General features: G+C 53.8%; 2 protein-coding genes across 8 annotated transcripts; both read left to right on the top strand.

Moving 5' to 3' along the window:
* Positions 1-11,706: 11,706 nt before the first annotated feature.
* On the top strand, positions 11,707-20,968 carry LOC128830946 (uncharacterized). 4 transcript variants are annotated; one of them, XM_054016910.1, is made up of 4 exons: positions 11,707-11,884; positions 14,319-14,995; positions 17,199-17,402; positions 18,487-20,968. In XM_054016910.1, exons 2-4 carry the CDS (start codon positions 14,458-14,460, stop codon positions 19,527-19,529), a joined length of 1,785 nt encoding a protein of 594 aa, XP_053872885.1. In that variant the 5' UTR covers positions 11,707-11,884; positions 14,319-14,457; the 3' UTR covers positions 19,530-20,968. The 4 variants fall into 4 exon arrangements, with proteins under 4 accessions (XP_053872885.1, XP_053872884.1, XP_053872886.1 ...); XM_054016909.1 differs by having other exon boundaries at positions 11,874-11,962; XM_054016911.1 differs by lacking the exon at positions 11,707-11,884 and adding an exon at positions 12,749-12,799.
* Positions 20,969-34,499: 13,531 nt separating this feature from the next.
* Positions 34,500-63,368, top strand: LOC128830954 (zinc finger protein 565-like). Of its 4 annotated transcripts, none has more exons than XM_054016937.1 (5): positions 34,739-34,827; positions 51,063-51,187; positions 56,364-56,490; positions 59,307-59,408; positions 60,324-63,368. In XM_054016937.1, the coding sequence occupies exons 2-5, from the start codon at positions 51,164-51,166 to the stop codon at positions 61,490-61,492; spliced, it is 1,422 nt and encodes a 473-aa protein (XP_053872912.1). In that variant the 5' UTR covers positions 34,739-34,827; positions 51,063-51,163; the 3' UTR covers positions 61,493-63,368. The 4 variants fall into 4 exon arrangements, with proteins under 4 accessions (XP_053872910.1, XP_053872912.1, XP_053872911.1 ...); XM_054016936.1 differs by lacking the exon at positions 34,739-34,827 and adding an exon at positions 36,316-36,690; XM_054016935.1 differs by lacking the exon at positions 51,063-51,187 and having other exon boundaries at positions 34,500-34,827.
* Positions 63,369-69,415: the final 6,047 nt, after the last annotated feature.

Genomic DNA, 69,415 nt, shown 5'->3' with positions numbered 1-69,415 from the left:
GCCAGCCACCCTGCTAGCCGCTCCTCTCCGCCAGCCGCCCTGCTAGTGACTCCTCTCCGCCAGCCACCCTGCTAGTGACTCCTCTCCACCAGCCACCCTGCTAGTCACTCCTCTCCGCCAGCCACCCTGCTAGCCGCTCCTCTCCGCCAGCCACCCTGCTAGCCGCTCCTCTCCGCCAGCCACCCTGCTAGTCGCTCCTCTCCGCCAGCCACCCTGCTAGTCGCTCCTCTCCGCCAGCCACCCTGCTAGCCGCTCCTCTCCGCCAGCCACCCTGCTAGTCGCTCCTCTCCGCCAGCCACCCTGCTAGCCGCTCCTCTCCGCCAGCCGCCCTGCTAGTGACTCCTCTCCGCCAGCCACCCTGCTAGTGACTCCTCTCCACCAGCCACCCTGCTAGTCACTCCTCTCCGCCAGCCACCCTGCTAGTGACTCCTCTCCGCCAGCCACCCTGCTAGTCACTCCTCTCCACCAGCCACCCTGCTAGTCACTCCTCTCCACCAGCCACCCTGCTAGTCACTCCTCTCCACCAGCCGCCCTGCTAGTCACTCCTCTCCGCCAGCCACCCTGCTAGTCGCTCCTCTCCGCCAGCCACCCTGCTAGTCGCTCCTCTCCGCCAGCCACCCTGCTAGTCACTCCTCTCCGCCAGCCACCCTGCTAGCCACTCCTCTCCGCCAGCCACCCTGCTAGTCACTCCTCTCCACCAGCCGCCCTGCTAGTCACTCCTCTCCGCCAGCCGTCCTGCTAGCCACTCCTCTCCGCCAGCCGTCCTGCTAGCCACTCCTCTCCGCCAGCCACCCTGCTAGCCACTGCTCTCCGCCAGCCACCCTGCTAGCCGCTCCTCTCCGCCAGCCACCCTGCTAGTGACTCCTCTCCACCAGCCACCCTGCTAGTGACTCCTCTCCACCAGCCACCCTGCTAGCCGCTCCTCTCCGCCAGCCAGGGCCGGCTCTAACTTTTTTGCTGCCCCAGGCAAAAAAAAAGAGCGCCGCCCTGCCGTAACACCCCCCCCCAGCACCGCGCCACCAAAGCCCTCACCCCCCCCACGCCACACCAGCCCTCGCTCCCCGCCCAGTGCCGTGCTGCTGAAACAAAAACAAACAAACAAAAAACCTCGAGCGCCGCCCCACCGAACCAAAAATACAAAAAACCCCAAGCGCCCCCCGCCACCCCAAGATTGGCCGCCCCAAGCACGTGCTTGGTCGGCTGGTGCCTGGAGCCGGCCCTGTAACCAGCCACTCCACCTTGAATGGTCCTAACTACTTACTCTTGGCTAAACAATCTCTTCCACCCTGTATTTAGCTGCGAGGCTCCAGTACCTTTCCCAGACCTGAAGAAGAGCTCTGTACAGCTCCAAATCTCGGCTCTCTCCCCACAGAAGCTGGTCCAGTCAACGATAGGACCGCACCCACCTGGTGTCTCTAATCAAGAGGACAGCTTTGGCTAACAGCCCAGCCCGGTTCAGTGGTGAAGTAAAGGCAACATTTAGATATAAAAATCAATAGAAAAGTGCAGGGCGGCTCTATGTATTTTGCCGCCCCAAGCACGGCAGTCAGGCAGCCGTCGGTGGCACGCCTGCGGGAGATCCGCTGGTAACGCGAATTCGGTGGCATGCCTATGGGAGGTCCCCGGTCCCGTGGATTCGGCGGCATGCCTGCAGGAGGTCCACTGGTCCCGCGCATTCGGCGTACCCGCCACCGAATTGCCGCCGAAACCACGGGACTGGCAGACCTCCCGCAGGCATGCTGCCAAAGGCAGCCTGACTGCTGCCCTCACGGCGACCGGCAGGCCGCCCCCCCATGGCTTGCCGCCCCAGGCACGCGCTTGGTGTGCTGGTGCCTGGAGCCGCCCCTGCCGCCAGCCACCCTGCTAGCCGCTCCTCTCTGCCAGCTGCCCTCCTAGTCACGCCTCTCCGCCAGCCATTCTGCTAGCCGCTCACCAATATGTCTTCAGGTCCCTCCCCCGTAGCGTGGGCCCCTTCTGAGGGCCCTAAACACCACTTTGACCCCTCCTCTCTCCACTGTGTAATAACAGAGCTAATTTTGACTCTGCTTACATGTGTAAGGCTCTTTCACTGGGAAAAGACCCCGTAAACCCGCAAAAGATTAATCCCTGAGTCCATAGGGAGTGGGTGTTTGCTCTGAGTCCACAGGGAATGGGCGTTTGCTCTGAGTCCACAGGGAATGGGTGTTTACCTGGAGCCCACGGAGGGGTAAAGTTAGGTGCCTTTCGCCTGGAGCCCTAGGAACTGGGAAAGGGCGGGGGTGCCTAAATCAACCGGGTTATGCCTTGAGCCCTAGGAACTAGGTAGAGGTGGGATGTCCTAGAGTGTGCAGACAACGAATGTAGGGTAAAGTTGGAAGCCTTAGAACGTGTGTAACAGAGAATTTTGTGCCGGTAACAACCCTGGTGAAAGACCTTGGCTGGGTCAGGCCTGACCCCAGTTCTTAGTTTGGTAATGGACTCTGAGTTTGCAGCTTTTACCCGCCCTGGCCTGGCCTGGCCCCAGACTCATCTCCGCCCTTCGCTTCGGTCCTGATAGGAAGCAGGTTGCTCTATGCCCACAGGCTGGCCCTGACACTCAGCCTGGTGTGGTTTTGTTTTTGTTTTTGTTTTTTTGGGGAGGGGTGGGGGGGTTCCCCCATCAGCTGCATGGAGAACACCCAGAAAAAATCATGCAACCTGAGCTGTATTATCTCGTCCATGGACCCTTTCTGTAGGAGGGAAATCCCCCTTTGAATGGGGGTCCTGGGGAGGGGAGGTGGAGACAGGAATGGCCCTGGTAACACAGCTACATTAGATTTGTGCTGCTGTGTGGGGTGGGTAATGTGGGTGCCGCAGTCTCCAGATCCCGTGTGTGGGGGATAAGGGATAGCTGAGAAACCCACCGTGCTTGGGGGAAGGGCCTGCCCTGTGATTTGTTCTGTATGGAATGATTTGGGGGGAGCGGCAGGAGCTCAGCACCCCTCAGGATCAGGCCCACAGGGTAGGTTTTTAGCTGCTGTTATTTCAATGATCAGAGAGTCAAATATTCTGTGTGTTTTCCAAACTCTCAGCCTTATTGCTGCAGAACATCTCTAATGAGCGGGACTTCCGGAGCTTCGCTGGATGAGGGCTCCCGCTGGGTGTTTCTGACATGAAGATCAGCAATGAAAGGGTTAACAGCAGCAGTCTTTAAAGGGCACCATCACCCTGGACAGGTCATGCTTCCTTCGGGCAGCTGGTGCAGCCAGTATCAATGCAGATCCCCCAGGGAAACAGAGTTACATTCGGAAGCCTCTATCCAACCAGAAGGGCTGGAAATGTGCCATTATTATAACAAAATCTTTGACTCTGAGGACCACAGAGAGCCACTGACAGGACAAATCCAGAGATCCTGCCTGATCTTGATAGTCCTTGCCCAGCTCTCACCTTGACAGAAGCCCCTGCAGCCACTTCCCCTGTCACTGTCGCCTCTGAATTAGCCATCTACAGATGCTAGGGGGGTGGCATTTCTCAGGGCTCGCTGGGCAGAGGGCAGCAGATCCGGCTCTTTGGTGCCTGGACCTCTACATTTTACCTCCCCTTGCAGATCAGTCTCTCCTAATGGCTGCTTTGCTCACTCGTTGGAAATGAACTTCCGGCTTGGAAAATGAGCTCTTCAGATCTGTGGGGCCCAAAATCACCACCTACTGCCCCTGGTCCACAAATTCTTATTTTCCTCGGGTAGCATTCCCTTCTGTCCCTTTCCCCCTGCCAGCATCTGTCTGTCACTCATTGCGTGACCAGCTGTTCACTTTTGCTCCATCCTTTGTTTTTACCTGCAGATTCCCTAATATAGACAGGTCGCCGGCATTGGGACCACTGGGCATTTGAATCCAGCTCAGGGCAGCTCGGGACCCCTGCCAGGTTAAGTGCCAGCAGCCACCGGGCTACGCTGGAGTTGGCTAGGTTGTAATAATAAAGGAGTGCTTGGTTAGAGACAATTGAATGTTATTTCCTGGCCTCAGTCACCGGATGGGGTCAGGGCTACACAGGTTCCTCCCCCTCTCACATGATGACGAGATTCAGTCCCAACTGCCCCCATTCATGGATCCCAAGGCCAGAATGGACCACGGTGCTCATCCAGTCTGACCTGCTATATTGCATAGGCCAGAGAACGTCCTCCCAATCACTTCCCTACAGCCAATCCTTTAGGAGAAACACCCAGTCTTGTTTCAAAATTGCCAGCAATGGAGGATCCACCACGACCCTTGGTAAATTGTTCCACTGGTTATTTACTCTCACCATTAAGAATTTAGGACTTATTTCCAGTCTGTGTGTTTCTAGCTTCAACTCCCAGCCATTGGATGGTGTCAGACCTTTCTCTGCTGTTACGTCTGTCAGGGTTCCCTCCCCACTCTGAACTCTGGGATACAGATGTGAGACCCCCTAAGCTTATTTCTACCAGCTTAGGTTAAAAACTTCCCCAAGGCACAAATTCCTTCCTTGCCCTTGGATGGGTACTGCTGCCACCACCGAGTGAGTTAGACAAAGATTCAGGAAAAGGACCACTTGGAGTTCCTGTTTCCCTAAAATATTCCCCCAAACCCCTTCACGCCCTTTCCTGGGGAGGCTTGAGAATAATATACCAACCAAATAGGTTAACAAAGTGAGCACAGACCAGACCCTTGGGTTTTTAGGACACTAAAAACCAATCAGGTTCTTAAAAAAACAGAACTTTATTATAAAGAAAAAAGTAAAAGAAGCACCTCTGTAAAATCAGGATGGAAGGTAATTTTACAGGGTAATCAGATTCAAAACACAGAGGATTCCCCTCTAGGCAAAACTTTAAAGTTACAAAAAAACAGGAATAAACCTCTCTCTTAGCACAGGGACAGTTCACAAGCTAAAACAAAAGATAATCTAATGCATTTCCTTGCTATTACTTACAATTTGTAATCTTAGATGCTTAGTTCAGATCTGGCTTTGGGAGATGTATTTTCCCTGCCCTGATTCCTCACTGACCTGGAGAGAACACAGAGAGAGAGACAAAACAAAAACCTTCCCCCACAGATTTGAAAGTATCTTCTCCCCTTATTGGTCCTTTTGGTCAGGTGCCAACCAGGTTATCTGAGCTTCTTAACCCTTTACAGGTAAAGGAGGGATTTTATGCTACCCGTAGCTGTATGTTCATGACAACGTCTTTCATAATCCCGATAATGCCAATCACAAACAACCCTCACAGACCAACGCAGGCTGTGGATAAACCCATCTGTGGAGATGTCAAGGAAGGAGGCCGGGAGACGACCTCAGCCCCTGACAGATAAGAGCCTCTCGACCTCAGTGGCTTATTGATCGCACAGCCACTTCTTGGTCTCAGAACTGCTCTGCTCAGTGGCTATGGTGGGCTGTGTCCTGGAGCCTGTGTTTGCTGCAGCGGCTGCTGGTTTTCATGTTCACCAAGGGGGTGGAGACATTTGGGAGGGTGTACTTGCGGGGGGGCACTGTGCTAGCCCCTAGTTTAACACCCAGCTTGCAGAGGACTCCATAATCCCTACAGCACAGCAATCAGTGAAGGAGGTCACAGTGGACCTGGCTCAGAAGGGAGGTGGGGACAGCAGCCTGGGAGCTGGCTGCAGAGGGACGGCTGGATAGCGGACAGCCTGAGAGCTGGGGCTGAAGGCCCTGAGAGCCGGACAGACACGTCCTGGTGCTGGCTGTAGCTACAGCAGGAGGACACAGGGCTGTGGCCTGCAGGCAAGAGGACAATGTGGAGAGGTTACCCAGGCCTTTGTTAGGTGTTAGACCGCTGCAAAGGTCTGGGCGAGGATCGGTTGGGTTCTCTTGGTTTAACTGGGGCAGTAACCGTGCCCAAGGTGCCTGCCCCTGTTTATTTCAGCCGGCCCTAGGAAAGGAATCCGCTGTCACTCAGAGTGTGTGACTTGTGTGCAGAACCCAGGAGGGCTGGAGGCTGAAGTACAAAGAATTGGGACAGCTGGGATGATCCTGAGCCCATGAGATTGGACAGCTGGCAGTGGGTACAGAGCACCCTGGCAGATTTCCTGGGACAGCTACCTCAAAAAAGGGACAATCCTAGGAGAGCCTGGGCAGGGGCCAACCCTGCTGGAGCCTGTAGAGCCCACTGCTTGGAGGACTACAGTGCTGGCCTCTGAGTGCATGGTGCACCCTGTGAGCCACCAGGCCACTCAGGACTGGTGTCCCACAGCCACTCCCTGCAGTGCGGCTGGTTACAGCATGTCACAGGAGCACGGGTGGTAGGGAGCCAATGTGCAACTTGGTTCTAGCGAGATGTCTCCTGCACCTCCAGTAGCACGGAGCCTCGGGGTGGTTCTGACATCAGCTGTTGGGGTAAATGGTCTCACTGCTGCCTTGGCTCTAACTTTCTGTGCCACTTGCAGGGAGGGTATCTGGTTGGCCTTCATGCCATGGTATTTCTTCTCTCCTCTGCCCATGGATTGCTGAGCTGGTGACTCTGATAACGTGCTGTGATGGGTGTGGCAGAGTTCTAACAAAGCTAAATACAGGACCCCTTGGGACTTGTTAAATGGCTGCTTCTAGGGACTTTTCTGTTAATCCAGTTGCTGTGAGGGGCTCAGCTACCAAGGAGAATTGTCAAAATGACCACTCCTGCATCATGGACTAGTGCAGGGGTAGGCAACCTATGGCACGTGAGCTGATTTTCACACTGCCCGGGTCCTGGCCACCAGTCCGGCGGGCTCTGCATTTTAATTTAATTTTAAATGAAGCTTCTTAAACATTTTAAAAACCTTATTTACTTTACATACAACAACAGTTTAGTTCTATATTATAGACTTATAGAAAGAGACCTTCTAAAAACGTTAGAATGTATTACTGGCACGTGAAACCTTAAATTAGAGTGAATAAATGAAGACTCGGCACACCACTTCTGAAAGGTTGCCGACCCCTGGACTAGTAACTCATCTAGAAACTATAATACAGAACAGAATTATCAGACACATCCAACAACATGATTTGTTGGGGAAGAATCAACACGGCCTTTGGAAAGGGAAGTCATGCCTCACCAATCTAGGAGAATTCTTTTGAGGGTGTGAACAAACAGTTGGATAAGGGCGATCCAGTCAATACAGTGTAGTTGGATTTTCAGAAAGCCTTTGACAAGGTCCCTCACCAAAGGCTCTTAAGAAAACTAACTAGTTGTGAGATAATAGGGGGGTCCTGTGATGGATCAATAACTGGTTAGAAGACAGGAAACAAAGGGTAGGGATAAATGGTCAGATTTCACAACGGAGAGTTAAATAGCAGCGTCCCCCTAGATCTGTGCTGGGACCTGTACAGTTCAATGTGTTGATTAATGGGGAGTGAACAGTGAAATGGCAAAATTTGTGGATGATACAGAATGATTCAAGATAGTTAAATCCAACACAGGCTGTGAAGAGTGACAAAGGGATCTCACAGAACTGGGTGACTGGGCAACAAAATAGCAAATGGAATTCAATATTGATGAGTGCAAAGTAATGCACATTGGAAAATAATCCCAACTACACATATACAAGGATGGGGTCTAAATTAGCTGTTACCACTCAAGAAAGAGATCCTAGAGTCACCTTGGATACTTCTCTGAAAATTTCAGCTCAATGCTCAGCAGGGGTCAAAATGGGTGCCCGGCAGCCCACGTCCTTTCCTCCCTGCCGACCTTCAATTCACCTGCAGGCGGGAGCGGCGCGGAGCCCTCCCGGCAGGCGATGCGGCGGGAGGAGCCGAGTGGCGAGCGCCCCGGTTGAAGGAAGCCCTGGCCACCCCCCTTCTATCTCTCCCCCCCACTAGCCGGGGCGCACACTCCGCTGCCCGGGGCACGTCTGCAGCACAGGGAGTCCCGCTAGCCAGAGTGCAGCCGCCGCCCGCCCAGAGGCTCGCCAGTGTGGCCAGGCAAGGCAGCCGCGAGCCGCCAAATAAGTGGCACCGAAATTTTGCACCCTGGTTTTTTTTTTGGTTTCTTTTTTGCTTCGTTGCTCCGGCCGCCCTGCACATTTTTGTTTATTTTTTTATTTTTTATTTTTTTGCTTGGGGCAGCAAAAAAGCCAGAGCCGGCCCTGAGAGAAGGGGAACAAAGATAATCCAAGGCTATGGAATGGCTTCCATATGAGGAGAAACTAAAAAGATTAGGGCTGTTATTTTAGAAAAGAGACAACTAAAGGAGGTTATGATAGAGGTCTGAAAAGTCATGAATGGTGTGGAGAACGTGAACAGAGAAGTATTATTTACCTTTCCCCGTAATACAAAAACCAGGAGTCACCCGATGAAATTAATAGCCAGCAGGTTTCACATAAACAAGGGGAAGTACTTTTTCACCCAATCCACAGTTAACCTGTGGAATTCATTGTCATGGGATGCTGTGAAGGCCAAAAGTATAACTTGGTTCAAAAAAGGGATTAGATAAATTCATGCAGGATAGACCCATCAGTGGCTATTAGCCAGGATGACCAAGAATGCAATTCCATGCTCAGGGTGACCCTAAACTTCAGACTGTTCTGTACAGTCCCCCTGAAGCACAGGCACTGGCCACTGCTGGAAGACAGGATACTGGGCTAGATGGCCCATTGGTCTGGCCCAGTACGGCCGTTCTTAATCTAATATTCTTAATCCCACGCTGTAGGGTGACCAGACAGCAAGTGTGAAAAATCGGGACGGGTGGGGGGTAATAGGAGCCCATATAAAAAAAGCCCCAAATATCGGGACTGTTCCTATAAAATTGGGACATCTGGTCACCCTGAGCAAACTGCTCCTCAGGCGGTGCTGTTGTGTTACGATTAAGCACGTTGCAGGGTGGGAGCTGAGGGTGTGCAGCACCTCGCAGACCTGGCAGTGGCAGGATCAGGCCCTTTGTGAAAGTCTTTTTGCAGGAAGCAGAAGGCCAGGAAAGGTTGGTCCCTCGCTGGTGCCCATTTGCAGCCATTCCCTTCCTTGGGGACAGATGCGGTTCATGAGCCAGTGGCAAACACCCTCGCGCTTCACCTGCACCCGGCCTAAGCTGAAACTCCCGCAGATATCGCGTGGCCACTCCTTCCTTTGGTTTCCAGGGCTGCAGATGTTGTTGCCGCGCTGTCACTGGGCAGAGAATGAACCAGCCACCTCTTCCCTCCCACTCCCGTTTAGATGCTGTCTCCTCCTCCTTAGCTCACTCCCTCTCTCACAGCAGCTCTTCTCCTCCAGAGAAACTCAGCATCCAGTCTCGAGGGTGCCACCAGCTGTCCGTGATCGGCTAATATTCAAATCTGGAATGGGATTTACTAGTCTCTTGACCCTCCCACAATCCTGTCCTTGACTTGGTCCCTGTACCCCTATCACAGGGGAGCCCCAGGGACCAAAGCATTTCTCCTAGAGTCTCAGATAGGCCACTCTCTCCCTGTAACTGTCCTATAAGACCTCACCTACACATAGCTTTTGTACTGAAAAAAGAAGGTGGCACCTTAGAAACTAACAAATGTATTTGAGCATAAGCTTTCGTGGGCTAAAACCCACTTCATCAGGTGCATGCAGTGGAAAATACAGTAGGAAAATATATATACACAGAGAACATGAAAAAATGGGTGTTGCCATACCAACTGTAACGAGGGTAATTAATTAAGGTGAGCTATTTGGTGAGCTATTATCAGCAGAAGAAAAAAAAACGTTTGTAGTGATAATCAGGGTGGCCCATTTCTAACAGTTGACAAGAAGGTGTGAGTAATAGTAAGGATAGCTTTTGTACTGGTATAACTATTTCGCGTAGGGTGTGATTTTTTTTAACCACCTTCGTTAGATCAATATAACTGCTAGTGTGGACACAGGTTCACCAGTATAAAGGTGTCTTATAGCTTATTCTCCTTTCTGACAAGTATCAGCTATCCCGGTCTAAGCCCCTTTATACCAGCAGAACTGTATGCACAGTAGGAGGGTTGTACCACTTTCATTATATCGGTATAGTTAAATGGATTCTAATCTGTGTGGAGACAAAACATAATCCTCTGTCCTATCAGCTCACCATCTGCTTTTCAAATCTCAGCCATAACCCCTGACTTTCTCTACCAATCTATTAGATTTTGGGCTAGTCTCCCAAGGGAACCTCCATCTTGGACTGGATTTAGAACATAAGAACGGCCATACTTCATCAGACCAATGGTTCATGGTCCTGTATCCTGTCTTCCAACAGGTGCGTCAGAAGGAGTGAACAGAAGAGGGCAATTTTGAGTGATCCATCCCCTGTGGTTCAGTCCCAGCCTCTGGCAGTCAGAGGTTCAGGGACAACGGATGAGTGAGGTGCATCCTGGCCATCTTGGCTAATAGCCATTGATGGAGCTGTCCTCCAGGAACTTACCTAGTTTTTTTTTTTTAACCCAGTTATATTTTTGGCCTTCACAACATCCCCAGGCAATGCGTTCCACAACTTGACTGTGCGTTGTGTGAAGAAGTACTTCCTTTTGTTTGTTTTCAACCTGCTGCCTGTTAGTTTCATTGAGTGACCCTGAGTTTTTGTATTGTGGAAGCAGATAAATAACATTTCTCTATTCCTGTTTTCCACACCATTCATGATTTGATAGACTTCTATCCTACCCTGCTTTAGTTGTCTCTTTTCTCAGATGAACAGCCCTAATCTTTTGAATATCTCCTCAGATGGAAGCTGTTCCGTACCCTGGATGATCTTGGAACCTTTTGCAGTTCCACTCTGTCCTTTTTGAGTGACCAGAACTGGGCACAGTATTCAAGGTGTGGGTGCACCATGGATTTATACCGTGGCATTATGATATTTTCTGTCTTATCTATCTTACCTTTCCTAGTGGTTCCTAACATTCCGTTTGCTTTTTTGACTGACACCGGAGGTTGAGTGGATATTTTCGGAGAACTATCCACAATGATTCCAAGACCACTTTCTTGAGTGGTAACAGCTAATTTAGACCCCATCATTTCGTATGTATAGTTGGAATTATTTTTTCCAGTGTGCATTATCTAGCACTTATCAACAGTGAATTTCATCTGTCAGGTTGTTGCCCAGTCACCCAGTTTAGTGAGACCCCTTTGTAACTCTTCACAGTCAGCTTTGGACTAAACTATCTCGATTATGCATCAGGAAATATCCTGCCCAGGCCCCCCCTAGATGGACTGCATGTGACCCAACGGTGTAGCTTTCTAGGTTCTAAAATTCCTTTTCCTACACTCAGTTTGAATGTAAGAGACATGCCCCATTGTGCGAGCTGCTGTACAGAGAAGTAACAAAGAAAACAGTCGTTGCCCCAGAGAGTTTACCATCTAGGTGTCAGACAGGATGCAACAAGTGGATATAACAGACCGGGGTTGGGAGATAAGAGAAACAAAACGATACAGAAACAGAGAAAAATTGCCTCATGTAACTGCAATCTTTTTATCTGCCTAGACACTCTACCCCCCACATCTGAGCACCTCCTCCCAGATCGTTATGGATTAATCCTCACCTACTCCCTGGGAGGTAGGGGGGCGTTACTGTCAGTTTAGTGCTGGGGACCTGAAGCACAGAGAGGCTAGGGGATGTGGCCAAGGGTACACAGGAAGGCTGTAGCAGAGCCCAGAGTAGAGGCCATCTCTTCTGGCCTGAGGGCTTCTTTCCACCTGCGGTTTCGGTGTTGAGGAACTCAACCAAGCAGAAAGAAAGAAGGGGAGGGAGAAGGCAGCATTTGTGCCAGGCCAACGGGGGGTGGGGGTGAGAACCGCTTACTAGGGGGTGCCTCCAACGAGCAAACCCGGTCGGTGACCTCTCTCCCCCACCACCCCCTCTGGAGAACAAGCCTCCATAGGGCGGGAGCCAGCAGAGGGCAGCAGCAGGCTCGCCGTGCCCGCCACTCGGAGGCAGAGGAAATGAAGGCGAGTTCCTCTGAGTCAGGAGCCATTAGCCCCAGAAGCTGGAGCGCCCAGCGCCGTGAGTCCGGGCGCGGGGAGCCGGAGCGCAGCCCGCGGCGGAGGGGGCCGGAGCGCTGCCGCCGGGCGCCCCGCTCAGGTGGGAGGTTGGCCGCGGGGCTGGCGGGGGCGCACGGGGCGAGCGGCGGCGCTGGGAGTTCGCGGACAAGGGCGCAGCGCCTGGCCGCCCTCCCCCTGCGGGCCGCCCGCGGGAGCGGAGCCGAGCTCGGCCGGGGGGCGATGCGGGCTCTGGCCGCCGGCCGGCGGGACCCACTTGCTGCTGCGCGGGGCGGCGGGTCCCTGCAGGGGGCTGGGGCTGGAGCTGCCCCGCCGGGCAGGGCCCCTTCCCCGGCACCAGAACTTGGGCCGCCGGCGGCCAGGCTGGCCCCGGGCTGCGGGGCGAACCCCGGGGGCTCCGCGCGTCTCTCCCCGCTGCAGCGGCGGCTCGGCCGGGCTGGAGCCGAGCCAGGCGCCGGGGCGGAGGGGAGGCGGTTCCTGCGCCCCGCTGCCGCGGCACCGCGGAGCCCACCCGGCCGCCGGCGGCTCCCATTGTCCTCGGCCGGGGCGCCCCGGGCTGGGCGCGCTCAGCCGCCGGCCGGCAGCGGGGCCGGAGCAGCAGCGGGCGGTGCACAGGCCGGCCCTGGGAAGGGCCTGCCCGGGGTGGGGGGCCCAGGCGGCCCGGAGTCGGTCCCCGGCCGGCCCTGCAGCCCCAGCCCCGCTCCCCGCCGCGGCAGGACCGAGCGGGGGAGGGGGAGAGCGAACAAAAGGCTGCGCCTGCCAGCCCCGCCGCTGCCGCAGGAGCCGCCCGGGGGGCCGGACGCGGGGGGCCGGCCCGAGCCCCCAGCCGGGCGGGCTGAGCTCGCAGGAGGCCTCCGAGCGGCTCAGCGCCGGGGCGGGGGGAGGAGAGCAGAGCAGATTAGCTCCCCAGCCGGCCGTGGTATGCAGAAAATGCTGAGCTTGGAGAGTGAGTCTGTGTGTGCACACGCTATGGCTGTGCGCGTGTGTGTGTGTGTGTGCACACGCTATGGCTCTGCGTGTGTGTATGTGTGTGTGTGCACACGCTATGGCTCTGCGTGTGTGTATGTGTGTGTGTGCACACGCTATGGCTGTGCGCGTGTGCGTGTGTGTGTGCACACGCTATGGCTGTGCGCGGGGGGCATGGTATGGCTCTGTGCACAGTACAGCTCTGTGTGTGTGTGTGTGTGTGCACGGTATGGCTCTGTGTGTGTGTGTACATGGTATGGCTTTGTGCACGGTATGGCTCTGTGTGTGTGTGTGTACGGTCTGGCTGTGTGTGTGTGCGCGCGCACGGTCTGGCTCTGTGTGTGTGTACATGGTATGGCTCTGTGCACGGTACGGCTGTGTGTGTGTGCATGCTATGTCTCTGTGTGTGTGTGCACAGTACAGCTCTGTGTGTGTGTACATGGTATGGCTCTCTGTGTGTGTGCATGGTATGGCTCTGTGCACGGTACGGCTGTGTGTGTGTGCATACTATGGCTCTGTGTGTGTGTGTGTGTGCACGGTACGGTTCTCTGTGTGTGTACATGGTATGGTTTTGTGCACAGTCTGGCTCTGTGTGTGTGTGTGCACGGTATGGCTCTGTGTGTGTGTGTGCACGCTATGGCTCTGTGCACGGTACGGCTGTGTGTGTGTGCATACTATGGCTCTGTGTGTGTGTGTGTGCACGGTACGGTTCTCTGTGTGTGTACATGGTATGGTTTTGTGCACGGTATGGCTCTGTGTGTGTGTGCACGGTACGGCTGTGTGTGTGTCCACGGTATTGCTGTGTGTGTGTGTATCTCCATGGTATGGGTGCGTGTGTGCGCTATAGCTTATATTTTATAACCTATAGAGTAATATCTACAAATGAAATAATAATATCACTAAACCAAATTCTGAAGTCACTTTGAAATGAGACGTCAGAGCGTTCCGCCTGGATAAGGTCTCAAGGGGCCGTTTCAAGCCTTGTCCAAATGCTTGATTTCACCATTCCCCCCCGCTCTAAACCGAATTTTGCTGGCATGGGCAGGTTCCCGTGGAACGGTTCGATTTTGACAAAGGGGCATTTTCTGACAGAAAACCAGGGTTCTGTGGACAATTTTGGACCAGGTCTGATATCCAGCTGTTTCGGTACTTTGCTGGTCCCCATCGCTGTGGTCTCTGTGCACCTTGCAGTCCTCATAACTCCCCAGTGAGGCCAGGGAGCATATTATCCCCATTCACATATGGGGAAATTGAGGCACAGAGAGCTTAGCAGGACTGGCAAGTCTCTCTTCTGTAATGCATATCTGACCGAGCAGGTGTTAGCTCTGGTTCTCCATCCACGGAGGATCCCAGGCTTGGAGTAGGCTACCGGGTCAAACTGGGGGTTATTAACTGTTCCACTACAAGATGGTTTGTCTAAGGAGGGTGCTTAGAGAGCCCGCGTTTACCTCTGGCTTTTTCTCTTCTCTCAGGTGCTTTCAAGCTGGGATGAGCGTCTCCCCCGCCACCTGGCACTCTGGAGCAGTTATTTAATCTCCCCAAGCCACCCATCTCCGTCCGGATTTGTGTCCTGGAGCAAGATTGGCTCCAGGCCTTTTCCCCCCTGGCACCATGGATTCCTCAGCTGCTCTGGCTTCTGCTCCTCCTTCTTCGGCTCCCTCTGGGTCCCGGAGCCCGATGTTTTCCTCGGGAGCCGACCGAGAGGAGTGGGGACCTAGGTTCAACTGTGCCCCTTCCACTTCTGCCGCAGCTTCCCAGGGGTTGGCCACATCTGGCCGGAAGAGGAAAGCCAACTTCTCCAACGATGAGACAGAGACTCTGGTCTGGAACGTGGTTCGGCACTTCAGCGCCCTCTACGGCTCCGAATCCCTCCGAGCTCACCCTGTGCGGCGGAAGCAGCTGTGGACCCAGATTCAGAGCCGGGTCAACTTCCTGGGCTACACTGAGCGCTCCATCGATGACCTCAAGCACAAGTGGCGAGACCTGCGGCTGGATGTCAAGAAGAAGATCACCTCCAAGAAGCATCCCCCTATGAACAGGGCAGGGGGGCCTCTCCACAAACCCCGCCTCACTCCCCTGGAGAAGATGGTGGCCTCCACCTTCTTACAGGCCAGCCATGATTCAGAGCCCGAGATTATCTTTGACCCCGGTGAGCTAAGCTTTGGGTTTCTCTGATAGCAGGTCTGGTGCACATGAGCTCACAATGGTGGTAGGGTTGAGGAGGTCTATGGGTAAAGGAGATGGAGCCGGAAGACCATTCCTCCAGGGAAAGGGGCTTTCATGAACATCTGTTTCCACCCTGTTGTCACCATCTGAACACACCAGCCTCACCTCATAGTAATGTAACAAATCCCTGGCCCTCTGGGGCTTGGTCCATGGTGAACATTTACTTATTGTGCTAGCTCAGAGAGGATGGTGAAAAAAGCCTTGTCAATTTTGCCTTTTTTCTAGTCAGTTTCCCTTTTGGGTTTTCCTGCAGTAGGAGAATACTGTAAACTCTCGGTGGCAAGGGCTGCTGGGAAATATTTATACGCAAATAGCCAAACTAAAGGAAATAGTTTTCCCTGGAATTTAAAAAAAAAAGGTGGAAATATTCCTGTTGATCTTCGGTTTTGTAAAACTTTTTTTGTTTTTAAAAACATCTAAATACTGCGTCTAGCCTGATCGCATCCCTTTTGCAGGTGACTTGCCGGGGGAAAAATCATGGGTTCGTGCCCCCTTTTGACTGCATGGGTATGTGTTCTTCTGAGTTAACAGTGCCACTGGGAAATAGCTCTGGAGTTGTGACGAGTGGTTGCGCGTGCTGACGCGTTATGCTCACGTGAGCTTTAGCCTATATCCTCGGCTAAGCCAGCCAACGCGAGTTCAGGGCTTTTGTGTGGGGGCAGGATTTGGGCAGCGCTCGAGTTAACTCTGCAGAGACAACAAGTCCTCAGGTGTATCAAGGAGGGTTGACAAGTTTCTCCCCCCACATCCAAAAATTAAAATGGGGGCGATGGGGAGGCACAAGGGATTCTCCTGTTTTTTACATTAGAAATGTAGGTGTCCTCTGCCCTCTTTTTCCTGGGAGACTCTTTGCACTACTGTAGAACTTGAAGGAACATGACATCAGACAAATCATGCAAGAGTCACCTGATGAAGGCTCTGATTCAGCAAAGCACTTATGCACCTCTCTAACTTTTTAATCAAAGCACTTAAGCACATTGGACTTCAGTGATACTTATCCACGCATGTGCTTAAGTGCTTTGCTGAATTGGTGCTAAAGTTAGGCATGTGCTTAAGTACCTTGCAGAAGTGGGGGCTAATTGAGAGAGTGATTTTTTTTTTTTTCCAGAATGATTAGAACTCTTTGTTTTATTTGCTTTTTGTTACCCACTATTTAACTCAAATACATGAGACACACTTGGGAGAAAAACCTCAGGGTTAAAGACTCTCTCTCCTCCTTCAACAAAACATGGAAAGAACTCCTAGTCCAGATGTCTGGAACTGCCAATAAAGCAGGGAAGACCAGACTGGACATTCTTAATATGTTGAAGATCAAACAAACAAAACCTCAAAACCTTGATTCTTTTGTTCGTTTGTTTAAAGACCCATTTCAGGCAAAAATAAATAAAGGGGGCCAAATCCAATTTTCGTTCCCTTTGGTGGTCACCCTTAAGTTCAGGTCAGACCACTAGCTTTTGGTGAAAGAGGGACATACAAGCACAAATTGTTAGTTTAAATATATACTGCAAAAAAATCCAGGCTGTTTTGGGGCTAGACATAGCTTATATAAAAACACAATGGAAATATCCAGTTGGACTTAATAGAAAATCCTGATCTTTCTGTAGGGTGTTTTTGGACCGTCGTGTAGAGCTGATCAGAGAATGAACTCCCTGCTATAGAATTTTATAGGACCATTCAGAAAACCTATAGAAAGGATCTAGTTCACTTAAGTTCTGTAGTTTGTTGGAGTAATTTTTACATGCCCCTGTGGGTTTCATCCCAATGCCAATGGCTGGGTGAAGCTAGACAAATTCAGATTGGAAATAACACATACATTTTTAATGGCGAGAGTAATTAACTGTTGGAAGAATTGACCAAGGGTGGTGGTGGATTCTCCATCACTGACCATTTTCAATCAAGGTTGGATGTTTTTCTCAAGGGTTTGCTCTAGGAATCATTTTGGGGCAGTTCCCTGGCCTGTGTCATGTAGGCGGTCAGACCAGATGATCACAATGGTCCCTTCTGGCCCTGGGATCTCTGAAAAGTCATATAGGATGTTTCCCTAGGGGAATCCTAGCCTGTGATACACGAAGCCTACGGAATGATCTTCTCTATTTTCTTAAGTCAATCGTCTCTTTCTCCTGCAGACTTGTTCTTCCCAGGTGCGTCCAAGCAATCGATCATGTCCTTCCAGCCTGCAGTCAGCCACCCCAGCATCTACATAGACACCAATGGGCAGCCCTCCTCTTTGCCTGACGTGGAAGGTTCCGCTGTGCCCCGGCTCGCGGTCCAGAGTCCGGACCCTTCTGTGATCTGCGAATACAGCCGAGGCGAGGGGCAGAGCAGTTCAGGTAGGGGTGATGGGGAAGCTGCCGATAGCTACAGCAAAGGCCAGGCTGACTGTCCGGGGCACAGGCCTCTCTGATAGCTGGGGGCAGCAGTTGCTGGTGCCTGTTAAAGGGTCAGCCAGGGAATCCTGAGCATGGGGAAAATGATCACACTGTCCATGACTTGTCTGTGACGTGCTGTCTCCAGCAGGTGCTGCAGTGGGGATGCTGGAGAAGGAGTCTTTGTTGAAAATGGTGAAATGATTGTGACTCTGAGAACCTGGGCCAAGCATATCTGTTACGTAGCCCCAGTGAAGTTGCACCAGGAATGGAGTAGGGCCCCATAGTCAAATCTCAGCCCTCCACACACTCCTAGGGAAACTCTTTGCAAGGTCTTGTCCCCACTGTCAGCGTCGAACAGCCTAGCGGTTAGCTTCAGGGCAAACACTTGTGCGTTCACAGTGCTCAAACTGTGGGTGACTATTCCAGCGCTCCTGCCCTCTAGTGTCCAGGTCTCCTAACACAAGAACAAGGAGACGGTCAACGAAACGAAAAGGCAGCAAATTCCAAACTGATCTAAGACAATAAACATTTTTCCTGCAGTACACAAGTTGCCTGTGGAACTCACTGCCACAGGATGTCATCAAGGTCAAGAATTTAACAAGATTCCAAGAGAGATTGAGCATTTGTATGGATGACCAAAATAACCAGCATTATCCAACTTAATCCTCAAAAGGATGTTGGAAGGGATGTAACAACCTCATGATTCAGGGCCCAAGACAGCCTCAAAGTATTAGGGTTTAGGAGGAGACTCCCACTGGGGGCCAGATTATCCCATATCTGCTACCGCTGGCTTTTTACACCTGCCTGCGAAGTAGCTGGTTCTGGCCTCTGTCGGGAAAGGAACGTTCCTGTTGGGTCTGACCAGCGCCCATGCAGCCCTGCCAGGGTGTGTGTGTCTGTGGCTGCTTTTAGTGATTTTTAGTCAGAAGAAGACCCTGGGGCAGTCCCAGGGATGTGGGGAGAGGGGACCGATTGGGAATCTAACGCATGGCGCCAAAGGGGGTGAAGCTGATAGACTGACCTGGTAGCTTCTCTTCTCTTTCAGCCGAATCGGGGCCGGAGCTGCGGACTCCAGAGATGTCGGCCATGTCCCCGCCTCTGAGAAATGAGTCCCTCGTCTCCTACGCCTCCATGTCGGAGGAAGAAGAGCGGGAAGGCCAGGAGGGGGACGGGTGCCCCAGCGCAGCGATGGGCCTTCAGCCTGGCCCAGAGCCCCAGCTGTCGGCAGAGGAAAGCGCAAAGGCATCCCGGCAGGCCATGCTCATCCGCCGGTGCAATTCCCAGGGCTCCATGAGCTCCCTCCCCGAGGACACGCTCAATCACGTGGACGCTCACGCAGACTGGGCCCACGAAGGGGTCTCCGACATCCCCTCCTTGGGCAGGGTGCTGGACGCCTCCCAGCCGGAAGAGGAGGAGGGCAGCCAGGGCCCTGAGGTGGGCTCCTTGCCCAGGGTACTGATGGGGCCCACGTGGGAGAAGCAGCAGCAGGAGGAGGAGCAGCAGCAGCAGCAGGCGCGCTCCCCGCTGCATGGCGCGCTCACCGAGGAGTCCCTGCCCTCCTCTGCCTCGCCTCAGGAGGACCAGCCCCCCGCCCCGGTGCCGCCGCCGCGGGGCCTGGGCTGCTCTTGGCTGCGGGAGGGCAGGAGGGAGAGCTGGAGGACTAACATCCACCGCCTGCTGGACCTGGAGGAGCAGTGGGACCAGCTGTACCACCAGGAGCTGGCCATGTGGCAGGAGGAGCGGGCCACCCAGCGCGAGGAGCGGGCGCGGGACAGGGAGCTGCAGTTCCGCCTGCTGGGCGTCCTGACGGACATCCGGGACGAGCTGCGCTACCTGCGGCAGGAGCGGGCCAGCGCGCGCCAGAGCCAGGCCCCGCCCGCTGAGGCGGGGCCCGAGGCCAGCGGGCTCTTAGACCAGCCGCCCAAAGCGGAAGTCAGCTTCCCAGGGCCGACCCTGGGCGGCGCCGGCTGGGGAGAGAGCGCCATGGCCAGCAGGAACCCGTATGGCAGCCGGGGGCGGGGGCGGCGCCGGGGCCGGCCTCGTGGTTCCGCCTCCAAACACAGACGCCTCTTCCTGACCAATAGCTAGGAGTGGCTGGGGGCTGTCAATTCCAGTGACGGACATGGGGTGTGTGGACAGCCCTCCTGGAGCCTGGGGACGAGTGCACGGGGTGGGCACGCAGCGTGCGCCTGGACATGGAAGGGCAGGGGTGAGCGTGCGGGGGGATGTGTGTGACGGAGGCTGAGTGTGTGTGCTGGAGGCGTGTGTGAGGGGGGGAAAGAGAGAGAGAGAGAAGCATTTGGGAATATGCCTGGTGTGCAAACGCATCGGTGCATTTGTGTGAGCTGGGGAATCAAGCGTGCCTCTGTAAGTTTGACAGGTGTGGGTGCAGTTTGAGCATCTGTGCACCAGCACCTGAGGGGGGGGGGAGGGACATGTGAGGAGAAGTGTGTGAGCCTGTGGTGTGCATGTCCAGGAGAATGGTGTGTGAATGCATGGGCTGCAGGCGTGACTGCAGTTGTGTGTGTGGGGGTGAATGCACGTGCTTGTGAATTTGCAGCGACAGATGTGTAAGCAATGTACGGGTGTGAGCATGTGGCATGTGTATGGGAGGCTCTGCAGGACTAGTGTGCAGTGGGGAGTGTGTAAGGCCGCAGTGGTGCTTGTCTGAGTACAAGCAGGGAGCATATACTGCATCGTGCGTGTGCACACATGAATCCAGGGTGTCTGAATGAGGCAGCCGTGTGGCAGGGGGATTAGTCTAGGAATGGAAGAGTGAGTGTGAGTAGCCCTGGGAGGCTGTGATTGGTTGGCAGGGGGCGTAGGAGGGGGGTGTCCATGGCACGAGCGTGAGCATGTGTGTTAGTGCAGGTGGGAGTGTTAGTGCAGTCCACGTACACAGGATGTGTGTGCACACAGCTGGATGTCCGTGCCCATGTGGGAGTGCCAGCTGTGGCAAGGGGTGAGTGCAGGGCATGCAGGGAGGGCATGTAGCAGGGACGCTGTGTGGGTGTGAGTGACTGGCTGTGATTGCACCCCGAGAGATGCGGGCACAGGAGCGTGTGACTGCCCGGCAGGGGCACAGGGACAATCAGGCAGCGGCGCACTTGTACGAGCAGGAGCGGCTAGGGGTGGAGGCTGAGTGCACGGGTGAGCGCAAGGGGAGTGAGTCCGAGCAGTGGTGGGAGGGGGTGTGTCTGTCGTGCGTTTAGGAGAGATGCTTGCATTGTGGAGGGGGTGTGCATGGAGCCAGAGGGGGGGATGCTGTTTAAGGCAAGGCCTTGGGGGGTGGCTGAGTGAAAGTGCTGCACTCCCGCACCTGGGAGGTGCGTGTACGTGTGACCCGGGGCATGTGCCCGCCGGCAGGGGGTAGATGTGCAAGTGCGCTAGGCTGAGTAGGGTTGCTACTTTCTGGGGGGGAGGGGAATTAGGAATAGTCGCTGTCCTGCGAGAACATTTTATGCAAATCATTTAATGACCTAATTTGCATATAACCATAAACTTCTGTTTAAAAAAAAAAAAAACCCCAAACCCAAGCCTGTGTGTGGACTCAGTGCTGGTTAAAGCTGTGGGGATGGGCACTGCACCCGTTCTTGGTTAATAGTCAGTGCCACTTTAGATGCCCTTCCTCTGGCTCCAAAATGCCACTTTGCATTGGCAGCTTCTCCCTGCAGCTCCTTCTCCCAGGCTCTCCTGGGGCAGGCTGGTCGGTGGCCGGAGGACAATGGGTGAGTGCAAGGCATGGATGGCTACCTGGGCACTGGCTTTCCTGAGCAGAGGGCTGAGGGGCAGGATGGCGTGAATTCAGCCGAGGGCGAGTCATTGGCCTGCCGGATCCTGTGTCTGCACACATCTGTTCCCTTGTACAATGCCCGGTGTTCCCAAAGAGCTCCCGAGCAGACCGAGAACTCCATCAACTCTTTTTCCAGGTGGGACACCTCTTAGACTGGCTGGTGCCCGTGTCGTGCCCTTAGCACTAGGCTCTCCCCAGCTGGCTGGCAGGCAATGCGTCTAGCACTGAATCCTGGAGCCAGACTGGCTGTGGGAGGTAAGGGGCAATTCAAGCCGTGGGTGACCTGACTGTTGCCCTGCTGTGCAGAGAAGCGTGGTTTGAGCCGCGCAGGGCGAGGACTTGCCCCTTCCGTGTTTGGTGCGACTCAGTCCCTGCCTCACTTGTGGCCAGCTGATCGACCCTGCCGTGACGGGGCCGCTCGGTTCCTGCCTGGTCCTTGTGGGGCGGGGCGGTAAGGATGGCTGCCAGAGAGGGTCCTGAGCTGCCCCATCGTGGAGCAGTGGGGGCGGGGTGCCCGTCAGGTGCCAGCTGGCATACTGGTGTTATCCATTGTCTGATGGCTTCCTTGCCTTTCCTGTCTGGTGCCAGGTGTGTGTGGACCTCACTGCACGGACCAGCTGGGGTTGTCCCCTGTGATCCAGCCGGTGTCTGGCCAGACCTGCCGCCATCTTAGCCATATTGGCCACTAGGGGGCTCATTGTTCTTCTGCCCCTCTCCTCCCCCGCCTCCCAAGCACCTGGCGTGCTTTGCCCAGCTCCGCTGTGTGTTCACGCTCAGGCAGCACTTTGGTGTTCTGTGCTCCCTCCGCTCACTACCATCGCCTGGCCACTCTGCTCACCAGAAACGGAGCCAGCCCGTCCGTGCCAGGCAGCACTCCATGGCTCTGCCCAGAATCATGGTACCAAGCGTGCTCAGGGCTGGCCTGGATTTTCCCATTTGGAGATGAGACCCGAGGGGGAGCTCCTCCTGGCGGAGTCATCGCAGAACTGGGCCCTCTTCTCCACCCCGAGTCACGTTCTCCAGGGCAGCCTTGGGCAGCCTGCAGACCTGGGAAGTGGAATGCAGCTCCTTCCATGGCCAAGTGGGGGCACCACAGAGCCACCCAGCCCAGAGTTAGATACTGCTGAGTGAATAGACCCTGGGAACATTTCTGGCGAGGATCCCTGGGCAGGTTCCATTCATTTCTGAGTTAGAAGCAGAAAGGCTCTTTTCCTGTTTTCAGGCCGACCCTGCTGTGCGGTGCCCCCTCGCCACACGGTTCACCCCCCTCGGTGTAAATCAGGCTAGCACCAGGGAGATCAATGCAGGATTTGGCCGTGTGCTTTTGAGCAAAACCTTGTTCCCTCCACGTTGCAAACATGAGACCTGTGCGCTCCCAGGGCTCCTGGAAGCAGTGTTCCCACGTGCCTGTGCCAACCAAGGAATGCTTTTCCCAGGTAAGAGGAAGGCAGCAGGATCCGATGGGGGCATGGGACTGCACGGGGGCGTATTACTCTGTGTCCTGCAGAGCTAATTCATGCACTGGGGCCTGGGCTTGAGTGGAAGTGGACTTTGGTTTAACAGAAGATACCCAAGGGCAGTGGCTCTCAACCTTTCCAGACGACTGGACCCCTTTCATGAGTCGGATTTGTCTTGCGTACCCCCAAGTTACACCTCACTTTAAAACTACTTGCTTACAAAATCAGGCCTATAAATTCAGACGTGTCACAGCCGCACTATTCCTGAAAAATAACTGACTTCCTCTTTTTTACCATAGAATTATAAACTAAATCCGCTGGAATATAAATATTGTACTTACATTTCAGTGTACAGAGCAGTATAAACAAGTCATTGCATGACATTTTAGTTTGTACTGACTTCACTAGTGCTTTTTATGTAACCTGTTGTAAAACTAGGCAAATCTCTAGAGGAGTTCAGGTACCCCCTGGAAAACCTGTGTCCCCCCAGGGGTACGCATACCCCTAGTTAAGAACCACTGCCTAAGGGTATGGAGCTCACACCTGATGCTCTCACCAGCCCCCTAGCAGCACAGGGGGTTGGAATTGCTGATTTCTCATGGTCCCTTCCAGCCCTACTCTGCTTTGCTTACCCAAGCCCATGGAAACGAGTCCCAGCTTTTATCAGTGGGAGCCTTTCTACTGCCCGGCTCCAGGGCGAAGAGCACTTCTTGTCCCTAGCTCAGCCTGTCTTCACAGCGAACAGGTTTGGCTGAAGCCGTTGGCAGCATCTTCCTCCCTAGATTTCCGCAGCCCGTTTCCCCCCGTGCGACCGCCCTCGTGAGCAATTCCCACCTGAAGAGACGTTTGCTGTTCCTCCTGCCCTGTGCTGGGGCGGAGCGGAGAGCCAGGCTGGCATTCTGCTAGAAGAGCTGCTCCTGGCAGCAGTACTGGAAGCCAGACAGTTTTTGCCCTGCTCCTGCTATTCGTAGACTGTTTTATTGCCTCCGAGAAGTGTTAACAAACCAAGGAGAGGTGGTAAGGTCCAGAGACAGGGCCCCGGGCTGGGTGGGAGGTGTGAAGCCTGGGTTCTATCCCTTTACTCTGCCACTGCCTCATGACGTGACCTTGAGAGTGTCCCCTTGCTGCTGGCTGCCTCAGTTTCCCCATCAGTAAAGCGGGGTTAACGGTGCCCCGATGATAGGGTGACCAGATGTCTCAATTTTATCGGGACTGTCCCGATATTTACTTGTTTGTTTGTCCCGCGTCCCGACCGAACATCGGTCGAGACGCGAATTGTCCCGATATTTTGCCTTCTAGCACACAGGTGGAGGGGCCTCGCGCCCCCCTGCCTCAACTCTGCCCCGGCCCTGCCCTGATTCTGCCCCCTCCTTCCCCCATTGGATCCCTCCCCAAATTCCCGCCCTTGCCCCGCCCCCTCACTGCCCCATTGGATCCCTCCCCAAATCCCCGCCCTGGCCCTGCCTCTTCCCCAAGCACGCTGCATTCCTCCTCCTCCCTCCTCCCAGGCTTGCGCTAATCAGCTGTATGGTGGCGCAAGTGCTGGAGGGAGGGGGGAGAAGCAGGACGCGGCAGGAGGTGGAGCGGAGGCGAGCTGGTGGGGGGTGGGTGAGGTGTGGAGCTGCCGGTGGGTGCTCAGCCCCCACCAATTTTTCCTATGCTCCGGTGGCTCTTGGTTTTTTTTTTGTTTTTTTGGTGCTTTTGTTTTTTCCTCCGCCGCCGGCTCTTGGGGTTGTTTTTGCTCTGTCAGCAGCCCCCTCACGTCCCGATATTTCACGTCTCTCATTTGGTCACCCTACCCGCTGAAGGCCTTTGGGAGCTGCGGATGAAGGGAGCTGTACAGGTGCTGGGTTGTGCACTGGCGCTCGGGGGCTGAGCCGCCCAGTGCTACGCGCAGTCGGAAAGGCAGTGGCTCTGTTCCTGTACGAACCCAGTGGCGATAGGCGCGTTAGTTAGCCTCTCCTTGCGGAGAGAACTCGTCCTTCCCTGCCCTGAAATGCTCCTAATCCCACTGGCTTCCTGACCGCCACATTGCATGGGAAGCTACTTGCTCATTTGCTGCCTACCCAAGGTCCCTCTCCACGTTAATCCTTCCCAAGCCTCCCCTCCTCTTCCCGGGCCGGGGTTATCCTGCTGACGCATGAGCCTGCCTGCTCTATTCTGGGGATGCACATCCTGAGCAAATCTGCTTAAGGAGTGGAGGAAGCGGGTGACTTTCCCCTCTTTATCAGCCGGCAGCTTTTCATGTGCTACTGAAAATCTAGGGTCCCTTGGCTCCGAGTTCCCCTCCCTTCGGCCTTGCAGGGCATCAGGGGTGAGCTCAGAATCCCCCGGGGTCCCACAACAAATCCATGGCCGAGCTGCAGCCACCCAAACCTTCACACTGGCAGCTGGGACAGAACTCTGATCCTCCTCCACTGACAGCACAGGGCTAAAGGAGAATCTCCATATGGTGCCAGCAGAATAGGGCTTATGACACTAGTTGATCTTGTCCAGCAGAGGTCAGTGCTGCACATACTCACTAGCCAGTGCCTACAACACAAATATGAGAAGAATGGACAGGAAAGAGGCCGCTCGCCCTGTGTTTGGCTGGCTGCCACCAGCCTGCAGGTAAAAGCGGTTTAGAGCCATGTAAGAACAAACGGCACAGCCTTTAAATCCTGGTGGATTTCTAATGCTAATTAATGAAAGAGCCCTGTGAGTGCCTCCCAGCGACCGGCTCTTCCAAGGACTGTAATTGTCCTTGGCCAGACTGGGAAAAGGAGGCATGTTTGGCGAACCCATTAGCTAAGGTGGTAATTAACACATTCTTAAACCCTACTTAGCACCAAGCGTAGACAAAAAGTGGGGTTTAAAATGGGTTAGCTGGGACTCTGGTACCAGTCAACGTGCTCTTAAACCCTACTGTCTGTTTACACTTGGTGCTATGTCTAAGGCTTGGTCTACGCTACGACGTTAGGGTGACGTAAGTCACCCTGCATCAACCTAGCTGTGTATGTGTCTACGCTTCAATTTGTCTCCCGCTGATGTAAGCTTCCCATTATGGCGACGCAGTAACAACACTGCCCAGCGTGGCGTTGAGCCGTGTTCGAAGTACTGAGCAAGCGTAGAACCTGCGATTCCTATGTCAACCCTACCAGTTCTCCAGCAGCTGTCTCACAACGCCTGACATTGACCACTCTGGTCACAGTTGTGAACTCTACTGCCCTGGGGTCATGGAGACCAGAAGCCCCACCACCACCCTTCACTTTAAAACCCCAGACATTTTTGAAATGCCTTTTCCCCATTGCCCGGCTTGGTGAATACACCTAGCAACTCTCCGTTGTTGTGTGCAAGTGCCCAGCTAATCATGCTGACTACACGCTCCAGACGCGCTCCAGGAGATATGGGACTTCCATGGCCAGTGGGGAGAAGAGACCAGCCACAGAAAGGTGGACCTCTCTGAGCGGGTTGCTTGGGGGATGCAGGAGAAGGGGTCCGACAGGGACCAGCAGCAGTGCCCCGTGAAAGCAAAGGAGCTGGGGCAGGCAGTCCAGTCCGTCCCGCCAGCCGAGCATGGGTGGGCCTGATGCAGGGGAGGGAACCTCGGGTAAGTGTGTAAATGTATTTCCCATCACTGATGTATCGATGGCGCCTCCAGCTTAACAGGACACAGCTGTCGACTGTTGATTAATGTACTCGTACTGGAGAGGCAGTGATACACGGAAGAGAGGGAGCCTTGTTATCTGCTCTTCGTTCCCCTGTAGTTAGGCGGGTAGGGCAGGGGAGGCACATGGACCAGTTGTTTATGTGCACAGGGATGTCCCTTGGATCCGCCTGAGAGAGCTCAATGCAATGTCCCTGGGGGTGCTCTGTGATCCTGTCCCAAAGGGTTCTAGGGATGGGTGCCTTGTTTCTTCCTCCCCAGCGGGACACTTTCCCACCACGCCAGTCAGTGATCACTTCGGGCACCTCTGTGGAATACACAGGCTAGCAGCATAGGGGCCCAGCTGTGCTCTGTGCCTTTGTTACTCAGGAGTGAGAGATCTGCTGCAATCGTCACTGTCTGTGGAAAATGGTGCCAGGATTCAGAGCCGTTGATCTGTACTCATAGCGTCATGCAGCTGAGTATTTCCCTCAACCCTGGTGGGCCACACTCACCAGCAGGGCCGTCCCTACCCAGACACAAAGTACACAGCTGCATAGGGCACCAGGAAATTTGGGGCATCAAATTTCCTGGTGCCCTACGCAACTGCGTGCTGCTCCAGCCCCTGCTCTGCCTCTTCCCCGTGACCCCCACCCCTGCTGTGCCCCAGCCCTGCCCCCACTCCCCTGAGGACTGCAACAGGGGTCAGGCCTGCACTCCCAGGGCAGCGGGAAGTGGAGCAACCCGGCCCCAGCCCGCTCCGCACCGCCGGCTCCCAGCCACGCCACCGTTGAGTGCTGGGGGGCGGTTTCCCCCTTGTTTCCCAAGCTTGCTCCTGCCCCCCTGTGGAGGCCTGGGGCTGCCCCGCCCCCGGAGGCCTGGGGCCTGCCCCCCCGCGGGGGGTCTGCGTAGGGCACCAAAATGGCTTGGGACAGCCCTGCTCACCAGGGCAGGTGCTGTGGGTGGGGCCGTGTACAAGCACTCCGAAGCAGAGGTGTTAATAAACATGTCTTGTTTCACACTTTAGGGCAGCAAGGGAAGGGGGTGTTCCCTTGTCTTTGGCTCTCTGTTGTGAGTATACTGACAATGGTACCTCTGTGTTTTATCTGTAGCAGGTGCTACTGTGGCCTTGAGAAGTTCCCCCTCCATACCACAGAAACCTTGAGCCAGGGAAGGATGAGAAAGAAGAGGACTCGAGACGATATGTTCAGTGAGTGCCTGCAAGTCAGTGCTGCATCAGCCTGTGAACAGAGGGGCTGGAGGATGAATTTTGCAGTTAGCCTGGAGAGAGAGAGAGAGCAGACAGGAGCCAGGCTGAGAAGTCCCAGCAGGAACCAAGTCTAAGGGGAAAAACAATAGAAGACACTTGGCAGTTTTTCAAAGAGACATTATTAAGGGCACAAGAGCAAACTACCCCACTGCGTAGGAAAGACAGGAAATATGGCAAGAGACCACCGTGGCTGAACCAGGAGATCTTCAATGATCTGAAACTCAAAAAAGAGTCCTTCAAAAAGTGGAAACTAGGTCAAATTACAAAAGATGAATATAAACAAATAACACAAGTATGTAGGGACAAAATTAGAAAGGAAAGGCACAAAACGAGATCAAACTAGCTAGAGACCTGAAGGGTAACAAGAAAACATTCTACAAATACATTAGAAGCAAGAGGAAGGCCAAGGACAGGGTAGGCCCATTACTCAATGAGGGACGGGGCGGGGGGGAAATAATAACAGAAAATGTGGAAATGGCAGAGGTGCTTAATGACTTCTTTGTTTCAGTTTTCACTAAGAAGATTGGTGGTGATTGGACGTCTAACATAGTGAATACCAGTGAAAATGAGATAGGATCAGAAAAGGCTAAATAGGGAAAGAACAAGTTAAAAATTACTTGGACAAATTAAATGTCTTCAAATCACCAGGCCCTGATGAAATGCATCCTAGAATACTCAAGGAGCAGATTGAGGAGATATCTGAGCCATTAGCGATGATCTTTGAAAAGTCATGGAAGACTGGAGAGATTCCAGAAGACTAGAAAAGGGCAAATATAGTGCCCATCTATAAAAAGGGAAATAAGGACAACCCGGGGAATTACAGACCAGTCAGTTTAACTTCTGTACCCAGAAAGATAATAGAGCAAATAATTAGGCAATCAATTTGCAAACATTGAGAAGAAAATAAGGTGATAAGTAACAGTCAGCATGGATTTTTCAAGAACAAATCATGTCAAACCAACCTGATAGCTTTCTTTGACAGGGTAACAAGCCTTGTGGATAGGGGGAAGCGGTAGATGTGGTATATCTTGACTTTAGTAAAGCTTTTGATATTATCTCACATGACCTCATAAACAAACTAGGGAAATGCAACCTAGATGGAGCTACTCTAAGATGGATGCAAAGTTGGTTGGAAAGCCATTCCCAGAAAGTAGTTATCAGTGGTACACAGTCATGCTGGAAGGGTATAACGAGTGGGATCCCACAGGGATCAGTTTTGGGCCCGGTTCTGTTCAATATCTTCATCAGTGATTTAGATAATGGCATAGAGAGTACCCTTATAAAGTTTGTGGACGATATCAAGCTGGGAGGGGTTGCAAGTGCTTTGGATGATAGGATTAAAATTCAAAATGATCAGGACAAACTGGAGAAATGATTCGAAGTAAATAGGATGAAATTCAATAAGGACAAATGCAAAGTGTTTCTTCCTAAATGGAGTAATCAGTTGCACAGGTACAAAATGGGAAATGACTGCCTAGGAAGGAGTACTGTGGAAAGGAATCTGGGGGTCATAGTGGATCACAAGCTAAATATGAGTCAACAGTGTGATGCTGTTGCAAAAAAAAAAAACTTAATTCTAGGATGTATTAGCAGGAGTGTCGTAAGCAAGACATGAGAAGTAATTCTTCCGCTCTACTCCACGCTGAGTAGGCCTCACCTGGGATATTGTGTCCAGTTCTGGGCACCACATTGCAGGAAGGATGTGGACAAATGGGAGAGAGTCCAGAGAAGAGCAACAAAAATGATTAAAGGTCTAGAAAACATGACCTATGAGGAAAGATTGCGGGGGGGAAAAGGGTGTGTTTAGTCTGGAAAAGAAAAGACTGAGAGGGGACATAACAGTTTTCAAGTATGCAAAAGGTTGTTACAAGGAGGAGGAAGAAAAATTATTGTTGTTCTTAACCTCTGAGGATAGGACAAGAAGCAATGGGCTTAAATTTCAGCAAGAGAGGTTTAGTTTGGACATTAGGAAAAACTTCCTAACTGTCAGGGTGGTTAAGCACTGGAATAAATTGCCTAGGGAGGTTGTGGAATCTCCATCATTGGAGATTTTTAAGAGCCGGTTGGACAAACACCTGTCAGGGATGATCTAGAGTTAATACTTAGTCCTGCCATGAGTGCAGGGGACTGGACTAGATGACCTCTCAAGGTCCTGTCCAGTTCTATGATAAGGAGAGGGAGATGCACCAAGATATAATGGGGCTTCTCCGGCAGCAAACACAGATGCTGCAGTTTGTTATGGATATACAGGTACAACAACTCCAGGCTCGCCATCCTTTGCAGTCCATGGAGAATGCCACTATAACACCTCCCTCCACCCACCTCAACACTTCACATGGGTTCAGGGGCTACATCCCTACTCCTACCAGTCCACAACAGGGGACATTAAGGGCAACCACAGCTTCATATACACTGACCTGTGAGAACCATGGTTGCTGGATGTGCAGCTACAATGGGCATGAATATTCCTTCCCATTCTCTAAGTTTTGTTCCATACATTTATTAGGGTTTAATGTATTTGCTTTAAACTTGAAATTTTTTTTTTTTTAATTTATTACTCATTTTGTGCCCCATTGCCCTTGCTGGCCCCTCACTGACCCTTCCTGCCCCCCCCCCATGCCATGCCCAATTGCCTCCGGGGGGCCCACAAATATGTTTGGGGCCGGGCCCACAAAAAGTTAATCTGGCCCTGACTCCACCTCCACCCTGATGGCAACTTTCCCCCCTTTGCTTCACAGATATTATGAAGCACATAGCAGGCAGCTAGAACCATTGGGATTTTTTTCACTGAGATCCAGCCTTGTGAGTAAACAACGCCAGCGCCCGTTCAGTCTACCAAAGCCACATTCAACTGCTGTTCTGCACCTGTTGAACTGGTAATTGAATCTTTCCTTGGTGCCGTTAACGTGACCAGTGTTCAGCTTCATGAGTCATAGGAGTAAGGAGGAGGCTCGATCACTATTGGCATTTCAAAATCACCAGTGGTAATCTGCCCATCAGGAAAGAAAGTCCCTTCTGCAGCTTTCTGAACAGTCCTGTGTTTTTAAAGATGCGAGTATCATGTACCTTCCCTAACCTGCTAACACTGATGTTGATGAAGTGTCCCTGGTGATCCACCAGCGCTTGCATAACCATAGGAAAATAACTCTTTCTGTTGATGTACTATGTGGCAAGATGGTCTCATGCCAAAATAGGGATATATGTGTTGTGTATCGCTCCACCACAGTTCAGGAATCCCATTGCTGCAAACAGGGCCAATCCGAGGGGGGGCCGGGAGGGCCATTTGGCCTGGGCCTTAAGTTCAAAGCAGGCCTCAAATTTACACACTTGTTAATTTTTTGGCATTTGATAAGTTTCGCAACTTTTTTTTATGCACATCCCTATCGGACCAAAATGTGACACACTCTCTCAGCTTAGAGCTGCAAATTTAAGCAAATAAGAGATGTGATTTGGTAAAAGACATAATTTTGTTGTTAACTGATATAGATTTTATCATATTAAAGAGTTTAAAATGTTTATAAATATTAATAAAAATATATCAGTTCTGATGGCACAAGATTAGACGATGATGAACGTGTCCTCTCAGATTAGCTGATTATACAAACAAACCACAACTAGTGGCTGGTGCTGGATCAAGTGGTGTTGAAAGGTAGAGAATTGTTACATTTTAGTGTCTTTATAGTTTTACGTCTAGTTGACTAAGGATTTATTTATGTGTGAGAATTCCTCATTATTATCTTCATATGGGAGCTAAAAGAGGTGACTAGCTGGTTGTGCCCTAGCTTGGTAGGTTGGCCATCATTATAGACTACGAAAGCCTATGGGCCCAGATTCAAGGTGAAAATTTTAGGACAATCTTGTACAATGAGTTTCGTGAGGACACACGTTTGAAATTTTTGGACATTATCCCTCTGTCTGTACCCATGTCTGTGTTTACTATATATATATGTCATCCCTTTGTCTCCAGCTCAGCTTTGTGGGACTGGGTGGGCCGTGCAGACCGAGTCGCCCTCTTGCTCTTAGAGGTGGCTGGTTTCCCCACTCCCACCCTGCAGGGCAGAGGTCCACTGGTCGTGTGGAAGCCAGGCACTGATGCTATCCCTGCTCTGCTGATGATTGCGGTGCCCAGTGCATTTCACCAGCACCGAAACCCTCCCCTCCTTTTATCGAATGCCCCCTGGAGTGAAAGCTCCCCGTGTCAGTGAAACGCCTGGGTGCATCTCCATGGCTGTCCAGCAGGGGAACTACCTGACCTTCAGCTACACCTTCCCCTCCAGTGCTTCATTCAGAACCCAATACGTCAATGAGACTGAAATCAGTGCAAACCAGAGTCAGGCCTGATCTCGCGCTGCGAACAGGGCTTCCAGTTCCCAAACCTCCGATTTTAGCCGGGATGGAGCAAGGGGAAGTCTGCCTGCCGAAACCCGCGGGGGCTGGACTGAGAACCAGCCAGGTGAGAATGACTAACCGGGGCAGGACTGGCCAGACCCAGAGACCACTCCGACTGAAAACGAAGAACACTGGACGCTTGGGACGATCTTCCCCGTTTGTCACGGATAATGGCCAAGAGCAGCTGCAGTGCCCCAGCCGGTTGCTGTAACAGCTGGAAGGACTTTGTGAACGGGACCGGCTTCCTGGGGCCTATCCACCGCTCTGTCCTGTGTGGGACTCGGGTAAGGCATCTACACGCCATGGTTTTCAGAAGTGGCCACTGAGCTTTTGATGCCTTCATTTTGCGATGTCCAGCATGGGCCAGATTTCCAACGGTGCTCAGCACATCTACAGGAGGGTACGTCTGCACGGCAGTCAGGAGGGGTGACAGCAGCACGTGGGAGCGTACCCCAGCTCGCTAAAAATAGCACTATAGCCATGGGGCACCGGGGGCAGCATGGGTAGCCACTCGAGTACAAGCCAGGCCTGGGCCTACAGAGGCTCTCGGGTGTACCCTCAGAGAGGCAGGAGTGTACCAGGGAGCTCAGGAATGAACCCAGTGCTGGAAATACCAGTTTAACATGGGGAGAAGGCGTCCAAATGGCACTTGCATTCTTAAAACCTCAGGGTGCCCCGTTCCGCTTGGGGTGCCCAGCTAGACTCGGGGTGCCCAGTTCTGCTCGGAGCGCCCAACTGAGGGCGGGGCAGGGCCCTCGGCTAGTAACAATCTCTCTGAGCCCGGGATGGCTTCCATCCATGTCTGATTTTCTCCAGATTTCTTATTAACCAAAGAAACCAGAGTTCAGCTGGCCTGGCCCACGTCAGCTTGCCTGAGCAGAGCGGCAGGGAGGGACAGAACACAAAGCCCCTTTAGCCAGTCTGGCCAGAGCATCTGCGTCAGTAGGAGCCAGGGAGCCGGCTGGGGTGTCTGGCCGTTGGGGCGTCCTGGGTGTCTGGCCCAGGAGTGTAGCTAGGGGGGTGCAGGGGAAGCAGCTGCTTCCCCTCAGCATATTTTCCAAAAGCGGTGCCTTAGTTAGGGCTTACCATGGCGCCAGCGGGCGGGGCCCACGCTCCGCTCTGAAGCTTGGCCTGCCGGCCCGCGCTGACCTCCTACAAGCAAGGGGGGGGCAGGGGCTGGTCCCTGCGGTGGGGCAGGGCGGCGCCGGGCACAGGAAGCGAAAAGTGGCAGCGCTAGCAACTGCAGCAGCGGGGCTGGTACCGGGAGCAGCATGGAGCGGCCACGAGAGGTGGGTGCGGGCGGCCCAGCTCCCCCGCCTGGGGCTCCCCTTGCCCACCGCGGGGCGCGGGCTCCACCTTTGCAGCACTGCCCGCCGCGGGGCTGGAGCTCTCCCGGGGCTCTTCCCTGCACGCGCCCAGCACCCCCGGGGCTGCTCCTGCCTCCCCGGGCTGGCCCCAGATCCCCTCCCCCGGGGTGCTGGGGTCCTGCTGCGGCTTGCGCCCCTCTGCCTCCTCTGCGGGGCAGGCAGCCCCAGGGGGTTGAGGCCATGCCACCCCTTCCCCAGCTTCCCCCTCCAGCAGCCCCCGCACCGCCCTGCCGGGCCTGTTCAGCCCTCGGCCCCACCGGGTCCTGCCCTGCCTCATGCAACCCGCCCCTACCGTGCAGGTGCAGGGGGTGGCCCAGCCCGGGGAGGACTGGGGAAGCTACAGCAAAGCCCCGCCCGGAGCTGGTGCAGGAGACGAGCCTGGCTCTCAGCCCAGGCTCCGGCATCAGCCTGCAGCAGGGAGCGGAGCCACCCCCGCCAGCTCGGCTCAGCCCAGCCCCACTCTTAAAGGGACATGGACCCCACCATGGCTCGGCCCGGCCCAGCCCGGGGCATGTGGGGGTGTCAGAGTGCATGCAGGGGGCACCCTGGAGCCTGCAGGGCACTGGCAATAGATGGGTCTGGGGGGGATCAGGTGAATGCGGAGGGGTGGGTTACATGGGGTATCCAGGAGGGTTGGTATATGGGAGTATCAGGGTGCATGCAGGGGGCTTTGGGGCACGAGTGCCCCCAGCACTGCGGTGCACTGGTGCAGGTGGGGCGCTGCAGGGCTCTGTTTAACAAGCCCTATGCTGAGTTCCCATCGCTAGCATTGCTGGTGCAGGTCTTGGGACGGGGGGCTGCCCACAGCCTCCCAGCATGCGAGAGCGCCCCGGGTTGCTGTCCAGCGTTCTAGAACCCCGCCGGGCTCTGGAACGTTCAGCCTCCTCCCCCTTCACCCCCCGCCTGGGGGGCCCAGCGAGGGGGGTGCTCGGCACCATAGCAGCGAAGAGGGGAGGCCAGCAAGGAGTGGACCCCATGAGGGCGGGGGGGGGGTGCAGCATGGCCGGAGGAGCCAGCCAGAGGCGGGGCATGGAGCGGCCGGAGGAGGAGCCAAGGGGGGACATGGCCAGAGGAGGAGCCAAGGGGGGGGCACCTTTTTTATGTTTGCTCCCCCTGCTCTTAGAACCTGGCTACGCCACTGGTCCTGCCGGCAGCAGGTGTATCTTCAAATGGCACGGTCTGGCTGATTTCACCCACTCTCTGCTCAGCCCAGCTGCCCCCTGCCTCTGCGTCTCTGCTGTGAACCCCTTCGCACGAACAGCCTCGGGGCGGCCTGGAAGCTGGACGATCTAGCACAGAAGGACGGTTTCTCTCTGGGAGCAGGAATCTCATTGTCCAGGAGCTCGGGGGACGTGCAGATGGAAATGTGTTTCTGGTGTACGCCGTTAACATGGTTCCACTGATGGGCTGATGTTACCGTCGGCCCGTGGGGCACCAAGCCAGGAGTGTGCTGGCCGGACGCTCAGGAGAAAGACATGCTCACAGGTAAATGGCGTCTGAGGGGGCAGGCTCCCCGTTAGCTAAATCACTTCCTTTGCCGGCCTTCCTCCCTGAAGCCCAGGCTGTGCTAGCTCGAATGCTGAACCCTTTCACAGCCATCAGCTGTGAGGGGGAGTGCCGATGTGGGACTCATGGAGTGAGGAGAGCAGCATATCAAAGTCTTGAGGGTTCACCACATGTTGCCTGCTCAGAAGCCAGGTAGGCCTAGTTGTTGGGTCTTCTGAGATGAGCTGCATGTGATGAGGCCACGTCCCTGTTTTTTGGGCAAATCCTGGGACAGAATACCCTCCGTCACTGTAACTAACTGTCTCTTAGGCTGCCCCCCCACTGGATGGGAACTGCTCCACCTGTGTGTCACAGACCCTATCTTGCTGAGATTCTCCTTCTATTCAAGTGTGCTTGTGGAGTGGGCTGATCTCAGTTCTATACCCACTGGGGCCATGGAGTCCCAGGTGGGGAGCAGGGGGCAGCATTCTCACAAGTCCCAGTTGGCCTTGCGTCTGTGCAATGTTTCTTCCCCCCCCCCCCCCCCCAAACAACAACGTTAAATCCAATAGCAAAGGGTGGGTGGGTGTAACTGCTAAAGCTTTATCAATATGCCGCAGTTAAATGGAGTGGCCATGCAGTGGCACCAAAGCCAAAGAAAGCAGCCGTGCTGTACTGCACAGGCACCGACACCAAGAACCATCTGCAGATTGCTTCACTCGGTGTCAGAGACAGCGAAGTGAAAGACATTCTGGGCCCAGAGGATGATCTCACTTGGCAGCGGGGTGTCAACGCTGAACTCTGAAAATCTGTTACTGCCTCTCAGATTATAATGAGCTATGGGATTGCTGTTGTGTGCCCGTGGAATGATCCATGCTGTGTGTAGCAGACACACTGGGAGATCAGTTTCGTGTGCCTGCTGCCCATAGTACTTTCCCCAGCTCTGCACACACACTCACAAAAGTTATAAGAATCTGAACAATTAAAAACTGGGGGGCATCTCAGGAACCCCTGGGCCAAGTGACCCAATTTGCACCACTCACTCTAGTCTGGGCGTTCTGCTGATATACCAGTTGTAGTTAGATGAGGCCCGGAAACAAAAACATGTCAGAGGCCCGGTCTGAGGCCTAAGGCCTGAACTAAAGTAATGGTCAAGACTTCGCTAACATAAAGCAAAGTGAAGCTGTGAGCCAAAGGCAGGCCCTGCTCAGAATCTGGCAAGGAAAGGGCTGATGTTGCAAAAACACACATACCTAAAAGGTACTGGACACTAGAGATATAAACATGTGCCAGGATGGTACTAAGAACACTCTGATACTAGCACATTCCACACAGATAACAAGGAACAGGCTGCCCCATCCGAAAGACAGGGGGGAAAGGTAATATGATGGATGGGGTTGTTTTGATCGAACCAACGTGTACAAGGTGAGAGGCGGCACCTTACTACGTAGAGAGGTTGTACCTCAATATGTCAGGAGTGAGGTGTAACTTGTTTGTACCTGTGTATAAGAATTTACCCCTGAGGAGTTGTCTTGGTCTGGCCTAGGGGGCAGTGGTAAATCCCGTCACTAACTGAGCCGGTCCATTGCCAGGGAGCACATATGTACTAGCAGAACTGTAGACATCTGATCCGGGGAGCTAGAGACTGTTTTGTTTGGCAATAAACCTGGCCAGGTGCCTTCGTACCTTATCGGAGTCTGTGGTCATTGGAGTTTCTCTGGGGGTCTGCTGTGCCAGCGATCTGCAGAGCCGGGGCAGCACACAGAGGGAACACGCACGCAGCCAACTGTTATCAACATTGGATAGAGCAGAGCACCACACCGGGGACATCTGACAACATTGGTGACCCCGACCGCTGATCTGGTGAGTAAGCGAGCTGTCCGCTGTAGGAATCGCGATCTAACATGACAGAAAACCACAAGCTAGGGAACCCCCTTTTCCCTTCCAATCCCCACACAGTTTGATAACTCGTGGACCTACTGAATTGCCAGGAAAGGGGGGTCCATATGAATTTAAAAAAGAAAGTGGGGAAACGGACTGGCATACGTAAGGCAATGGTAGAAACAGAAACTCTAACGAATAATAATCAAAGTAGAAAAGCTAGGATTTCGCAATTAATGTCCATGGCAGTACGATGGCTTAAACAGCACGCCGACATGCTGGCCAGGCAAGTAATGGAGAAAACCAGGGAAGTAGAAGAGAGAACTAAAGCCATGGAGGAAGCAACCCAGGCAGTCGAGCACTGGAAAGCCCAAGCTCTTTTAACAGGGCACCAGGCGGTCCAGACTCACGATCTGCTCAAACAGATAAAGCAGGAAAACAAAAAATTGGAGACCGCTGTGGAGAGCCGGCAGAAGAAAAAGGTACCATCCCCTGTTGGTCAACAGACTTCAAGTGCTTTTCCAGTCCCCGGAGGATGGGGGCAGAAATGGAAACAGGTGGCCCTGGCTAAATTAAAAGATGGAACATGGGACGACTGGAATGGAGGCTGCACTGGGGACATGTGGAATGCCCCAGGTGGATCATCCTCTCTTGACCCGTGGGCAGGGGCCACCACACCACAACCGCCGCCTTATGCTGAGAACCAGGTTTTGGACAAACCCTCCCCAAAACCTAGATCAATTCCTGTTAAACAGGGAAATGGGAGAGAAAACCCTACCGCGGAACCTGACCCTGACACCCCGCCTACACCCCACTTTACCCCACAAACTGCTGTTCCACTTCCATTGACGTTATGGAACGCAGTGGAAACTGCAACAAAAAAAAAATAACAGATACTTTAAAACAGCCAGGGCCTCGTGGCAATGATGCAGAAAGGGAAATGGAGGCACCCAAGTGCGGTACAGATATACCTCAGCCACCTCGAGCAAGCGGCTTACCAGCCAGGCTCAACACTTTAAAAATTGGTGAACTAACTGCGTTAGCTGGAGCTGTCGGCCCCCCGCCTTCTGAGAATTTTAACGAGTTTATGGCCTGGCTACATAAATGCTCGCAGCTGTTAAAAGTGGTGGGAATTGACATGTTATAGGAACCAATTCTAGTACAAACCCTGTGGGGACCACTGAATTGTCAGACCTTTGGTTTTGATGATTATGTTACGCAAATGGTTAAACGTGGGGCTCAAAAGCATTTTAAGTTATCCAGTGAATTAGCTGCACTTAAAGGAATTACAGGAATGCCAGGAGAGGTCATGGAATGAACAGAGGTAGAGGAGTAAATAGAGTGAATGGGTGTTGCCTGGAGTTCTGAAACAGGAGAATCTAGATCTTAAAGGAGAGAATGAGAAGCTGTGGGCGCAGCTACAGGCATGTATGATTGGCAAGGGGGTCTCAAAAGGAGGAAGAAAAGGCAGTGATGAAGGTGGCCAAGGTGCCTGGTTTGGCGTCTGGATTGAATGATCCAATTGTTAGTAATTCAGTAGCGTAGGACAGCCCTCCCTGCAACTCGGAATGCGTTTTCCAGCAACCCATGACAATAGATGTCTGGGGGTGCCCCCATTTAAGCATCCGAGTCAGGGATGGGCTTGCAGATTTTCTGTTGGACACGGGGGCTGGAATTCCTATAGTAAAAGATGTATTTAATGTATATCCAGTCGTGGACTCCGTACAAATACAGGGCATATCAGGAACTAAGCAAACATATGATGTTAAAACCCTCCCTCTCCAGTTTGGTGTACATACCATTCAGGAGAAGTGTGCTATTGCAGGGAGAGAAAATCTAATTGGGGCAGAAACTATCAAATGATTGGGAATAATCCCGGACTTCCCAAACATGTGTATCAGACAAAGTCTCACTGTAATGGGAGAAACAAACAATACTAAGCTGATCCCCATGGGACAGCTACTCAGACGGTGAGAGCAATAAAGCCTAAACAGTCACCTCCTGCGCCGGAAAGCCGGGAAGGCTGGTGGGCTGAGATTCAAACCACCTGGGCAGCGGACTCCCTAGATACGGGAGAAATACAAACCTCCATTACATTGGAAGGAGACACACCCCCATACATCAAACAATACCCGATACCTCAGGAAGCAAAAGAATCTTTAAGGCAAGTTATAGAAGAATTGGAAAAACGAAAATTTATTTGAAGGTGTTCAGTGCCTAATGCAGCACCAATCTGGCCAGTTAAAAAACCTGATGGAACATGGAGATTAACTATTGACTATCGGGGGTTAAACAGAACTGCCAAACGGGGGGCACCGGTAGTGGCGGCTTACCCAGAATTGTTGAAGGTACTGTAGTAACCCCTGACATGAAGTGGTTCTCAGTACTTGACGTGGCAAACGGCTTTTGGAGTTTACCGTTAAACCCAGAGTCTCCATACAGAACATCGTTTGTATTCCAGGGTATGCAATATTGCTGGAATGCTTTGCCTATGGGGTACTGTGATGCACCCACGATATTTTATGCTGTAGTTTTCATGCTGTAGAGAAATATGCTAGAGAAGGAGGGACTGTTACAAATGGGAAGGATAGTCCAGTACATAAATCACATTTTAATAGTCAGTGAAACAGAACAGGAACATGAAGCGTTAACGCGGCAGTTACTGACTAGCTGCCAAGAGTACGGCTTGAAACTTAACCCCTCTAAATCCCAGATGACCCAGAAAGAAGTGCAATATCTTGGAATTCGACTCAGCACAGGGAGAAGGTCTGTGGACAAGGAAAGGGTGAAGTGTATTGTTAACCTCCCTATGGCGGTAGATACTAAATCTTTGCCATCTTTTTGGGGGCTCACTAACTTCTGCAGAGAATTTCATGGCTGAGTACACAGAGAAGGCAGGTCCCCTGTACGAGGGACTTAAAAGACCACAGTGGATCTGGCCAGAGGAGGCAACTAATGCATGGGAAAGCCTGAAAGAAAGGGTTAATGGAGGCACCTGCCTTGGCCGCCCCAACAACGAATTCCCCTTTGTATTGTACCCTAGTGTTAAGAATTTCTGTATTGTTCGTGTGCTTACACAGGGTGCTGGTGCTGGGGAGAGATTCGTTCCTTATTATAGCAGGGCATTAGCAGGTCCAGACTGGGAACGTGTGAGCAAACTGCTCTCGCTGCCGACTGGACACTACAAAGAGCTCAGGCAATCATCAGAGCAAGCAAGGTGATTGTAAAGAGTCACCAGGCACTGGGAAAATTACCAAATCAGAAAAATCTGTCTAAAGGACGTGTGAGAGTAGATACGGCCATTCAGTGGGTCTTTGCTCTCATGTTCGAGAATGTTCAATTGGTCCCACTAAAAGAACCTGAAATATCTGGACGGGGATTGACTATAAGCGGCCGAGAACATGTTTGTGAACCCCAACGGGAATCCAAAGCGCACCCTGTCTTTAAAGCAACCCCAATTGAATAGGTGATCGGAAAAACCATTTGCTTTGTGGACGGCAGCTCATATTACACCGAAGGCAAACGAGGCACTGGCTTTGCAGAGATTTGTTTAACTGGAAACCTGCAAAGAGTTAACGTCTTCCAGTACAAACTGAGCAAAGGGGGAACGCAGTCTGCAGAAGTATCAGCGGTCTTAGACGTTTTAGCTAGAATGAGGAACAAGCAAATGGAGCTAATAATAGGGAATCACCATCTACCTACCATGGTGGAATAGTGTAGGTTTGACAGGAACTGACGGATCCAAAATTAACACAAGACCTTATGGCAGCAAATAGAGCAATTGGCAGGGCGGTATCAGGAGATCTGGATGGTTAAAATAAAAGCCCATAAGAGGACAGATCCACTGAAAAAGGGAACTGAACAAGTAGATAAATTGGCTAAGGAACTGGAACACTGTGGGAGCCCACCCCCGTGGCAGTAACCACCTGGGCACAGGCAAAACAAAAACAAGAAAGCGAAGAAAACGACCAGAAAGTGCTTCGGTTTTTACAGGACCTGCAGGCAAACGATGACTCAATACAGCAATGGATAGTAGAATGCCCCTCACAGGGGCAGGGGGGCCCGTTGAGAAAGGAGGGAGACCTAATTCTGGCAAAACCAGAAAATGACTGGGTCCTGGTAATCCCTCAGCAGATGCAGTACCTCCTTTTAGGATGGGTGCATGGTTCAATTGTGGGAGGTGACTCAAAACAGGAAGAGGCATTAGAAAAACGTAAAAAACTGGGATGGTGGCCTGGAATGAAAGAGGATTTAAACCTGCATATTCATAGCTGTTTAACACGTGCTAAGCAAGACCCTGCTAGAAGAAAAAGACGTGAAGAGTTAATGCATTAAGTGTTAAAAGGCCCCCTCCAACATTTACAGGTTGATTTTGTTGGACCCTTGCCCCTCTTGTATAAGTAGAGGCATTGCCAGCAGATCGAGGGATGTGATCATTCCCCTTTATTCGACATGGGTGAGACCTCATCTGGAGTACTGTGTCCAGTTTTGGACCCCACACTACAAGAAAGATGTGGAAAAATTGGAAAGAGTCCAGCAGAGGACAACAAAAATGAACAGGGGGCTGGAGCACATGACTTATAAGGAGAGGCTGAGAGAACTGGGATTTTTAGTTTGCATAGGGTTACTATATGTCCGGTTTTTCCCGGACATGTCTGGCTTTTTGGTAATCAAACCCCCGTCCGGGGGGAACTGCCAAAAAGCCGAACATGTCCGGGAAAAATACCGCCAGCCGGGCACTTCCCCTCCCGCAGCTGCTATGCTCCCTATCTTGACTCTTCTGCTCTGTTTAAAGCCGAGCTGCCCGAGCGCTACCAGCTTCGGGCAGCCCCCATGCCTCCGGACCCTGAGCCGCCGGCGGGGCACTTCCCCTCCCGGGCTCTGGGGGCGCAGGGTCCGGAGGCAAGGGGGCTGCCCGAAGCCCAAGCGCTACCAGCTTCACGGTTTGCCGGGCAGCCTCCAGACCCTGCGCCCCCGGCTGGGCGCTTCCCCTCCCGGGCTCCAGCTGTGCTGGGGAAGCGCCGGCCGGGGGCGCAGGGTCTCGGGGCTGCCCGGCAAACCGTGAAGCCGATAGCGCTCGGGCAGCCCTTTTCGCATGGCTGGGAAGGAGGAGGGGGAATGCGGGGCGCTCAGGGGAGGGGGCGGAGTTGGGTGGGGCCAGGGCCCCGTGGAGTGTCCTCTTTTTTTTTATTTTTTAAATATGGTAACCCTAAGTTTGCAGAAGAGAAGAATGAGGGGGGATTTGATAGCTGCTTTCAACTACCTGAAAGGGGGTTCCAAAGAGGATGGATCTAGACTGTTCTCAGTGGTACCAGATGACAGAACAAGGAGTAATGGTCTTGAGTTGCAGTGGGGGAGGTTTAGGTTGGATGTTAGGAAAAACTGTTTCACTAGGAGGGTGGTGAAGCACTGGAATGGGTTACCTAGGGAAGTGGTAGAATCTCCATCCTTAGAGGTTTCTAAGGTCAGGCTTGACAAAGCCCGGTCTGGGATGATTTAATTGAGGATTGGTCCTGCTTTGAGCAGGGGGTTGGACTAGATGACCTCCTGAGGTCCCTTCCAACCCTGATATTCTATGATTCTATGATACTACTCCTAGGGGAAACAGATTTTTGTTGGTAATCATGGATAGTTTTAGCACCACACTGGTGATGTCTGACAACACCGGTTTTCAGGCCAGTCTGGGAATAGATGTGAATTTTATACTTGGAGAAATCCCCATTAAACAGTCACTGCTACTCAAGCAGAACTATGGTGTAGCAATAGTGCTGCCCATCAAGATCATACGGGAAAAGCAGGCACCAGCCTCTCAGAGTGTCAGCTGAACTTTGGTTTCTCTGCCCACAAGAGAGTTTCAAACTAACAGTGAGCGGTGAAGAAATGGAAACATTAGACTGAAATAATAAAAGAATTCCCCATGGGTTAATGACCACCTTTGATCACAGACTCGGATGGCATGGGACAACCTTAGATTTTAACTTTGGGAGGAGAGGATGCATGTGGCGATGCATTTAATTATTTGCATTCCTTTCCTCCATTTTAAGGAATACGCACGTAGTTACAAGTGGGTCTCTTTTTGAACCGCATATGGATTAAAAACCTGGGAAATTTAACATTCTTGTGGATCCTTAATTGCACCTTAGCAGTGACTGTTTCCTTTCTCTCACCTCTGTGGCCAGCTACAAATTCTTTGCGTGGTTTACTGCCCTCCCTCTTGTGTTAGCCTGGGATAATTTCATGGAATCAAGCGGAGTTACTGCATGTTTATGTCCCTGCAACTGACAGCAGAATCTGGGCTTGTGTTTGTATACAAACATCTCAAGGCCCCATTGCTTGAGTGTCCCTTGCTGCAGCGAAGCAGTGGGATAAACCCAGGAGGCGTTACTCAGATCTCAGCCAATAGAACTCCTCTCTTACAACCTAATTTGGGGTTGAGGAGTTCATAAAATTGAACCTCTCAAAATGACAGTAGGGCTGGTGCATATGTTGCAGTACGGTCTATCGTATCACTTTCTTCTTGTCCTTCAAATCACTGCACGTTGGGCTCCAGTGGCCTGGAGATGTCGGAATGGGAGAGGGTCACTTTATCGTTAGGTGGGTTACTTCTTTTTTTCTGGTTTCAGAGTAGCAGCCGTGTTAGTCTGTATCCGCAAAAAGAACAGGAGTACTTGTGGCACCTTAGAGACTAACAAATTTATTAGAGCATAAGCTTTCGTGGACTACAGCCCACTTCTTCGGATGCATACAGAATGGAACATATAATGAGGAGATATATATACACACATACAGAGAGCATAAACAGGTGGGAGTTGTCTTACCAACTCTGAGAGGCCAATTAAGTAAGTGTAAAGGTCCGGTGCGGGGGTTGGGCCCTCTCAGGGGCTATCGGGAGCCAGTCCGCCTCACTACACCGTCCACCCGCTGGCTCAGGGAGGGCGGCCCACAAGGATCCCGGGGGGCCCAGAACCGTCCTGGAGGCTGAGCCCTCACAAAGTCAGTCGGCCCAGGCCCTCGGTCAGGGCAGGGCAACAAATGATAGTTCAGGGGCTCAGGACCTTCCGGCAGGCTGAGCCCAAACAGAGTTAGTAGGCCCAGGCCCTCAGTCAGGGCGGGGCAACAAATAATAGTTCCGGGCTCAGGACCTTCCTGCAGGCTGAGCCCAAACAGAGTTAGCAGGCCCAGGCCCTCAGTCAGGGCAGGGCAACAAATAATAGTTCAGGAGGGTGGGCTCAGGTCGGGGGTATCAGGAGCTGAGCACGGACAAACTCAGGACGCCCCAGACCCTCAGTCAGGGTGGAGCAACAAGCAATCGTTCAGGGCAGCAAGCAATAGCTCAGTGGCGGTGCCAGAGCGCTGGCTGGAGGGGGAGGCTGCCACCCGTTAAGTGGGGTGGCAGGGGGGACACAGGCCCACCCACTCCACTGTGTCCCAGCCCGGGGCCCTAAGAGCGGCAGTCAGTCTGCCGCTGTGTTGGTGGGGTCCTGACCGCAACACACCAACATTGGTTCGCTCTCTGTTGTAGCTAGACTGGGGTCAGCTACCCCCGGGCTGCTTTCCATTTCCCCCTCCATTTGTACCTGCTCCCCGCTGGGCTCGGCAGCGGGGTCCCACACCATGGGTTCCTCAGTTCGCAGAGGGTCGTCCGGGTCGGGTTGCTCCTCTGGTCTCCGGTAAGGGGGGCGGTCGGGCCCCTCCTCGGGGTACCATGCTCGGGGCAAGTGCGGCCAGGCTACTTCGGGGTACCTTGCTTGGGGAAGGCTTGGCCAATCCGCGTCGGGATACCTGGCTCTGGGGAGGTCCGGTCGGTCGGTGTCCGGGTATCTGGCTCTGGGGCAGCTCGGTCCGTCCGTGTCTGGGTACCTGGCTCTGGGAAGCCTTGGTCTAGCCGGAGCTCGCACCGGCACGTCTGGCCTCTCCGGCTGCTGGGCTCCAACTGAGAGCTGGGGCCTGGCTCTTATACTTCCTGTCCCGCCCCTTGACTTCCGGGGGGCGGGAACAGGTGGCGGTGGCTCCGCCCACTTGGGCGCCAATTCAGGCTCCTCTCCCTCAGGGGCTGTCGGGGGCCAGTCCGCTTCACTACAGTAAGAGAAAAAAAACTTTTGAAGTGATAATCAAGCTAGCCCAGTACAGACAGGTTGATAAGAAGTGTGAGAATACTTACAAGGGGAGATAGAGTCAATGTTTGTAATGGCTCAGCCATTCCCAGTCCTTATTCAATCCTTTGTTGATTGTGTCTAGTTTGCATATCAATTCCAGACTCTCGTTGGAGTCTGTTTTTGAAGTTTTTCTGTTGTAATATAGCCACCCGCAGGTCTGTCATTGAATGACCAGACAGGTTAAAGTGTTCTCTCACTGGTTTTTGAGTATTATGATTCCTGATGTCAGATTTGTGTCCATTAATTCTTTTGCGTAGAGACTGTCCGGTTTGGCCAATGTACGTGGCAGAGGGGCATTGCTGGCACAGGATGGCATATATCACATTGGTAGATGTGCAGGTGAACGAGCCCCTGATGGTATGGCTAATGTGATTAGGTCCTATGATGATGTCACTTGAATAGATATGTGGACAGAGTTGGCATCGGGGTTTGTTACAAGGATAGGGTTCCTGGGTTAGTGGTTTTGTTCAGTGATGTGTGGTTGCTGGTGAGTATTTGCTTTAGGTTGGGGGGTTGTCTGTAAGCGAGGACAGGTCTGTCTCCCAAGATCTGTGAGAGTAAAGGATCATCTTTCAGGATAGGTTGTAGATCTCTGATGATGCGCTGGAGAGGTTTTAGTTGGGGGCTGAAGGTGACAGCTAGTGGTGTTCTGTTATTTTCTTTGTTGGGCCTGTCTTGTAGGAGGTGACTTCTGGGTACTCGTCTGGCTCTGTCAATCTGTTTTTTCACTTCAGCAGGTGGGTATTGTAGTTTTAAGAATGCTTGATAGAGATCTTGTAGGTGCTTGTCTCTATCCGAGGGATTGGAGCAAATGCGGTTATATCTTAGAGCTTGGCTGTAGACAATGGATCGTGTGGTGTGTCCTGGATGGAAGCTGAAGGCATGTAGGTAAGTGTAGCGGTCAGTAGGTTTCCGGTATAGGGTGGTATTTATGTGACCATCGCTTATTAGCACAGTAGTGTCCAGGAAATGGACCGCTTGTGTGGATTGATCTAGGCTGAGGTTGATGGTGGGATGGAAATTATTGAAATCATGGTGAAATTCCTCAAGGGCTTCTTTTCCATGGGTCCAGATGATGAAGATGTCATCAATGTAGCGCAAGTAGAGTAGGGGCGTTAGGGGACGAGAGCTAAGGAAGCGTTGTTCTAAGTCAGCCATAAAAATGTTGGCATATTGTGGGGCCATGCGGGTACCCATAGCAGTGCCGCTGACTTGAAGGTATATATTGTCCCCAAATGTGAAATAGTTGTGGGTGAGGACAAAATCACAAAGTTCAGCCACCAGGTTAGCTTTTTTTCTGTTGGTGTAACCACTCGTACGGCAGGTCAGTGTTGGTAAACTCCAGGTTCTGCTGCATGGGCAAATTCCCAGGGGCAGGGAGACTGAGTGAAAACTGAGGCCAGATTGTGAGCTCAGGGGCTAAATCTGGAATAATTCTGCTGCAGTGGTGGTTGCTGTAGTGAGGAGTACTATAGAAATGCCCTGTCAACACCAGTGGGGTCACCCCTGATTTAGAATCATAGAATATCAGGGTTGGAAGAGACCTCAGGAGATCATCTAGTCCAACCCCCTGCTCAAAGCAGGACCAAGCCCCAGACAGATTTTTGCCTCAGATCCCTAAATGGCTCCCTCAAGGACTGAACTCACAACTGGGGGTTTAGCAGGCCAATGCTCAAACCACTGAGCTATCCCTCCCCCAGTCTGCTTCATATCTCTTGTGCCATTTTGACAGCAGAAAGGAGCCACAAACCGAACAGAACTGGCCCCTAGGGAGCTAAGTCTAGCATAAGAGGGTGCCCTGGCCAGCACTGAGCAGCTGAAAGGGCTCTAAGACAGTCCCCAGCAAGGGAACGTGGCCAGCCCAGGGAGGGAATGTGACCAGGAATGCCTGGTGCTCCGGCTAGTCATGGCTGATGAATGGCCCATAGAGGGTTGCTGCAGGCAGAGCAGCCCTAAGGCTGCTCTAACTTGCCTGGGAAGTGAAACGGTGGCTTCCAGTCACTTCTTTTCACACCACACCACCAGCACACACAGGAATGGAGAACTGGAGCCTGGGTGAGGACCCCCCTTCCCCCTCCCGCCATAGCTGGCCCAATGTGGGGAGTGGCCGGCACCCAGCACCCTCCAGATCCCCCCTTCACGGCCTACCCCTAGGTTCATGGGTTTTGTTTTCAATGGATAGGCAGTAACGACATAGCTTGGGAGGTACAATCCCTGCTGGTGCGACCTGTATGCAGGGGCCGTGCTGCGGCCTGTTCCGTTTCCTTCGGTTCGCTGAGTTCCTCCACAGGTAGATTCTCCATCCCTGCGCTTGCCCTCACACAGTGCCTGGGTCGCCCCAGCCTGTGCACCATGCTGGTCACTCTTTGAACCGTGCCAGCCACGAGGGCAGTGGGGCCCACCTGCCCTGAACACTAAGGAGAGAGCCTGGAGGGTTCTCACCTTCTCTTTCAAGGGCAGCACCTTGTTTGCTTGGCGGTGGGTTGGCACAAGGCAAGACTTCGGAGGAGCCGGTCTCATTTGTTAACAGAAGCCTCTGCATCCCCGGTCAGGTTTCCTGGCTGATCCAAGCAGCTAGTCAAAGTTCAGCGCCCGGGGGAGGTTCCCGTTGGAAGGAGAAATGGCTGGAATCTGAGACGGGCATTGATGCAATCTTGGTTATTTACAAGGAAAGAACCAAGTCCTGCTTCTCTGAATGCAGGAGCAACCAAGAACAGAAGGAGCAGGTTCTTACAGTCCCCAACCTCTTAGCCAACAGGCCCAAAACTCTCTGTAGCTTTCCCAGGAACACATACCGTGCTCACTGGTTCCTGCTTGGCTTTCTTGCTTTTTGCCACTGCATCTCTCTCTGTTCTGTGGGTTCTCAGTTTCTGTGTGTTCTGCCTTCCTTCAGACACACACACACACACACACACACACACACACACACGGTGCCACTTTCTGGACAGACTCGATTAGGCCTTGTTGTAGACGTGGCCCCTTGAAGCGTTCCTTGCAACTATCTGAAGGGTGCTTTCACCCCCCATCTCAAAGAGGTTTGTGCTCCAAGCAGTCACCAGTCCACTCAGCATAACTGTGTTTTAACTTGGTCAGGTTATTCCATAGTTGTCCATTACAGGATTTCTTGCACCTTCTTCTGAAGCAGCAGGTGCTGGCTGCTGTCAGAGCCAAGACCCTGGGTTAGATGAACCTGCGTTCCAAAGATGGCAAACTTGACAACAGAATGATGGTGAGACCACCTAGAAAAGACCTTCTGAAAAACTACAGAGAGACAGTATTGTTTAGATGTCAGAACATGGGGCCAGAAGACAGCACTCCTGGGTTCTGATCCTTAGCTTGCTGCATCATCTTGGCCAATTCACTTAATCACTCTGTGCCTCAGTTTCCCAACCTGTACAATGGATGTGGTATGTTTGGAACCTGTTTTGAGATCTTCAAGCGGAAGGAATGATAGAAACTGGGAAAGCAGGAATGACCAATGGAGACAGACATGTCATAATAAACAGCAGATTTGACCTGAATTTACAACATGGTCTGGCTGAAATAAAGGCCAGACGAAGGAAGGCGATAGATTCTGTCCATACAGCTGTGGTGCGAGCACTCCTGGAATGTAACGTTCAGTTTAGGTACTGACAAATGGAAGTGAGTTTGGAGCACAGCGACACAAGTGATGTGGGGATTGGGATCTGAGCAGTGATTGACGGAGCAGGGCATGTGCCATCTGGCGAAGTGATCGCTAAGGGGAAACGTAACAGCTGACGTAGGCTGTTAGCCCCCAGGCAGGAGAGTTGTTCGACGTGGCGCATGCTGCTACGAGCACGAGAAGTGAGAGGAAGTTCAGGAAAGGAGAATTTCAGCTGAATGGCAGGGGAGCCTTCCCGACCGGCCCTTTGGGATAGTATCCCAAGGGACAAAACTGGTGAAACACTGGTGAAGTCTGCAGGGAACAGCTCTGTGTGGGTAGTGCCATGGCTGGACGGCTCCAAGGGTACGTCTACACAGCAATTAAACACCAGCAGCTGGCCCGGGTCAGCCCACTTGGGCTCACGGGGCTCGGGCAGTGGGGCAGTAAAATTGCCGTGTAGATGTTCGGGCTCAGATTGGGGCTCTGGGACCCTGCGAGGTCCAGCTTCCAGCTACATATCACCAGCTTCCTTTACCTCCTGGCCTCTCCAGCTCACTGGCCCTGTCTCTAACATTGCTGAAGTCTCTGCCACCACCTTCCTGTTCAGCTCCTCACTCAAAAACCCTGGGGTCACCTGAGTTCTCAGGCACTCCGCTAACTCTGAAGGGGTTTACAGGAATGCGCCGGGTGCCTTGTCCTCCAGGACAGTTACTCCACTTGGCTGCATTCACCGTCCGGCCAAGTGGCTGCTGGGCTTTCCCAGGCAATCGGCAGCCCCCATCACTTCCTAGCGCGGCTGCCGAGTGAACGCACCGACCAGTACAAGATCTGCGGGACCATCTGTTTCCTCGCTCTGTAGGCCCGAGGTTCTGAGCCCTCTCAACGAAGCTGTTGACTGGGTGTAAGAGAGGGAGCAATGTGCCCAGATAAAGTGGGGTGACTGAGCTGGGCGGAGGGGGGGCACCTTCCTCTTTGAGACCCTGTCCAATCAGACAAGGAGGCTTGGCGGATGGTCTGTAGGGTCCATCTCAGCACAAGGACATGCTCTCCATGAGATATCATCTCCCTAAGGCTTTAGGGCTTCAAGCCCAGGCCCAGGGAAGGTGAAGCGAGCAGCAGCATCTCCAGGACGTTTTCCTGCTGACTCAGCCTCTGGTACCAGAGGGAGCCTAAGCTGGAGTGGGATCGGGGCCACCCTTTGACACGGGGCCGACCTGGGGGGACGCAATGAGAACATGGCACCTGCCCTTGCCCTGCCCCTCGATGTAGGGACTCTGCTCCCGCACTAGGCTCCCCAGCTCCTTGTGCCGATGGTGCCCAAGGGCTGAACGGGGCGCGGGCTTGGCGGGGGGACGGAGTCTCCTTGCACCTAGTGCAGTATCAGCGTCTCCCTTACAACTTCCTCAGGCGGCCTTACCAGAGCCTGCTGGGGCTGGAGTCAGCTGTGAAACCCCAGTGGGCTTCGCTGGAGGAAAACCATCAAGTCCACAAACTCAAAGGGCCAAATCCTGGTTCAGACAAAATCGCCACTGACTTCCGTGAGAGGCTGGCCACACCCAGGGTTTGGCCCGAAAACTTCACCCACAGATGCAAATGATTCTGCCAGTTGAGCCCAGGCTAGGAAACGATCTGGTCGGCTCTGGCTGCCTGATAGGCCAACGCGTTAAAGGGGTAAAAGAATCGCAGGCAGCGCCAGGCTCCCTCGCTGGAATTTGGAGAGTGTTTTGGCGGGTGACGTTTCCCGTTACTCTTGGTCAGCAGCTTCAGAGCCTGACTGGAACTGTGGCCTCAGTGACCCCAATGACAAAACTTCCACTAACTTGGGTGGGGCCAGAACCCCAGGCAATGAGGAACTGGGCCTGTCTTAGGGCTTGAGCGTTGGGCGTTGGGTTCATAACCACAAGCAGTTACTCAAATGTCAGGTCCTTTGCTCCGAGCGGGAGTGAGGGACCGTCTGCCGAATTGCCGCCAAATACCTGGACGTGCCGCCCCTCTCCAAAGTGGCCGCCCCAAGCACCTGCTTGCCAGGCTGGTGCCTGGAGCCGGCCCTGAGCAAGTAGGACAGGAACAGGTGCTTCTGCAGCTCCTCTCCCCATCCAGTGCCTGACTCTCAGCCCCGGCCCGGCTGGGAGATGTAGTTTATCCCTTCTTCCCGTAGGAAGCTGGGGAGGGTCTGTGCTGGGGACTGCGGCTGGCACACGCAGGCATCCCACAGCAAGGCCTGGGCAGAAGAACTACATCTCCCAGCGTCCCCCTCTAGCAGCAGCCCACGCGGCCCCTTCCTGTGAGGCTCTTACAAAGGGAGATGGCTCTGATGTAGGGAGATGCCCCTCTGATTTGAGGACCATCTCAGTAGAGGGGGATTTGATCAGCCAAAGCAGTGACCATCTGAAGCTCCGTTTGGGGTGCTCCTCCTTGTCCCCCTCACTGGCTCTGAGGACCACCCCCTTCCCCATATCCCCTGCCCTTGCTATGAGCTGTGACAGCTAATCTTCCCCAGTCCTGTATCCATCAGCTTGTGGAGCGGGGCAGTGGGCGGCCTGCCCCGGCTGACTGGGAACTCACTCTTGCAGTCACATGAAAACGTGAGCGATGGAGACCTGCGAGGTGGAGAGATCTGGGTGAAGGCTGCTGACCGGCTCCCAGCCCCGGACACCTCGCATCACCTGCCGACATGTCTGAAGGGCTCTCTCGCAAGGTAAGGGTTGGGTGTACGGTCAGATCCGAGTGGCTTGTGGTTACTGGTCTCTGTTGGACAGGATCAGTGCCCGGGGTTCCCCGTGGCCATTCCCAGTCGTCTTAACCGGACACTCCAAGCTCACCCAGGCCTCGCCCCCGATTGAGAACAGTCCCCAAGTCACCAATATTGTCCCGTCTCCCCTCCCGGACCGCCTAGTCCAATGGAGCAAAAAGCCATGCCCCTATCTGCCTCCCTTGGGAGCTTTCAGACGTTGGCAGGTGCCAGTCGGTCGTGGCCCCAGCACATCACAGACCAGGGCTGCTGCTCGGCCCGGACGGGGGTAAATTAAGCAACATGTCTGACATGTCAGTAGGTATCAGATTTGAAAGTGCCCGAGGCCAGGGCTCTGGGAGTCATGGCTGATGTTCCCTGGTGTTTAATTTCCATGCTGGGCAGGGGGGTGGGGGATGGAGACCTGGCCGCATGAGCAAGAGCCATTCCTCTGAATCCCCCCCAGCATCGCAAGGGTTAAAACAACACACACACATGCACCCCTCGCTCCCCATCCGCACAGCCTGAGAGACAAGACTCGTGTGGTCCCTTTGCCTGTGTTTTAAACACAGATCTCCAGCCCACCAACAGGAGACAAAGGACCGGGTAGCTCGGGCAGGTCTGTATGTAAATCCCTAGCATCAGCTGAGCCTTTCCCTCTCTTTGCGCCTATTATGGGGGTCGGGCACGGCGCCTCCTCAACTCCCACTAGCTGCACAGGGAGCGGAGAGGGCTCAGCACCCCCCGGGGGAAAGGTGCACTTCTCAGGAGCGGCCCCGTTGCCTTCTACCCCAGGGCCCTGACTGGCTTCTCCAGAGCTGTTCTGGCGCTAGCCTTCCCAGAGGTGGGAGCCAAGGGCAGTCTCTTCTGACCTACCTGTCCACTGGCTTTCAATGTTCATCCCTGGATTGATCCCTTGCCATGGAATGACAGTTCCACGCCCTGCCCTGCCCTTTCCTCCCAGGCTGGTAGAAACAGTTCAGTGTGTTCTGGCTCTGGGAAAGTGCCTTTCAGCCAAGTCTGTTTGCCATGAGTGGGGCTTTATGTGCACTAGGGACAGGGCACATTCTCGTTAAGATAGATCACAAACGGAGCTTTCCATGGCCTCATAAACATTAGACGTGGGAGGAGAGATGAAAAAGGCTGGGATGGTTCAGTTTAAAATAGAGCTGAGTGAGGGGGGATAGGATAGAGGTCTATACATCATGACTGGCGTGGAGAAAGCAAATATTTATCCCTTCACATAACACAAGAACCAGCGTCACCCAATGAAATTAATGGACACCAGGTTTAAACCAAACCAAAGGACATTCTTCTTCAGATGAGCCACAATTAACCTGTGGAACTCATTGCCATGAGATATTGTGAAGGCCAAAAGTAAATCTGAGTTCAAAAAAGAATTAGATAAGTTCATAGCAGATAGGTCCATCAACCACTATTAGCCAAGATCAGGGGTTCTCAAACTGGGGGTCGGGACCCCTCAGGGGGTCACGAGGTTATTACATGGGGGGTCATGAGCTGTCAGCCTCCACCCCAAACCTGCTTTGCCTCCAGCATTTATAATAGTGTTAAATATGTAAAAAAGTGTTTTTAATTTATAAGGGGGGTTGCACACAGAGGCTTGCTATGTGAAAGAGGGCACCAGTGCACTAGTTTGAGAACTACTGGCCAAGATGGTCAAGGACGTAACACCATGATCTGGGTGTCCCTAACCCTCCAACTGCCAGAAACATCTGGCACTGGCCACTGTCAGAAAAAGGATACTGGGCTAGATGCATAGGCACCGACTCCATGGGTGCTCCGGGGCTGGAGCACCCATGGGGGAAAAATGGTGGGTGCTGAGCAAGCCGGCAAGCCCCACTGATTAGCGCCTCCCCCCCAGTCTCCTGCACGCTGCGATCAGCTGTTTCGTGGCATGCAGGAGGCTGGGGGGTGGGGTGGAGGGAGGAGCAAGGATGCGGTGCGTTTGGGGCAGAGCCGCCCAGAGGATTCAGGGGGCCAGGGGCAAAGCAATTTTGGGGGCCCCTTCCATAAAAAAAAGTTGCACTACTATAGAACACTATATTCTCGTGGGGGCCTCTGTGGGGCCTCGGGCAAATTGCCCCACTTGCCCCCACCCCCAGGCGGCCCTGCTCGGGGGAGGGGACGGAACTGGGCAGGAAGAGGTGGGGCAGGGTGGAGGGGGGGCGGGAACAGGCAGGGCAGGGGTGGGGCCTTGGGGGAAAGGGTGGAGTGGGCGTGGGGCCTGGGGCAGAGCTGGAAGTCGAGCACCCCTGGAACTTTGGAAAGTCGGTGTCTGTGGCTAGATGGACCATTGGTCTGACCCAGTATAGCCCTTCTTATGTTTTTAATATTCTGTTAAGTAATTGAGTCCATCCATGACAATGCAAAATTGTTTCTTTTTGTACATGAATGGGCAGATCTCAGTTATCAGGATAGGGTGAAATTCACAAGTGGAACTTGAGTGGTGCATAGATCTTGTAGGGCTGAAATGGGATGTAACTGGTCTTTGTGCTGGTCTCTACAGGGGGTGAATTTCACCTACTTTTCTCACCAGTTTTAAACCTTATTCAGTTCTTGGCCTCAAGATTATCCTGTGCCAATGAGTTCCACAGATTAATTAGATGTTGCATTTTTTAAAAAAGGACTGTCTTTGTATCCATTGTAAATCTATTGCCCCCTCTCTCCCCATCCTTTCTAAAGAGAGGTTTCTAATAGGACAGGGGTTCTCAAGGGCTGTCATCACCCCGCACGCTCAGACGGTGACCTCCAGACCCAAATCCAATACTGTCCCTGCAGCAACTTGGGTATGTAGAAAAATCAGGGTAAGAGATTGGTAAGGAGACAAGACGGGAGGAAGCTTGTTGAATGTGATCTAGTTAATGGCCAACCGGGACCTATGATCAGGTATGGAGTGAATGGGCCGGGCCAGAAGGATTCCTGTTCTAATCCCATTCACTTCACTGGAGCTATCCCAGTGTTTTGCCCATCTCCATCATAGACGATAAACTTCCCAAGCTCTCTTTCCACAAAGGCTGGGGGAGATCCCCAGCGGGCCTCTGGCAGGGAGCTAGCGATGGGGATGCGTCGAAAGTCCAACGCAGGGCTGGGATTGTGTCTAGACAGAGGCTCTGCTCTGCACCCACTCCCTAGCTCTCTTTGCTGTCACTGAGAGCGGCTACGGGGGGGCAGAAGGGTCTGACTTGGCTTCCATAGCGGCAAACCCAGCATTTGCCGCTGGTCAGGGGCCATCTTTTCAAAAGGCAAAAGTGGGACACGTGCAGGAATCCCGCCCCCCTCCATGGCCCCGCCCCTGCTCCGGCTTTTCCCCTCTAGGCCCTGCCCCCTACTCCTCCTCTTCCCCCCAAGGCCCCACCCTCTGGCCAGGAGAGAAGCCAGAGCGGGGCAGTGATAAGTGATTAAGAACCGTCCAGGGAGCCAGGGCTGCTTTGGGGAGCCCCGGACCCTCCACCTGTCCTGGGTGGGGGGGCCTGAAAGCAGCCCCGGCCCGTGTCCCCACCCCCGGGGTGGGCTGTCGCAACCTGTCTTGTAGCCGTTGCTGTGGCACTGACCTGGAACCTTTGTCTCATTCACCGATGTGACAGCGAGCAGGTGGGTCCCGTGTTTCTCTCGGCATCTCTTCTCTGCTGGCCGGGTGCAACGGCTCACTTGCCCCCGCGCACACTGAGCCCGCCTCCCTCCCCGCCTGCCCTGAACAGCACAGAGCTGGGGGATAAAACGGGTGAAAGGAAGAGGGGCCTGCACTGAGATCTGTCAGGCTGTTTGGGGGAGCCCCTGTTGCTTGGGCTAGTTCAGAATAGGCTGGGCAGAGGGAAATACTCCCCACCCAGTGCTCCTGACTCCTCATTCAATCCTGAATCAGATCAGATGCTCACTCACTGACTCAAGGAACCAGAAAAATTGCTGAGTAAGAACCTTAGGCTTTGGCCTGTTCTCGTTAGGACTGATGCGGACGGGTCTGTTGCTTTGATCCAAACCGACTTTGCCCCCAAATTCTCGGGACCGGGGTTGGGAGGAACCCACAGCTCACTAGATCAAGCCGTGCTGGGAACGAGTATATCATCTAGTCATAGATTGGTAGCAAAATGTTGATCCTGGCACAGAAGCGATGGAAGCTCCCTAAAAGTGGGTGGCCACTGTGGTCCAAACCTTGGCCCTGCCCCATCCCCCAAACTCCCACGCCCGCCGCCCCTTCTCCCCGCGGCCCCGACCCTGCCACCCCTTCTCCCCAAGAACCTGCCCCTGCTCACACCTCTCCACACCCCCCATCGCTCACCCATAGGGCTGGTAAAAAGGCCCTCCCACTTTGAAAAGTGATGGGGCCATGGTCCCTTGGCTCCCCCGTTCCGACGGCCCTGTCCTGGCATCGTGGCCAAATTCCAGCTCTGATCAGTCTATCCTGCCCCCCTGAATTCCCCTGGCCGCTTCAGCAGGAGACAAGACTTCTTACTTCCTGCCCCAGCCACAGGTCCGTGCTGGTGAGGTGAAATGCCTGGAAAGTCTCCACTGTCAGTTATCTGTCTGGCAAGTTGGGAAGGCCCCTGGATGGTTCGCTGCCCCAGGCGCCATCGGGTTGAACTAGAGGGGAACTGGAAAAAAAATCCAGAAACTGGCAGAAGCTGAGTTTTTAAAACATGCGACAGACAACGGCGAAGGTTAAAAAAAGCAGGTCTGATTTCAGTGTGACTCACGGAGCTGTGCACAGCGTCCTGCTGCCATCTCCCTCTTCTCCCCACCTGGGCCAATCCCTCCTCGCGCCGGCCGTTCATAGCACCTGAAAGAGACTGACCCTTCCCCAAAAGACCATAGTCTAATAGACAACACAGGCAATGGGTGGAAGGGGAAACAGAGGCACAGCGAGAGGAAGGGACTCGTACAAATCGCCCAGCAAGTCAGCAGAGGACCCAGGAACTGAGCCCGGTTCTCCTGTATCCCAGCCCAGCCCTCTGTCCATTGAACCAGATCTTGTCTGAAAATTGGATTGTGCAACTCTTGGGAACAGGACTGTGTCTCCCCGTGTGTTTCTTTAGCCCCTGGCCCAATGAGGGCCCATGCGCGATTGGGTGCTGCTGTCCTATAAATGAGACTAATCCGACCACACGTGCACTCGTTGCTGTTTCAGGTCCCGGTGACGTTTGACGCCGTTGCCGTCTATTTCTCTGAGGAGGAGTGGGAGATTCTGTCAGAATGGCAGAGGGAGCTTTACAAGGAGGTGATGAAGGAGAACTTGGAGACTGTGCTTTCTCTAGGTAAGGCACCAATCTGCCTTCCCTGTACCCGGTTCCTCCCTCCTGTGTTACTTTGGGCCGGATTCGCTAGCATTTTGTGTTACTGGCTCGGGTGCGGAGGTGCACACTGCCCTCTAATGGATGGGACTAGAACTGGCCAATTGTGTGTCTTAGGCCCCATACTGCTAACAGCTAAATGAGATTGTCCTTTAGGGTTACCATATTTCCTCATTAAAAAAAGAGGACACTCCATGGGGCCCTGGCCCCGCCCCCTTCCCGGCCCCAACTCCGCCCCTTCCCCTGAGCGCCCTGCATTCCCCCTCCTCCCTCCCAGCCGCGAAACAGCTGCCCGAGCACTACCGGCTTCACGGTTTGCCGGGCAGCCTCCAGACCCTGCCCCCGGCCGGGCGCTTCCCCAGCGCAGCCGGAGCCCGAGAGGGGAAGCGCCTGGCCAGGGGCAGGGTCTGGAGGTCTGGGGGCTGCCTGGCAAACCGTGAAGCCGGTAGCGCTCGGGCAGTTCGGCTCTTCAGCTACACAGAGCTGAGGTGTCTGAGGGCAGCAGCAGACGCCGCGGGAGAATCCGCCTGCAGCTCACAGCCTGCAGGAGCCGCAAGGTAAGCAGGGGACTGGGGCAGGGATGCCGGCAAAGCTATTTTTCCCGGACATGTTCGGCTTTCTGGCAATTCCCCCCGGACGGGGATTTGAGGTCCAAAAAGCCGGACATGTCCGGGAAAAACCGGACCTATGGTAACCCTACCTAACTGCCCCCCAGGACTCCACCCCCTACCTAAGCCTCTCTGCTCCTTGTCCCCTTACTGCCCCCTCCTGAGACCCTCCCCCCATCCTAACTGGCCCCCTAGGACCCTACCCCCTACCTGCCCCCTGACTGCCCCAACCCTTATCCACACCCCCACCCGCTGACAGATACCAGGGACTCCCACGCCCCATCCAACCACTCCCCACCCCCTGACAGCCCCCCCCAGAACTCCCGACCCATCTAAACCCCTCTGCTCCCTGTCCCCTGACTGCCCCCTCCTGAGACCCTCCCCCCATCCTAACTGGCTCCCTAGGACCCTACCCCCTACCTGTCCCCTGACTGCCCTCTCCTGAGACCCTCCCCCCATCCTAACTGGCTCCCTAGGACCCTACCCCCTACCTGTCCCCTGACTGCCCCCTCCTGAGACCCTCCCCCCATCCTAACTGGCTCCCTAGGACCCTACCCCCTACCTGTCCCCTGACTGCCCTCTCCTGAGACCCTCCCCCCATCCTAACTGGCTCCCTAGGACCCTACCCCCTACCTGTCCCCTGACTGCCCCCTCCTGAGACCCTCCCCCCATCCTAACTGGCCTCCTAGGACCCTACCCCCTACCTGTCCCCTGACTGCCCCCTCCTGAGACCCTCCCCCCATCCTAACTGGCCTCCTAGGACCCTACCCCCTACCTGTCCCCTGACTGCCCCAACCCTTATCCACACCCCCACCTGCTGACAGATACCAGGGACTCCCACGCCCCATCCAACCACTCCCCACCCCCTGACAGCCCCCCCCCCCCGAATTCCCGACCCATCTAAACCCCTCTGCTCCCTGTCCCCTGACTGCGCCCTCCTGGGACCCCTGCTCCTAACTGTCCTCCAGAACCCCACCCTGTACCTAAGCCTCCCTGTTCCTTGTCCCCTAACTGCCCCCTCCTGAGACCCCCCCCACCCTAACTGCCCCCCTAGGACCCTACCCCCTACCTATACCCTGACTGCCCAAAACCTTACACCCCCAACCCCCAGACAGCCGCACCCCGAACTCCCGACCCATCCAACCCTCCCCCTGCTCCCTGTCTCTTGACTGCCCCCTCCAGAACCTCCCTGCCCCTCTCCGACCCCCTGGTCCCCTTACCGTGCCGCTCAGAACAGCGTGTCGGGCTCCACGCGCAGCCTGACACGCTGCCGCGCTCCCCCACGGAGCGCATAGCCTGGTTCCCGCCCTCGCAGAGGGCTGCGGAGCGGCGCGCTGGGCAGGGGGAGGAGCTCCAGACTGCCGGAGGCCCGTTGCCAACGGCCGGCCGGCGGCGAATGGAGGGAGGGAGAGAGAGGAGGGGAGTGCTCTCAGCTGCAGGGGAGAGGAGGGGGAAGTGGAGGAGGGGTCTCTCTGGCTGCCGGAGCCCCATGCAAGTGGCACCATCCAGCCAGCTGCCCTGTCAGCAGCGCGTGCTCTGCATGGGGGGGAAATCCGGACATTTACAAATTCCCCCCGGACACTATTTTTAACTGAGAAAAGCCGGACATGTCTGGGGAAATCCGGACGAATGGTAACCCTCTTGCCCTTTAGCTCAGGTAGTAGAAGATTGTGATTTTGGAGCGGGGGGATCCATGTCATAGCGCCATCCCACCCCCAAATTCCAGATGGCTGTAACAAGCAAACTAGTTAGAACAGTGAAGTCCCAAATGGCCCTGGGTCTGTTACAATGCAGGTGTAGAATTATACACGCTCCTTCTCACGTTCCTCCCAGCGACGTTCAAGGAAATTTAAAAATATCTCTCTAGCGTAACGAAATGTTCCCCAACTAAACTCCCACTGCGGGGTATAAGTGGTTAGCCTGAGTGGAAGAAGGGCGTCTCAAGACAGAGCCGGCGTTACCACTCGCGTGATATTATCATGCAGCTTGTGAGATTTGCTGTTCTTCTTAAAGCCCCAACTCCTCGAATCAGGTGGTTACATGAGAGTCTCAGCTTTCCTTAAAAGCAAAAGTAAGTTTCTAGCCCTCCTGATCACAGAGAAAAGCTCTGCTGAGTTTCTCAGAGACTCCTCAGTCTGAACCCTAAAGCTTGTCATCGTCTTTCTCGGGAAGGCTTCCAGATCCCCAGACGTGGCGTCGTGTCCCTGATGGAGCGAGGGGGCGAGGCCTGTGTCCAGGATCCCAGGGACCCTGCACCTGAGACCCACTTGGGGGGTGAGTGTGTGGCTCACAAGGGTCTGTGGGCAAAGCTGACGGGGGTCTGGTTCTCTTCTCCTAAAGGCTCTGTGGGGAGAGGCAGCCGCAAAAACTGCAGCTTTCCCTGCAGCTCCCAGCTGTTTGCCGCTGCCTCTCCCCACAGCCGCAGCTCCCAGCTTGCCAGCTCCAGCAGCGGCTGTGCAGGGAGGGGGCCCTCCCTCACCATGTGACTGAGCAGGGCCAGCAAACCCTGGCAAAAATCTGGGGAAGCATGTGCCCCCACGTGACCCCCATGCCTGGCCTCTGGCTTCTGCCCCACAGGTGGGGGGTCTCAGGAATCCAGTCCCGGGCAGGCATGTCTGCTGGGGCTCGGGGCTTCAGCAGGAGCAGGGCGGAAGCCCTGAAATGCAGCAGGTGAACCCCGTCTCTCAAACTTCTGAAGATTGTCGTCTGCGGCTCGGAGGGCCAGTAAGTTTGGCCACCCCTGGGCTACTATAAAATCTGTACCCAGCATCTCAGACAAAATCCTGGAGGAGCGGGACCATGTTCCCGCGATTACCCCAGGAAGCCCAGGGGTTGAATTGTAGTGGGACACGGTGAGCGATACGGTGGCTGCATTTATAAAATCCTGGGCTCTGAGAGCCAATGCCATAACCCTCAAACGAGTACAGAAGGACCGGCCACGCCCACAACCACCCTGGCCCACGGGCTGCGGTTACCCATGAAATTCCCCGAGAACCTTTAGCTAACGCTCAGTGCTAGACCTGCCCCCGCTGGCCGAGCTCCCTCCCACCCCAGGCCGTGAGTGGCCAGGCCAGCGCCCCCAGCAGGAGGGTTTACAGCACGGGGCCAGAGCAGTGTGGGGCTGGGGCTGGGGCTGGGGCTGGCTGGTTCAGCGAGTCAGTGGCATCATGCTGTGTTTGAACCTTTCAGGAAATGGCTTCCTAGGCCTGGCCCAAGAAGCGGCCGCCATCCATCGGGCTGCTGAGCAGTCGCAGCAGCCTAGAGAAGCCCCGTCTCTCCCCAGCTGGGACGCACGTGTCCAGTGGGGCTGCAGTGAGTTTGGGCCGCGGGCGCAGCCTGGCTCCCAGCGGGGGAAGGCTCCGGAGTTCCTGGGCCGCTGGGGAACCGGCTCTGGAGCAATGCCCGACGGGCAGGAGGACACCTCCGGGCTGCAGCCGAACCGCCGGCAGAGCCAGGCCGAGGAGCAGCCGCGCCGGTGCCCCAGAGGCAAGGGCAGCGCGGCCGCGCAGCACCGCCTGAGAGCTGAGCGGGAGGCCAGGCCGCTGCAGTGCCCCCACAGCGTGAAGAGCTTCACCGCGCAGCCCAGGCTCACCGAGCACCTGCGGACGCACTCGGGCGACAGGCCCTTCAAGGGCCCGGACTGCGGCAAGACCTTTGGCAAGCCCTCGGTCCTCGTGGTGCACCGCCACAACCACACGGGCGAGTGCCCCTTCCCGGGCCCGGCCTGCGAGAAGCACTTCAGCCACCGCTCCCACTTGACGGTGCACCAGCGCATCCACGGGGGCGAGCTTCCCTACTCCTGCGCCGAGTGCCACGAGAGCTTCATCAGCCAGTCCCAGCTCATCGTGCACCAGCGCACGCACACCGGCGAGCAACCCTACGCCTGCGCCGAGTGCCAGCGGTGCTTCAGCCACCGCTCCCACCTCATCGTGCACCAGCGCACGCACACCGGGGAGCACCCCTACCGGTGCGCCCAGTGCCAGAAGGGATTCATCCGCCACTCCCAGCTCACGGTGCACCAGCGCACCCACACCGGGGAGCACCCCTACCGCAGCCTCAAGTGCGGCAAGGGCTTCCACCAGCCCACCAACCTGGCCGCTCACCAGCGCACTCACCTGGCGGAGAGGGCCCTGCCGTGCAGCCAGCCTGCCCGTGCCTTGCTGAGCCCCAGGGGAGAGCACCTAGGAGGGAAGCAGCCGACGCGGTCGGAAGCTGCTGGAGCCGGCTCCTTTTCAGCCAGGCCTACGTTCCTCTGGAAACTGGGCGACATCCAGCCAAGCGCCGTACCTTCCCCAGCCCCCAGAGCGTGGCACGGGACCATGGAACACCAGGGATCCCTTGGGACAGCCACACTCTGAATGCTTTAATGGCAGCTGCGAGCTTCCCCCAGCATCCATTGTTATCCCACTGCAGTGATGGGGAGGGTCTGTCTCTCGGACAGACTAACAAGGAAATTCCTAGTTAATCCCGCTAGGGCGTTCTCAGCCCAGCCTCTCAGCATGCCTGGGTAGCATGCCTAGGGGGTGGGGTTCTCCGTCACAGCACCGTGGGCCTCTCTGTGAACGGGTGTGAGCACACACATGGTCCAATCCCGCTGCTCTGATTATTTCTTTGTCTTGCAGAATCATCTAGTCCTAGGTCAGGTGCTAGGCGCTGTATACCACAGAACAGAAAGGCCATCCCTGCCCCAACGAGCTTACTCCTAAGAGAGGAGAAAACAAATGGCTAGAGACAGACAGACAGACAGACAGGCTGGGGAGCCCAGGGAAACAATGAGAAGTACTGGTCAGCAGGCAGCACACCCACTGCCGAACCGGTGTCACGTTTCCTCTCCCACAGGACCTTCCATCTGTCTATGCCCTTTGCCTCCTTTGCTGCAGCGAGCCATGCACACAGGCTCGGGGTCTCTAACTCCTAGCGCTTTCCCCTTCTTGCACTGGTAACGGTAACGCCCCCATCACTGCAAACCCCTCCCAAGGAAGGGCTCAGTCGTAGTTTATCTGCATTGAGCTCCACGCCCTAGGCCCCGCATTGCCTTCTGCTTGAGCTAGCCAACGTTCGCCAGACGGGGGCGCTGCTTTCTCCTGGGCATGTGTCTTTGAGTCCTGCGGCTCTCTGGGAGACGGGGGGGTGCACTGCAGATGCATTAGGTCCTCCAGCTGGGCTCTCCGTGCGGGCACCCGGGCGCTTCTTTCACAACCAGTCTGCTGGCAGCCTGTGCTGCGTTCGTTTTTGCTCCCCTCACAACAAGCTCTCTCCGCTCGCTCAACAACCAAGCTAAAGCTACCTCAGCCCCCTTCCGTTCCCAGCCTCCCGGCACATGGTCCTCTCGGTGGAGTCAATGTACATAACCCCTCTGCTATGTACATTGGCCAGACTGGAGAGTCACTACGCAAGAGGATAAATGGACACAAGTCAGATATCAGGAATGGCAATACACAAAAACCTGTAGGAGAACACTTCAACCTCCCTGGCCACACAATAGCGGATGTTAAGGTAGCCATCTTACAGCAAAAAAACTTCAGGACCAGACTCCAAAGAGAAACTGCTGAGCTCCAGTTCATTTGCAAATTTGACACCGTCAGATCAGGATTAAACAAAGACTGTGAATGGCTTTCCAACTACAGAAGCAGTTTCTCCTCCCTTGGTGTTCACACCTCAACTGCTAGCAGAGCACCTCACCCTCCCCGATTGAACTAACCGCGTTATCTCCATACTGATTTATACCTGCCTCTGGAGATTTCCATTACTTGCGTCTGAAGAAGTGAGGTTCTTACCCACGATAGCTTATGCTCCCAATACTTCTGTTAGTCTCAAAGGTGCCACAGGACCCTCTGTTGCTTTTTACAGATTCAGACTAACACGGCTACCCCTCTGATACTGATGTTAATGAATTTCACTGTAAATATATCCTGGAGATGAAACTGACCAGCGGCTACTTTAAAAGTGACTTTTTCCTCCCAGGGCCTCTGCCTGGGTTTCTTTTTAATGTGCCGGTGGAGTATAAGTAATGCAAGAACCATCAGTAATCATGTGTGAATGTCAGGCCAGGGATCATTATGATTTCTTTTGTGCATGTGACTAAAGGCAAATGCTTTAAATAAAAACCCAACCTAACCCAATCCCATCCTATTTTTGTCAAATTCTACTTTAAAGGAAATCAAGTTTATCAGTAAGACCCTCTTGTTCTTTTGTGTTAGCAGTTATGGATATAAACTGAATGTTTAAAAGGTGCAGTGTGCTTGCATTTTATTTACAGAGAGAGTTATTTACAGAAATATGAATGAATAAAGGAAACGTTGTTTGTTTTAAAAGCGCAATGCGTAATTCACCTGCGGAACTCATTAGCCCAAGATATCACAGAGGCTAAGTATCGAAAGAGGGCTGTATATTTGCAAACATCCAGTTAGCTAAAGGCAGATTTTTTTTTTTTATGCGAGTGATAAAATATTGCACTTCGGGCATAACCCAACTATGATGGGTTTAGGACAATTTTCCTCCATAGTATGGGCCCGTTTTTACATCCTTGTCCGTTATGGATGTAACCCTTCTGCCAGTTTGAGTTGGCAACAGCAAGGGCTGGGTTTAGTATCTAGGGGTTCCGTTTCAATAACACAATGCAAAACCGGCTCCAGCCTCCACCCAGTGACCTGGGACGATTATATACCACCCCCCTGGCGCCTCTAGGAGGCAATACTTCCCCTCTCGCAAGCACGGAGTCTGAGTGTAGCAAAAGCCCTTTAATAAAGGAGGGAAACAATGCACAAACAGAATTCCTATCACAAACCATGAGCAAAAAGACCCACCCCACCAAATTGGGCCATGTTCTTTCCCTTTGGTTCTTGAGTCCAGCAACCCAAAAAATCACAAAAGTCCAACACCCCAAAAGTCTCTGTCCCTGGTCAGTGCAGCCCCAGGAGTTCAAAAATTCTGCAGAGTTTTACCCCCCGGTGGAGATGGGAGGGGAAAGGAGGGCACACAGGGTCCAAGGCCACCTGCCCCGCCTGCCACAAGCTGCTCAGCTCTACTCAGCAATATATCTTCAGGCTCCCCCACTACTTAATACAGCGCTCAGTGATTTCAGTTTGTAGTAGGGGAGCCCCAGTGCTGGTGCACCATTAGCCCAAAGGGAATTCAGCTCAGCAGCCTGTAACTAGACTTCTAATCCTGTGGCACCTTTAAGACTAACAGATGTATTGGCGCATAAGCTTTCATACATGCATCCAACAAAGTGGACATTCACCCACAAAAGCTTATGCGCCAATACATCTGTTAGTCCTAAAGGTGCCACAGGACTCTCTGTTGCTTTTTACAGATCCAGACTAACATGGCTACCCCTCTGATTTAAATTTTATTAGAGAATATTTGAAAATAAACAATACAGAAAATTTGAGGCGTCAGTTATTGGTCATTGGGGGTAACATACAGAGTATAGGGGGGATGTTAGTGTTTTGGGGTTGGGCAGCACACATAATATATACAGACTGCAATGTCCCCAATGGAGGGGGGGGGGGAACCGGTGGGCGGGATCAGGATACAGCCGATAAGCGGTGAGGGTCTATCACCCATACAGAAAGTAGGGACAGTCATGGGTATAAGTAAGTGGGCTGGGTAATGGGGATCCCCTGAACCTAACTGAATCCCACCTTCACGTGGTGGGATTCAGTTAGGTTCAGGGGATAAAGTCCAGCAGGGGGGGTTTATAGATCTCTTCCCCCTTGTGGGTGCACAAAGTCTCCCTTCTAATGTAATCAAAATTAGCTCTGACATTCAATATTGGAGACAGAAGCAGATGCAATTGGTGTTTCAGTCCCTCAAAGGGGGCCCATACCACCCATTACAAATACCTGTCCCCAGCCTCTCTCAGTTCACTGGGTTTTGGAACCCATGTCCCTTGTCTAGTGAGTGCTACTTAGTTAATGGTGAGTCCCTCTGTCATACAACAGTTCCACTGGCCTTGATTCACATAATCAGGGTAACAACACTTTATTCTTCCCGCCCCAATAACAGAGAAACTGGGGATCTCACACCAGCCAAAGTAACCACTTTTGGTTGCTGTGGGCTCATGCTAGGCGGGTGGGTGTGCCTATGCAAACAAGATCAGCCCCTGAAGTTCTTTTCCACACTTGCCATAATTCACCACCAGATGTTAGGGTAGAGCTCATCCTGACACACTGCTTACATCGGGTTTCTCTCACTCGTCGCCAAAGTATCTGGCACTGGCTGTTGTAGCAGAGGCGACACGCATGTGAACGGGCCAATGGTGTGAGTAGGTCTGGCGATTCCTGTGTTAACTGGCTGGGAGAAATACCCTGTGGTAAATGGTTATACTAAAGCTTCTGGCCAGAGCTTGAAAGCTGAATGGTTCCCCTCTTCCCCGTGAGGTTTCCTTGTCTGGTTTCTGTTAGTGAACCCATCACCCGCTGGACTAAAGAGTGACAAGACTCTCTATATTTTCCACGTTCCATATGTAATAGATGGGAGTTGGGGAAGTTCAAAGACTGAGCCAAATTGTCAGGGGTTCTGAGCACCACAACTCACATTGAAATCAGCCAGCCAGCCGTGTATTGCTAGTACAATAGACCACACTTGGCTTCTGGGTCGGCGGTGCACGTCCCCACCAGGAGCGCTTGTATCAATTGTACTGTCAGCCTGGGGCATTGTGGGTGGCTCCCGGAGGCCAGTAACAGTCGATGTGAGCAATGCCATGTCTACACAGACACTGCGTCGACCTAACTACAGCAACCGTGACTCAACGCCGCCCAGGGAGGTGGCGTGACTGGATCGGCGCAGAGAGATTCCGACATCGGCAGGAGCCAAATTCAAGTGAAGACATGACCACAGCGAGGTCGACGCAAGCTGTCTTGTGTTGACCTAACTGTGTAGTATAGACCAAGCCTGAGTCCATGCTGGAACGCAGAGTCCACGCTGCTGTTTGTAGCACTCAAGCTCAAACCCAGCTAGTGCAGGTCTGTCTAGCTGGGCAGGGCGGCACACTCCCAGCTGCTGTGTAGACAGGCCTCTGGGGCACAGGCTAACAGGTGGACCAGGTTAGTAATAACATCCCCAATCCACAGAGGGACTCAGGTCTTTATTACTAACACGGTCCTTATTTTAGCTTGCGTCGCATATAGAAATATCTACCTGGCTCCAACTGACGAGCAATTTAGGCTTTGAAGCAAGACTGAGAATTTGTTCCTGAGAGAAGCCACTTACAACTGAACACAATCCAACCCAACCACTTCCAACTCCCCTTGGGGGAGGGCGAGCTAGGAATCATATGCAGATCATTCTAAACGAGACAGTGTTCAGGCTGATGCTAATCAGAAAGTTGCTTATGATGTTGCCATGTGAATAGCAGGTAGAAGATGGGGATGGCAGCTACTCTGAATATAAATATTCCCGCTGGCTAGCAGCAGGGAGTGCAGGAGGCGGTTCAGCCTGGAGCCGGTTACAGCTCCGTTATTTGCCCTTGGCAGCTCCAGCCTATGGCCTGGCATAGCTTAGAGCATGGTAGAGGCTACCCCAGTCTAAGAGCTGGGACCCCAGTCCCAGGCTTCCCCTGGACGATGTGTCAGTGCTATTCCTGTGCACGCAAGACAGAGTTTTTAGGTGCCCTGAAATTTGCATATGCAAAATTGTGGGTGCAAATTAGGGAGTGGGTTGGACCTACTTTGGTTCTGTTCCTGACTCAGTGAATAAGGCATGAGTCTGGCTTTCCTGCACAGCAGACCCTGACAGCGGGATCTCTGGCTGTATAGCAGGATTTATTCAAGCAATCAAAGAAAAGTAGCCAGGGCGAATGATAGGTTAATATGCAAAATACAAAGAAAGGCAAAAGGAGGATAGTCAGTAGGTCACATGACCATTCAAATGCACAGTGTCAATCACCAGATTCCTCAGCACTGTGCAAGATCGAGCCCTGGGGCAGCATCTCGCTAGTACCCTGTGTCTGTGTTTAAAACCTGTTCTTCTTCGGCCCGTGCTCGTGTCACCCAGGGCTGCTGGGTGTGTCACTCTGTCCCCGTCCAGGGGCACCTAGTCCCGCCACAGCTTGAGCAATGGAGCTTTTCACTCACGCACTAGAGGCTCCTGCACTAAGCTTCAGAGGCCCCAGGTTTGATCGCAGCCGACGACCGGGCGCTGCACCAGCCTGGTGTCCCTATAGCGCCAAGGTACCAGCAATGTTTTTCTTCCCGGGAATATTTAGGGAAGGGCTGTGCTTCCTACAAACACCCAGCGCCAGCTGCAGCGAGGGGCTTGTGGACAAACAGGAGCATTTGCAATTCCTTAGTCATGTGTCTCCAGTTTAGTACGTTTCACACCACCAATCAGGGAGCAGAAACACTACCTTGTGACCCAGTCACATGCTATGAATAGGAACTAGCCTGCAGTGAAGATTTTGGGAAAGATCCCCAGGCAGAAAAGGGTTTGTACAAACTTTCTAGTGAATATTTACAAATAACGGATACGTCCACAGGTACCAGGGCTGATTTGGGACACCCCCCCGCCACCTGGAGCACCCCTTCTCCAGAGGCAGCAGGTTCCCCCAGCCCCCACCAGCAGATCACCAGCAAGAAGGGCCTTTCCCCCAGCAGGAGACACCGGCCCAACACCTGGACACCAGTGGTGCTTTCGGACTGTGGATGTCGTTTCTTCTCTGCTGATTGGTTGTGTGCACCAGCCTCCCCTCTGCCTCCTAGTCCCTCTCTTGCTGGCCTCACCCTCCCACTCCTGGATTAACCCCACTCCCTTGCTCCTGTTAGCTTTTCCCCTCCACCCTTCCCCACACCTCAGCCCCTGTGAGACCCACTTTTTTTTTTTTTAAATAACCAAACGTGGAAGTCACAAGACATTTGCCACCGGTCACTTTGCCTGCATGTTCCATCCCTCTCTCCTATGCTTTGCCTTTCTTTCTGGCTCTAAGCCAGCCCAGGCAAGGGCCACGCCCCTGGGTTTGTACAGCACCCAGCACAGCCAGGCCCCAGGTCTGATCAGGTTTTGGCCCAAAGGCAAATTATAAATCTCCATAATGATGATTCATAAGTGTGAAAAAGGCTGAATTCACAATGACTATTACCTGCAACAAAGGCTGGCCGTATGAGTGGGTCACATGGGCAACCACCCAGGGCATCATGGTTGCGGGGAGCCATGGTCAAGAGGCAAGGAGCAGAGCGGGCCTGGGGTGCGAAGCCGCAGAAGGGAGCTTGGGGCAATGAGTGGGGAGCCGGGAGAGGGATCGGGGACCAGGGGGCAATGGGGGGGGGGGACAGCCCGGGGAGGCAGCAGGGGCCGGGAGCGATGGGTGGGGAGCTGGGAGAGGCAGCAGGGGCAGGGGGCACCGTAATACAAGTTAGTCCAGGGCACCGTTTTCCCCAAGGCCAGACTTGCCTGCACCAAAGCCTGGGAACAGCGTCACGGGTAACTGGGGTTTTAGGTCCTTGGGGAGAGCAACTCATCACGGCATGAACAGGCGTTTCAGGGCCAACCACTTTCCCTTGGGTTGGTCACCTTTCAGAAGTGGTGTGCTGAGTCTTCATTTATTCACTCTAATTTAAGGTTTTGCGTGCCAGTAATACATGTTAACGTTTTTAGAAGGTCTCTTTCTATAAGTCTATAATATAGAACTAAACTATTGTTGTATGTAAAGTAAATAAGGTTTTTTAAATGTTTAAGAAGCTTCATTTAAAATTAAATTAAAATGCAGAGCCCCCCGGACCGGTGGCCAGGACGCGGGCAGTGAGAGTGCCACTGAAAATCAGCTCGCGTGCCGCCTTTGGCACGCGTGCCATAGGTTGCCTACCCCTGGCCTAAGCAGCGGCATCTCCTGCCTCTCTCTTCTAAGGGCAGTGGGACTCTTGCACAGGGCCAATGCAAGGAAGTTTCACGCCCTAGGCAAAACTTCCACCTTGCGCCCCCACCCCCAGCCCTGCAGCAGCTCCCCCGCCCCGGGGAGCCCTGCAGCAGCTCCCCCGCCCCAGCTCACCTCTGCTCCGCCTCCTCCCCGAGCACGCTGCCCCTGCTCTAATTCTCCTCCCCTCCCAGGCTCGCAGCGCCAAACAGCTGATTTCTCCCGCCTCCCAGGCTTGCGGCGCTAGTGGAGCGGCCGCTGCGCTGGGAGAGGGAGTCTGAGCCGCACGTGTCAGCGCGCCGCCAGCAGCCCAGCCCAGGAACGCTGTAAAAAAAAAAAAAAAAAAATGGGGGCACCGCTTTTTGGCACCCCCAAATCTTGGCGCCCTAAACAACCAACTAGTTTGCCTTAATGGTAGCACCGGCCCTGC

This window comes from Malaclemys terrapin, chromosome 2, assembly GCF_027887155.1.
Source record: "Malaclemys terrapin pileata isolate rMalTer1 chromosome 2, rMalTer1.hap1, whole genome shotgun sequence".
NCBI classification, from domain to species: Eukaryota; Metazoa; Chordata; order Testudines; family Emydidae; genus Malaclemys; species Malaclemys terrapin.
The sequence above is the reverse complement of the archived record's forward strand: the minus strand, read 5'-3'. Positions and strand labels throughout refer to the sequence as shown.

What these genes read in the sequence shown, in the direction of transcription:
- LOC128830954 (XM_054016935.1), top strand. Translation starts at nt 34,753, where the DNA reads ATGTTACCGTCGGCCCGTGGGGCACCAAGCCAGGAGTGTGCTGGCCGG. An exon ending in GGAGAAAGACATGCTCACAG is followed by an intron (nt 34,828 to 56,363) that starts GTAAATGGCGTC and finishes TTGCTGTTTCAG; the next exon opens with GTCCCGGTGACGTTTGACGC. An exon ending in ACCTGAGACCCACTTGGGGG is followed by an intron (nt 59,409 to 60,323) that starts GTGAGTGTGTGG and finishes TGAACCTTTCAG; the next exon opens with GAAATGGCTTCCTAGGCCTG.
- LOC128830946 (XM_054016910.1), top strand. Translation starts at nt 14,458, where the DNA reads ATGGATTCCTCAGCTGCTCTGGCTTCTGCTCCTCCTTCTTCGGCTCCC. An exon ending in CGAGATTATCTTTGACCCCG is followed by an intron (nt 14,996 to 17,198) that starts GTGAGCTAAGCT and finishes TTTCTCCTGCAG; the next exon opens with ACTTGTTCTTCCCAGGTGCG. An exon ending in CGAGGGGCAGAGCAGTTCAG is followed by an intron (nt 17,403 to 18,486) that starts GTAGGGGTGATG and finishes CTTCTCTTTCAG; the next exon opens with CCGAATCGGGGCCGGAGCTG.